Raw genomic sequence first — 60439 nt, 5'->3', positions numbered from 1 at the left:
TGCTGGCAGGGTTGTCCTGGGGGACAGAGGAGCTGAGTCCTGGTTCCAGGTAATCACAGAGACTGATGAAACTACACCGCCCCCAGGTGACCACCTTGGTTAGTGCTCCAAGTTCAAGCACAGCAATGCAGATGCCCCTTGCTTTCAACAGCAGAGAGACATGGGGTTTGAGCATACAAAGACTACTTACGTGCCCCTAGGACACAGGAAGTACTGACTATGCCACCAAATGCTTCCTTTAAAGCCTAGAATTCTGAATGCTCTTGGATACAAAACAGAGAGCTTGTTATGTCTCACTGGACAATATGGGCCCAGAGAAGGCGAGCCTTTTAGGACCCACCAACCCACAACAGAGAGCCACCTCCAAGGCAGCTGAGCCAAGTGAGATGTGTGGCAGTGGGTGACAGCTCTCCATTCCATTTAGTTGAAACTGCTACTAGTCTGCCAACCCCCTGCTTTTATGTATCAAAGAGGGAGGGAGAGAGACAGGCTGGGCTTTAGACTGAGCCCCCAGGGGTGACTGTCTCAATCTGCCAGTTAACAGCTGTGGGACATGAAGCTGAAAGACAGCAACGAATACAGGGTCCCATCCTTAAGATCAAATCGAGTTTACAGACTTGCATAAACACCTTCATGGTAACATGTTTAGTTATGCTGGAGACTGAACCAGACCTGAGAGAGAGGTCACTCACCTGGCAGGGTGGGAACAGGCACTAGAGGCTTCCTGGAGGACTGCCCATCTTTGGGAGGGAAGACTCCAGGGAGAAGAAACTATACAGTAGCAGCAGCAGTAATATAAAAACATAGTATTTATTATGTGCCGCATGTTCCGAGCACTTACATTCAGTCAATCCGTATGATGGCCCCACCTTATGAAGAAACCCAAACAAGTAGTCTATCTGCCCAAGGTTAATCTACAGCCTACTAAGTGCCAGAGCTGTATTTAAACCAGGGAGTCTGGTTCCAGTCTGCTGCCTTCTATCCTGTACTGAGAAGGACGAAGCACAAAGCCCTCTGTGGCGTGCTGGGAATAAGAAACTACTGAGGGTGGCTGAACAGCTCAGCCAGTTGTTTAAGGGTTAAATATGGAGAATGAATTGGACATTACCCAGGGGCATATATGATGACACAGCCTGTGTGACTCTACATCAGGTACAACCACAATGAGAAGTTAGACTCCAGTTATGTATGTGTCAAAATAACTAATTAGCACAAGTACAAAAAAAATTCAGTGTGGGGCAGGGGCCTAGCTCAGTGGTAGAGCGCTTGCTTAGCATGCACAAAGCCCTAGGTTCCACCCCCAGGACTACAAAACAAAATGTATGTGCATGCAGTGTCCAGAGAGCAGCTTGTTTGAATGGACAGATGGCTGTAGGGCGGGTGATAGATATATCAGTATCTTGTGTTACAAACATCAAGTTCTCAAGAGGCCAGGAGAATGGCAACACACCCCCACTCTTCTAGGACAGCTGTGATGGGGGATGGCATTACAGTCCCTTAGAGATGTATTCTAGGCTTCCTCTCTCTATTCATGGACATACCACAGGCTTCAGAATCTTAGGATGAACACAGTGCCCCCAACCTAGGGATTATCAAGAACCTCTGTCCTCCAGAGCCTCCTTACTTTTCCTGGAAACTAAAGCAGACCCTAAGAATGCACATTACCTAACACCAGAAATCATCCAATGGCTTTAGTGCTGTGCTAGTTTTGGGGTCCAGCTTAGCTCCAGGTGTCCCCAGGCCAAGCCCTGGCCCCTTCCCTGTCTCCAACCTGCTCCAATACCTCTGGGCTCTCAGAGCCTGAATGTTAGGGTCATGAATGGAGAAGGCAGCCCGACCAAACAGTCAAAAGGCTTAGCTGGCCAAATACTTAAAGAAATTTGGTTAAAAAATTAAAATAGTTTCTTTACTCCAAGATTCTCCAGAGCTTTCAGTATATACTAAGCGTTCTGGCCCCTCCAGGCAGACATGGATGCAGGACAAGTGGAACTTGCTCGGGATCTAGTGAAACAATTTGGACAACCTCCAGGGAACACCCCATTACTTGGCTCCCCCTCCAGCACAATCCTTTTTGTCCATCATCACTGGCTCCCTCACATTCTCTCCATCACTCTAAGCAAGTTTCCAGCTCCAACACTCCATCAGGATGGCCCTCTCCAGGGACCAGGTGGCCACTCCCTTCAGTCACCACACTCCAACAGTGGCCTCCTTCCTGTTCCTCTGAGCCTTTCCAGCCTCAGACCCTTCCTTCCCTCACCTACAACTCTCCTTCCGGCTTCCTCCCCTGTGGCCTCTTGTGACCTCTGGATCTGAAGCAGCCACTGGACCCTACATTTATCCCCTCCATTCATGCTTCTCTTCTCATCCTTACTGCTCACTGCTGTCTCTTCCAGAAGCAGCTCTACAACTTTCCAACTGCCAGTCAGTAAAATCTCTTCCCACTCCAGCCAATGGGGACAGGTTTTCTATCACCTGCAACTAAACAAATCCTTCCTGAGATGCTCAGCCCCTCACCAGCAGCCTAAGGCTAGCCTTCCCTGGGAACCCCTCCCTTCTAGACTGCGGAAGCCAAGCCCAGGCACGTGCAGACAGGAGACTCAAGGCCAAGGCCTGAAAAATGGCTGTAGAGTTTTTTATTTCTGCTATGCAGTGAAGAGTGCAGAGAAGAAAGAACGACGGGCTTCTTGGTAGCCAGGGCTGTGTACTCCCCCCGCCCCTCGACCTTCCCAGCTGAGGGTGCTTCTGTTTCAGACAGACACAAGGAGGTGGCTATGTTTATTGTTTTCTTTTTTTAATGAAACTAGATCACTGCTTACAAAAACCTGTGCGCTCCCTCAAGCCCATCCCCTTCACAGTGCCCTTGGCTCAGCCTCTCCCTGTCTCACAGGAACTGAGACAGTGGGGAGAACAGCCACCACCTCAAGGGGAGAGGCCCCGGGCTGCAACCCTGAGCCTTTACAGGGTGACAGCTCTTCCTCCTATGTCCATTCCTGTGGGGCTTAGAGGCACATGGATGAGGGTGGTCCATGCTGCCATGGCTCTCAGGCCACCACCCAGACCAGAGTGAAATGATGTGAATGTCCCACCCACAGATGCCCCACTCCCCCCCACCCTCCCACCCCAAATTCTACCCCACTACTGATATGAGGCCCAGCTTCTCAGAGAAGGCGTGGGGGCTACAGGCTGTAGAACTTGAGGCTCCTATCCATGCCAGTCGAAGCGATGAACTTGGCGTGGTGCCCAAAGGCCACCCCTGTGGTCAGGCCACTGTGTTCTGAGGAGAGAGACACAAGGCAGCTATGAAAAGGCTTTTCCTCCTTCAGGCCTCAACACCAGCCCCTAGTGACATTCTCCCAACATAACTTCATCAGGTCCTTATCACCCGGCTGGTACTACTGGTCTGCTTTTGGCAGCTGACGACAATCGGGGGCAGGCAGCTCTCATCTACTCACCACTTACTCCATCCTCAGTACCTAGCACGAAGCAGGCACTGAGGACCTGTTTTTTGTTGGGATGAATGAATAAAGGAAAGCCAGCCGCCTTCTCACCTAAGCTTTCTGGGCAACTCACTGTGTTCAGTTTGCCGGTGTGTGTCTGATTCTAACTCGGGTAACTCATGGCCATCCACCCTAAAACCCAGCAGGAATTCACCTTCATGGTAATGAGTGACTTGTCCCTAGATTTAGGATCATGCCTGGTGTCTACCCACTCTCCACTAAAACACCCGCCCTATGCTTCCAGCCTGCTTTCTTCTAAGAGCTCCAAATGAAAACATGGGGCCCAGGCCTCAAGCCCTTTGCACAGACACTGAGCAGCTCAGGAGAAGGTGAGGTGTGGGCCAGTATCTTGAATTCTTGACCACTAGCTGCTAATGAGGACAAGAATTTCACCAAAAAGATAGTGGCAGCTACCATTCAATCGGCACTTAAGTGAGCACTAGGCACCCTGTTACCATGCATGCCACCTCCATGTCACCAGCTGGCACACTCTGTAAAGCAATGCCAATATCCCCATTCTTAAAAATGACTAAGTTCTGAAGGAAAGTCTCAGGCCAGGAGGTAGGAACTCCAGTGTGCACTGGCTGTGTACTTGCCACTAATGAGGACTTGTGAAATCACTCTAACCTACCTTCCTAACTGACTGCTCATTCCATTATTGCAAAGACCAGATCTCTCTTACTCACTGTTCAAATCCTACAAGGACTAAGACACAACAGTGAACAACAGCAGCAAATCCTCACCATGTCCCAGCTGCTGTTCTAACATGTGTCTATGTATATTCTCATGTAAACCTCAACGATCCCACTTGAGTGTATGATTATCATTCCAATTTTTCCATGGCTCTAGGAAGTAACTTGCCCAAAGTCATGCAGCTGGGGAGTGGGAAAGTGAGTTTTAATGCTTACAGTCAAGTCCTTTCCCTGATAACAATGCTCTCCTGCCTCAGGGAGTGATTCAAAAGCTGCCTGGGCACATTCATGACAAACCCAGAAGTTCCCACCCCAGGGAGGCTTCCAACTTCCCTCTGGGCCTGGGCACCCAAAGGTCTCAGAACCGTAGGGCCAGCCTGTACCTGTAAAGTGAAGAATTTCTGTCCATTGTTTACAGATGTAGATCTGGACATCTGTGCCCCCGAGGGCCAGGTAGGTGCCACTCTGGTCAAAGATCAGAGACTTCACCTGCCAGAACCAGAAAAAAATGATTATGCAAAGGGAACATAAACTATAGAGCAACCAGGGACAAACAGAAGCAGCTTAGTTTGATAATTAATCGATAAATGAGGATGAGAAGCAACCAAGAGCACTGCGGAGGGGGTGCACCTCAAAGTTGTTGTCAAGCTGCAACGTCTTGAAGTTCTTTAGTTTGCGCAGGTCCCACAACTTGACAGAGGAGTCATCAGCTGCTGTAGCCAGATAGTACCCATTCTCAGAGAAGGCGATGCTGGTGATGGGGCCTGAGTGGCCAGGGAAGTTGGCCACATTGGTGCGTTCCTACAGTTGGGGGTATATTAAAATATGTCACCCACTGGACACAAGAGGAAGAAAATGAGGCCTCTCAAACATCTTCCTCTGTGCTTTAGGGAAGGACAGCCAGCAGGGGTATAGCAGGTGCAGAGGGTCCAGCCCAGGGCTTCCATACCATAGGCACCACACCTTAGCCCAAAGCCAGTTATTTTCCCACCCCAAGGACATTCCCAGGGCCGATGCCATATGCACCCATTCAGCTCCCCAAACCCATACCCCAGATGGAGGCCTGCCATGTCCTACCTTCAAGTCCCAGATCTTGATCTGAGAATCCATGGTTCCTGTTCCAAAAATGAGCCCATCAGGGTGGAACTGCGCACAGGTGAGAGCTATGAAGAAGGGGAGATGGACACATGGTCAGAGCACATGGGGAGAGACCAAGAGCAGCAAGTCAGGCGCCTGTTCTCCACATTTCTAAAGTGCCCAGCATAGTAAAGCCTGGCACTAGGCAGGTGTTAGTGGGAAGTGTTGTCTTTAAAAGAACAAATGAGCGAGTGACTAAATAAACCCTAAGAATAAATGTTAAACAGCAAATAAGAAAGCCTGCTGCCTCTGAGGCAACTTACAGCAGCCAGAGGTCTCATCTGTCACCTTGGTGAGCACACGCCCTGTCTGGATGTCAGAGAAGGCCCAGTACTGAAAAGAGACAGAGAAGCCAATGAGAGATGGGTTCCCCAGGGTTTGGTGGTCCTTCAGGAGGAGAGACCCTGGTGCAGCAAGTACTGGCAAAGCTAGCTCCTCCCAGCTGAGGAAGTATTCTTGGGTCTCTGGGTAACTGGCCGCAGTTAGCAAGATGCCCTCTCCGCCCAGGACATTCAAGCTCAGGGACCAGCACGCCTCTTCAGGGTGCTGGCTGAGACCGCACCTGGTCATCAGAGGAGCTCAGGAGATAGTCACCAGTGGCGTGGAGGCTGAGGCCTGTCACAGCGCTTTCATGGGCCCGGACAACCTGCACACAAGAGGTGTTTGGGACAGACCAAATCCTGATGGTGGCATCCGGGGAAGCAGAAAATACCAGGTCCTGAAACGAAAGCCAAGAGGCAGAATGTCAGAGAGAGAGAGAGAGAGAGAGAGAGAGAGATATCTCATAATAATCTTGCCCGTGGACAAGACTGGCACAGCTACCAACAGTTGCTTCTCCTCTTGGCCCTGCCCTGCCTAAAATCATCTACCCAACAATGATGCTCCAGGGGACCAACGGTTAACACTATGTAAAAGGCCAAACATCAGCCCTTTGGGAGGCCTCACCACCTAGTGGTAAGGAGGTTAACTGCAACAGAGAGTGATCCCCACTCCACTTTCCGGATCACAGTGTGGCTAGAGCCACTGAGGAACGGAATTTGTTTGATTTGCCCTTTTGCCCTGAGTGACCAATGGCTACTGGATCTGGAAAGGATTGCAAGGCCATGTTCCTGCGTAGCCCTCACTTTTGGATTGCAGGGCCAAGTTAATTCTCCAGCAGAAGGGGAGGATGTACACGATCTCTCTTAACAGATTAATTTGGTTTAGTTTAGGACTTTAGAAGCCATAAGATAAAAACAAATGCCGAGCGCTTGCCTAGAATGCGTGAGGCACTGGGTTTGATCCTCAGCACCACATAAAAATAAACAAATAAAATAAAGGCATTCTGTCCATCTACAACCATTAAAAAAAAAGTGCCATCTTTTAACAACATACTTAAAAAAAAGATACACACCAAGTAAGCAGGAAAACGTGTTTTCAATTTGTTTAGTTTTATAAACAATTTGCCACTCATCCACTCTCATGAGCGACCTTTATCCTCTAATCCAAAGGTTCTCAACTGTTTGAACTCACACCAATTTTAACAGTCAACATGAAGCAACATGGACACTGATCTGTCTTCTTCTGATACCTCCGAGTCAAGACTGTCTTGAGCTTTATTTTCCATAGTTTGTATTATGAGCATGTCATAAAAGAATTTTTCTTTTCCTAGTATAAAATATTTCAGTGAACGTGCTTTGTAAAACTGCATTTTCTTGCTGCCCATGGCTTGAAGACCACTGCTTCAGCTAGTCCTACGCAGAGAACAATCTCCTACTCCACAGGCCCTCAATGCCCATTCTAAATCAGAGCCCCTCCTCAGCCCCACTTCACCAAGGAGATAGTGTGGGTGAGGGGGCCCCAAACCACTGAAAATGGCTCAAGAAAGAGGGACCAAGAATGGCCACGAGAACCCCTTACCTGGGAAGGGTGAAACACCACACTGGTGACCTTCTTGGTATGGCCTTTGAGGGTGGCCAGGATTTGCTCTGAACTCTTATCGAAAACAACAACGTTCTTATCCGCCCCACCTGAAAAAGACCCAACGACCAAAACTGAGTAAGGTTTATTCAGATCCCTTGATCTAAGAAGGTATTTCTGTCCCCAGAGCCATGAACAGGACCAGGATCATGTATCTTCTCCTGCTGCTGCTCCCAGTTCCAGCCTGCTGGGCCAGGACCAGACTCACCAGTAAGGATCTTGTTGGTGTCAGAGGGGCAGAGGTCCAGGGCAAGAATCCCAGGAATGCTGGCACTATGCAATCCCTTTACAAAAAAAGCCACATCAAATCCAGTCATAGCCAAATGGAGGCAAGCCACAAAGCCACACAGCTCGCCTATCCCCATCTCCAGTCATCCTCCCCAGCCAGCGGATCAAGAGTGACTCCTATTCCTTATCTGTTCAGCTTGGCCTTCTGCCTAGATGCCGACCTCTTCAACTGTATGACTAGGAAACCCAGATCTGGGCAGGAGAAGCAGCCCTAGCAACTCAGCAGCCAAGCAAGATACAGGGCCAGAGGTCTGAACAGCTTTCTACTCACTGGTCCCCATGTGGGCCCACCCGAGAAACAGCAAATGGGGGGGCCATCTCCAAGTTAGAAAGGCCTCAGCCACTCACCACATGGGAAGCCACCTGCCGGTATTTGCTGAGCTCTTCTGGTTTCACCAGCTCCTCAGGTACGGTTTTTCCTCTCTGAGAAAATGAAAAAGCCCAAGAAAAGCAGCTATAAGAGCAAGATTCAGGCACCCCCTTCCCTAAGGAGTCAAGGGCCTCATGTCAGGCCAACTCTCTCTCCTGGCTCCAGAAAAAGACTCACCTTCTTACGCTCCGTGGTTAGCACAGTGGCCTTGTCTTGCAGCTAGGGAAGACAAAGGGGAAGAGGCTCAATGTGAGATAAGTGACCTTGCCAGGACAAGGACATGCTGGATTTCAATCACAAGCATCACCAAGAAAGTGCCACCTGCCAGTTCTATGGGAAAGGCTAGCATGCTGATCTCTTTCACTTTCACTCCAACCTTATGAGGTGGGTGTCAATGACCTTATTTTACAGATGAGGAAACTGGGTCTCAGAGAAGTGATGTCAGTAGCCAAAGTCACAGAAGTGATAAATGGCAGAACAATGACATGTTACCAGGTCTGCACAGCTCCCAGATCAGGTCTGTGCCATGAAGATGAGAACTCAAGATGCATGTTGACAAGCTGACCTACTAGGAAAAACACTATCAAGCCCCACAAACAAGGACTGTGGGTGCAACAGAGCACTAGACTGGAATCAGGAACCCAGCTGTGCATCTTATGAGCTGTGTCTTTAAATCTGAATCTCAGGATCTTCAAGTATAAATAAAGATAACCTTGTTCTGTTTCCCTCACGGGGGGTGGGAGGAAACATGGCACAAAGTGGTTTAATATCTACAAAGAATTGCAATAACAACAAGAACTAAAATTTACACTTAACAGAAATTAAATCTTTTCTACCATAAGTCCCAAAGTAGGTACTATTATTCTCAGTTGAGAAGCCAGGGAAATGAAACACAGAAAGAGTGGCTAAGTCAGCTAAGGTTATAAAGCTTGTAAGTGGCAGCATCAAAATATAAGCCCAGAGAAGTCAGGCGTGGTGGTGCACACCTGTATAAGTCCAGCAACCTGGGAAGCTGAGGCAAGAAGATCACATGTTCAAGGCTAGCCTCAGTAACTTAGAGAAATCCCATCTCAAAATAAAAATTATAAAGGACCAAGGATGTAGCTCAATGGTCAAGTGTCCCTGGGTTCAATTTCCAGCAAAAAAACCAAAAACAAGCCCAGGCGATCTGGGCTCAGAGTCCCTGCTCTGCACTACCACACACCACTCACACATGTGTGGGGTTTCATTCACACTGCACCCAAGGCAGATGATGAAAGTAAGGGCTCATCAACATTCCCACCAAGAGAAAGCACAACTTACCTTCTGGATAATCTCGGGGGTCATACCCACCAGCTCGCCCAAATCCATGGGCTCACCTGAACCCTGTAGAGAGGAAAGGTGAAGGTGAGAGAGGCACAGAGCACCAGACACCTGCAGAAGGAGGCTAAGTGGGCTGCCACAACAAACGGGCAGCTGCTGAGGAAAAGGGGACACTCACCACAACACTTGGCTGTGAGCTTGGCACAGTCTGGGGCACAATGAGACCAGCCTGTGGTTTCAGGGTAGCCAGAGCTGGGAGAAAAGATAAAGTTAGAAACGGAATAGTACAAAGCAGGACCAGCCTAGAGTGGGGGGTGGCAAGGGAGAGGCTGCACCTTCTCGGGCAGCAGTGACTTCCTTGGTGAGACGGGCAATGACACGGCAGGCAGCATCATGCTGGTACAGAGCATGGGACAACTCCTGGCGGGTTGTTTGCAGCTGCTGGCGCAGAGTGAAGCTGTGCAGCATGACCGCATCCTGGGAGAGGGAAATGCCACTGTGAGGGGTGGGAGGGAACAGGAGCATGCAGCAGTCACCCAAGAAGAGAACCTCCTCCTATCCCACACAGACCAAAACAAGAGACCTAAGCAACATCCGGTGACCCTAAACATGCAGACAAACACAAGCTCCTGCTCCACACCAAACACTGGATAGAAGAAGGAGCCAGCTCTTTCCCATCCCCACCTTCTCCCAGCAAATCATAGATGTAATGTTGTCACCTCTCTAAAAGGGATTAATACTGCTGCTGCCACTTTAATCACCATCCTTGTGTGAGACAATAAGCTAGACAGTCCCCCAAAGCTGCACTCATTCACTCGGCCACTCATTCATATTTCACAGCACCTACATACCAGGTGCTGTTCTTAGTGCTCTTAGTGTCGAAAGAAACAAGCCCCTGATGTTATAAGGCTTATACTTTAATAATTTTATTCTACTCCTCACAAAATCTAGGCCCATTACTGTGCTACCATCTTGCTCCTCAAGAAAGAAAGGCTGGGTGTAAAAAAATGACAGAGCACCCATCTAGCATGCCTAAAGCCCTGGGAGAGATACTGCCATTCTTCCAATCCCCAAGTCCCAGTCTAGTGATGTATACTTTCTAAGTTGGGAAGGCATTGATTCTCAACCAGAAACTCACCCACTCATCTTGTAAGGCTTTCAGAATGGCCGGGATGCTGGTGGCTGAGGGTGGCTTGGGACGGATTGGGTGAGCAACTGTCAAGAGAGGCAAAGCAGGTATGAAGAACCATAAGTGGGGGACTCTTCCCTTCCTTTACCTCTTCTCCCTTTAGCCATGAACAATTACCATCTTTTCCTCCGCCAGGCTGGCTCCCCCACCCTACTCTCTCCAGCTAAGCTAAAATGGCCCTGCACTAAGATGAGTCAGCAGGCACCTTTGATGTCGATGAGCTGCTCCTCTGAGAGAGGCTGGTTGTTGATTGGATCTGTACCATTTTCTGCAATGTACTTCTCAATGAGCCGCCGCTCGTACACATGATTAGAGACAGGGGACACACATGGGTGTTCTGGCACTTCATTGGAGACTGTAGAGAGAGGCAGGCAGTGAGCTTGGAGTGAAAGGAATGTTGGGCCTATGGGATTCATCATGTGCTATGATTCCTCACATGCTGTCAGCCCCAATAAGACCCCTGCATCCACACCCTCAGCCAATGGGAAGCAATTTGCTAACCGTTCAGTTAGTTCCCTGACAGAGTCAACAAATAATTATTGTACAACTACTAAGAGCCAAGTACCTAGGGAGTAGTCAACAAGCTCTGCCCATCTCATTTTTCAACACATATGGATAGGCACATGACATGAAGATACACACGAAGTCACTCAGATCTCTGCCACCCACCTCAGTTTAGAACCCTGACAGATTATCAAGGAAATCACAAAGTAATGCAATAAGAACTACAATAAGAGCAAGCATTTTCATGGTGTTTACTATATGCCAATCATGATTTTCAGCCCTTTCCATAGAATAGATTGTGACCCCCCCTTAAGGATAGTGATTACAGCTGGTCTCTGGCTTCCAGCACAATGCAGATGCCCAGAAGACACTGAGTAAACATCTAAGCAGATGAGTGAATGAGTGCACAAGTGCTGGGGCTCAGAAAACAAGACCCCAAAGAACGGAGCTTTGGTACGCTGGTATTTTAGATTCAAGAAGATTGGAAGGCCTCAGACGCAGGCTCAGAACTAACATTTTGCTGCCCTTCTCTGGCTCTCCAGTCTCCAGCCTTTTCCATTCCCTAGCAAATGCTGGGAGGGTCTTTCTCTGAACTTCCCTTAAGCAGGGAAGACTGGATCACATGAGTAGAGGTGAAGGAAGGCCTTCTCCATGCTCAATCACCTATTCTTTAGAGAGCATTTATTACTTGAGTATTTTTACCTACATAGCAAGATAATCTTTATTCATATAGTTCTCCTTCCCATCCTATAACTTGTGTCACCATCCCAAAGCCCCAAGCTCCTCTTCTTTTCTTGTAGCTCAGGGTGCTATATAAGCTTCACTTCTTGGAGTCTCATATTTTGTGGGACTCCGGTGCATATGTAAATAAGTATGTAATTAAAAATGTTTTTTTTAATCCTGTTAATCTGCCTACTGTCCAATTATCTCATAGAGTCAATCTATGAACCCTCCAGGGTAATGTTCCCTTATTTACAAAAGATGGTGCTGGGGAATATAAAAATGAGATTCCTCAAGACTGAAATAAAACAACACATGTGAAAATACTTTGCAAACTGTAAATTCTTCAACACATGACATTCCCTTTTCTGTTTATCATTTCCCTTCCCCTCTTTGGATTAATGGAGATATTCTGAGAATAGAGAAAGGGATGGGAAGCTAGCAAGGGAAAACAGCCGCATGCCACAATAAAACACCAGAGAGAAAAACAGCAAACAGCGTGAAAAAAGGCTTGGATTCACGGTCAAAGAACCTACTCCAACACTCAGCTCCGCCACTTACTAGCTATGCATCCTTAGATAAAATCCCCTCTTCCTGTCCTCCTTTGTAAAAACCTGGATCGTTATTTCTCCCTTTGGGAATTCTTGTGAAGATAAAATGAGACCACAGACTTGGAAGTGTGTTGTAAACCAATACGCGTTTTAGAAACGTGCGCTGTTTTTATTAGTCATACTGCGTGAGGCTGGGAGCCAGACACCTGGCTCTGAGCCCTGTCTCTGTCTCTAGCTCGCTGTGGCGATCTTTGCAAACTGCAGAAGCCCGACTACCCGAGCGTGACCTCAGACAACACCCAGTGCAATGCCTTCAATTTTGCAGATGGGGAAACTGAGGTCCAGGGCCTTGATCCAGATCACAAAGCCAACCGTAGCAGGATTCTGGACAAGTCCTCGGGTTGTTTCCCCTGCGACAGCTCCTTCTGTCCAGACTCTGTAAAACGAGGCGTTGGCCTCAAATAGCCCCTGCGACTACAAACCCGAGGAGCTACGTGAACTGCGCAGCATTGCGCAAATGCAGTCCGCAGTGAGTGGAGGACCACCCCGCTGACGGGCGGCCGCTCGGCCTCCAGGCTCCCATTCCCGCCTCGGCCGCGACAGCTGCGCCGCAGCGGCCTGTTCTCACCAGCTCTCCGGCCTTCGGCGACACACGACCCCGCCACCGCCAATACTCACTAGAGCAGATCAGGGACATGACGCCGCCGCAGCGTTCCCAGTCGCCTCACACTGGGTTCTGGGACTAGTTCCTCAGCTTCCGCGGGCCACTTCCGGTTCCCCGCTGCTTCCGGGACGCTCTGCCGCAAGCAGGGAGCTACCCCACGAAGCGAGGCTCGCGTAGCGCTTCACGTGGGAATGTGGCCGGTGGCGCGCCTCAGCCCTCTGCACCTAACGGAAACTGACCTTTCCCAGAATGCAACCGGACAGGAAAAAGCCCGCCTCGGAACGCCCGGTTATTTCCGAACTGACTCGGCTCCTTTCGGAAAGCACTCCCAGGGCACGAAGGAGACGGGAAGGAGAGTGGAAACTACATTTCCCATAATGCAGTGGGAACGTAAAGCCAAAGCGATTCGATAGTGCTTGTTTTAAGAGCCGTGCTGCCCTGGGCCAGAGCTCTTAGTCTTTCTAACTCCTAGTCTTTCAAACTCCTAGTCTTTCAAACACCAGCCAGGAAATAGTTCTGGCCTTGCCTCTACTACCAGTTTGCTCCGCGAGCTCGGGCAAGTCATTGGCTTTACTGCCCGCGATGTTTGAAATATGATTTCTCATACATGCGTGCACGCACAAACTCATGTAAGATTTTAAGCCCCAAAGTCCGATGTCAAGAAGGTGAGGCCTGGGCTGGGGATGTGGCTCAAGCGGTAGCGTGCTCGCCTGGCATGCGTGCGGCCGGGTTTGACCCTCAGCACCACATACAAACAAAGATGTTGTGTCCCCCGAAAGACTAAAAAAATAAATATTAAAAAATTCTCTCTCTCTTTATAAAAAAAAAAGAAAGAAAGTGAGGCCTTTGGAAAGTTGGTTAAAATAGATTAAATCATTAGGGTGGAGCCCCATAATTAAATCTGTTTTCTTTGTAAGGAGGAGAGCTCAAAGGTGCAGACATATTTGCTGGCTCCCACCCATGAAGTGGTACCCAAGGAGGGAAGCCTTACCAGAGCCTGTGCCATGCTGTTTGGACCTTGCACCTCCAAAACAATGAGCCAAAATAAGCCATATATATATATATATATATATATATATATATATATATATATACACATACACACACATGTATAGTAGCTTGCCTTGGGTAGTTTGTTAAGGTAATGAAAAGCTGCCTAATTTGCTGCCTCTTTGTCTTCTAGATTTCTTCCTGCTCAGATAGTGTATGATTCTTCATGGGTATCTATAAGATGTTAACTGGGTGTGGTGGTGCACAGCTGTAATCCCAGGAACTTGGTCTGAGACAGGAGGATTGCAGGGGATGTAACCCTGGGAGGATATGAAATACACACACACACACACACACACATGAAAGGAAAGTGACCACAACACTTGGAGCAACTAAGAGATCTTTATTGCAGCAGTGCAACAAAGGAGAAAAGAGAGAAAGAGAAGGAGAGAGAGAGAGAGAGAGAGCAAGAGAGACAGAGCAAGAGAGAGAGCAAGAGAGAGGGGGGCCTGGCAGGAGGGAGTTTTTATAGCCCAAATCTAATGGGGTCTCTGGGTTTGCAAGCTGCCTTGTTGGCACACAAGGGGGTTAAGTGCTCGGCCTTGAGCAGGGGGGCAAAGTGCTCAGACTTGAGCGGGGGCTTGGGCCTTTGGGCTTGAAGCAAACAGATGATAAAGAACCAGAGAGAGGGTTTGAGAGGCCAGGTCATCCTGCAGCTGACTTTGTTTGGCATGCCCTGCAGACAGCTTACTCAGCCTGTCCTGCACCTAACATTCCTTCCTTTTTGTTTTTCTAAGTGACATGGGGGACGGGGTAAAGTCCTCTAGCTACTTCCTGCTTAATGGTGGGTGGCGTGGAACCTAGAAGGGAAAATGGAGGAATGTTCAGAGGACAGGTCTGAGGACATCAGGGCAGCCAAAAATAACATCCAGTGGCTATAGACAGTTATCTCGGAAGGGGCAAAGTCCATAAAGGTTCCTTGAAGCCATAGGTTGTTAAAGGCATCAAACCATTTCTGAGCGGAGGAGACCTTTGGTATCAGCCATTGATCCTGTCATAGGGGCTCTAGGAAGTATCAGAGGTGGCTTGAATTCAGTAATGGTAAGGGTGACAGCCCGATTGCAGCCAGTGGAAAGACAATCACCTTGACTCATAAACTGAGAGTGGGTGGTGTCATCCTGGTGCCATGTTTCTTGAATGTAAAAGCGGCATCTGTGATTTGAGATAAAAACTTGAGAGAGAATAATGATTAGTAAAAGAAGAAGAGGATTCGCGAGAAATTTTGAGTTTGGTGGGTGTTGTGGAAGTCCAGGACTGGATATTTGGAACGTGTGCCTTTTTAAGGTGGGAGACATGGTACCAGGGAGAGTGCCTAAAAGCTTGGTCACCATTGGGGTAATAAGTATGACTGTATATTGTCCCTCCATCGAGGTTCCAATGATTGAGAATGCAGTTCCTGAATTAAGACTGAGTCACTCAGTTGAAGAGGGTCCAATTCAGTTCCTGGTTGTGCTGGGATTGAGGCAATGAATGGAGCAGGAAGGCACTGGTCTGCATGTTCCCTTAGGAGTTTGCATAGAAGTGTGAGATTAGGCAGTTAGGACACAAGTGGAGGAGGAGTGATTGGAAAGTTTTGGGTGGTTAAGAAAGGGCACCCATAGAGTTGCTCAAAGGGGCTAAGCCCTGAGGGGGCCCTTGGGGCTTCCTGAATTCAGGTGGGGGCCAACGGCAGGAGATTTGACCAGAAGAGCCTGAGTTCAATAGCAAGTTTAGTGAGATGATCCTTGAGAATGCCATTAGGCCTCTCAACCTTACCCAAGGATTGGGGTTGGTGGGGGATGTGGAGTCTCCAAGTGATGTTGAGGCCTTTGGAGACTAGTTGAAAAACCTGAGAAGTGAAGGCTGGACTGTTGTCTGACTGGATGGAGGCAGGAAGTTCAAACCTGGGAATGATCCCCTCAATGAGGATGGAGGCAATGGTTCAGCAATTTCCCTGGATGTAGGGAAGGCTTCTATCCAACAACCTGAAAAAGTATCAACCAAAGTAAGTAGGTAGTGAAGCCTTTTGTGCCTAGGCACATGAGTGAAGTTGATCTACCAGTCTTCGCCTGGGGCTGGTGGCTCCTCATCTGATGTGTGGGAAGTTTAGGTTTGATGCTTCCTTGTGGGGATACTGTAGAGCAGACAGAACAAGCAGAGTGGACCTGCTGGAGAGTAGTTCTCATTCCTAGGAAGTGAAAGAGGGGTTGTAAAATCTGGAAAAGGGGTTAGGGAGGGTTTTAGGTGGGGGCAGTCTCTGGAGTTAGAGTAGTTGGTCATGAGTCCTAGGTCTCCGTCTTGGGCATCAGGGGCTGGTAGTCTTAAAGAAGTAGTTGATTGACTGACTGGTTGGTGAATTTGTGTATATGATCTTGCAGGAACTTCTGTAGGCAATTTAATAGACATGGTCCTATTAGGAGAAACATAAAAAGGACTAATAGGGGTCTTGCGAGGGGGAGGAGCCAAGGCCATAGGAAAACAGTTTAATTTGGTTGCAGCCAGATTCAGAGGGCACAGCTTCTGCTGTAATCAATTAATTCTCTGAACCCCAAGTTTAGGTAGTTTCAGAATTTTGCACCCAGCATGTAAGGGGAGGGGCTCAGAAGTTCACAATCTGCAGAAGTTCACAAAAAGCAGGATTTTTTTTTTCCCTGTTCTGGGCAAGTTAACCCTTCAAGGATACCTGGGAAGGGGAGAGCTTTTTCTTCCCTATCTTTCCTTCCCCTGCCAGCTGTTACTATGGAGCCCAGTTGGTAGCACCCTTATCTTAGAAATGTAGTCATCACTGTGAAGCCCAGCTCAAGGCCAGAGGCCTTGTTTACATATTTTTGTGAAAAACTAGTAAGGGGGTGTCCAGCACCTGGAGTGCTGATTTTTGCCAGACAGTGGCCACGTAAAACAGGGCAACATGAAAAGAGGAAGTTTATCTACACTGAACTCTTTTGTAGAGATTCTTTTGCTGAAAGTCCTAAAATCAGCCATGGTGAAGATTCTGGAGAAGGTCAGAAAAAGTTAAGACTTTTCTGTGGGCCTGGGTAGGGAGGGGGGAGACGGGAAGGCGGGGCTGAGAGCAGCTCCGTGGATCTGAGAATGAGGAAGGAGATGTGAAAGAATAATGGGAAAGGGGTTTGGGATTTTCCCTAGCAAGGAAAACTTGAGCAGCAGAACAGGTAGAGCAGAGGGGAAGACGGGAATGAACATGGGACCGAGTGTGGGCACTGACAGGAGAAGAGAGGAGTGAGTGGGTGGAGGGATACCTTCAGTATCTGCTACCTCATGCAAAGGGGCAACAGTCTGAGGAAGGGTGGTGGTGTAGGTTTTTGATCTAATAATTGGAGGGGAGAAATCAGGTTGCTGAGGTGGGAGTGAGGACGGAGTCTGGGGCAGAGGCTGAGGGTGAGGATCTGTTGGAGCCGGGCGATAGGGTGGAGGTTCATCAGCAGGGTCAAAAGTAGTGGATGAGTCCAGAGGAGAAGAAAGTTGGGAATCGGTGGTTGGGGGAGTTGGTTTGCAAGCTAGAAGAATTTGTAGAGGTTTGCAAGAGGTGCAGAGAGCAGGATTGGAACGGAGCAAGAAGAAAGCCTGGACATAAGCGATCTCTACCCATTTTTTCAAATGCTCACAGTAATTATAGAGATCCCTTAGAATGGAGGGATCCAGGGACCCAAAAGGGGGCCATCTGTTTGGTTGTCTAAAGGATAAGTGGGCCAGGCCTGGGTGCTATAATTGAACAATTTTGGGGGTTTGATGCTGGTGTCAAGGAGAGGGTTTTGAGGTTATCCAAGAGGCATTGTAGGGGAGAGTCGACCGGCAGAGAGGACACATTACCCATGTCGCAAACGTAATATAAGGAGGAGGGAAGAGGACGCAAACGTAGTATAAGGGACAAGGAGACGCAAATGTAGTATAAGGGAGAGGGAAGGAGACGCAAAGATAGTTTAAGAGAGAAGGAGGAAACTGATTTATTGGCAAAAGGGGCGTCCCCGCTAGAGCCAAAAATCAGGAGTGCCTAAGTGGCAGGTTCGAGCTGCAGAGATTGGTCGTCACCGAATCCTGACAGTCGAAGCTCTCATCCCGGAGCCATGGGAGACCTTGGCCAAGGCTTTTCGGGACCCCTCCTGGAGAGGCCGGAGACTCCCAGGGCAGGAAAGAGGGGAAAGAGAGAGGCAGGGCAAGAGAGAGGAAGGGGAGGGTAAGCGTCTCTCTGGTGGCCGAGTCTTGAAGGTGTGAGGACTTAACGAGAGCCACCGAGACCGTGAAGCTCTGGGTGGGGTGATGTTCAGTTCTCTGTTATGTGTCCCTGGAGGTTACAGAGTCCTTCGAGGAAGACCTACAAAGCCTATGCTGGGAAACTACCAGCTGAGAAGGGAAGGGAATAATTTTGAACCCAAGAGTCTATTCTGCCCTAGGAAGGAGTCCCTGAGGACCACCGTGGCCCCGAAGGCTGTGGTGGGTGCTTTCCTCCCCGCAGGTGGGCAAAGAGGTTTGCCGGACAATCAAAGGTCAATCCTCCTGACACCACCATTGGGTTTAGGACTCCAGGAAGGGGAAACTCACCAATCGAAGGCCGGTGGTGGATGAAGTTCTGGCGGTCGGTGAGAAAATGGGTTCAGGCTGTCGGTGAGTGGCACTTCCGAAGGAAGAGGGACCCAAAAGTGGGGTTTAACCCTCTCCCGGGTTTTCGGCACCAATGAAAGGAAAGTGACCACAACACTCGGAGCGACCAAGAGATCTTTATTGCAGCAGTGCAACAGAGGAGAAAAGAGAGAAAGAGAAGGAGAAAGAGAGAGAGAGAGAGAGAGAGAGAGAGAGAGAGAGAGAGAGAGAGAGCGCACAAGAGAGACAGAGAGGGCAAGAGAGAGGGGGGCCTGGCAGGAGGGAGTTTTTATGGCCCAAATCTAATGGGGTCTCTGGGTTTGCAAGCTGCCTTATTGGCACACAAGGGGGTTAAGTGCTTGGCTTTGAGCAGCGGGTTGAGTGTTCAGTCTTGAGCGGGGGCTTGGGCGTTTGCGCTTGAAGCAAACAGGAGATAAAGAACCAGACAGAGGGTTTAAGAGGCCAGGTCATCCTGCAGCTAACTTTGTTTGGCATGCCCTGCAGACAGCTTACTCAGCCTGTCCTGCACCTAACAACTCTCTCTCTCTCTCTCTCTCTCTCTCTCTCTCTCTCTCTCTCTCTCACACGCACACACACACACACACACACACACACACACATTTTTTTTTCATTCATTCATGTTTTTTATTCATTCTCAGGAATCACATGGAGAGCATTGTTGTGGCCTATAAGATATCCAAACAAAATAGCAGGATGGAGAGGTGTGGTCAGTGAAGTGTTCTTCACTGAAGATATGTGAATGGGCCAAAATTCAACAGGTGGGTTATATTCAGATAAAAAAGGAGGATAATAAAGAGAATTCCAGGAGGAGGAATAGCATAAGCAAAGACTGGAAGAGAAGAACAGATGTTCCAGGTATGAAGGGCAGTGTGGCACAGGGGCCAAGACCAGGGACTCTGAAGTCAGGAAGTGTGCCAAAACCCCGGCTCCACACAGATAATTAGCTGTATGAACTTCTCTATGCCTTGCTTTTCTCACCTGCAAAATAGGGGAATTGACACAAGGGTATGTTAAATAAAATCACAGGAGGCCATTGCTTTGGATTAACTCCTATGTCCCAGCACACCAGAATCAAATTCAAAATGGAGTCACTCATGCTGAGATTCCGTGTCACCAAACCAAAGCTAAATTATTATCTGATCTTCCAAGAAATTCAAAGAGAAAATAGCTAAGTTTCCTAAACAGAACAGTTTCATCCTACAGGATAATGGAGTTCAATCTGCTTTAATCCTTACAAAAAGTGACCTGAAGCAATCTGATGTTAACCAATCAGTTATCATTATTGTTCTGTATCTCTGTCCCAGCCTGAAAGAAAAGCAGATGATCCATCCACATTTTGGTTTGCTTTTGCTTTCTTCAGTCCTTTTCTGTGTATAAAACTTGCCTCCTGTGCTCAGCCCAACAGAGCACTTATTCTGTTTTATGGAATGAAGTGTCACCTGATTCTAGAAGAGCAAAAGTCAACTAACACCTTTAAACTGAATTGCTGTGGTTTTGTCATTTGATTTGTAGAACTATTATGAAGAGTTAATATGCACAAAAGTGCATCTCTCCCCTGCACCCATAAAATAGCATCCTAATGGATCCTATTTCCAGCCTGGCCTGGCTCTGGTCCACTATCCATAGAAGAGTCAGGGATCTGCTTTCAATGAAAAATCTATTCACACTCTTCCCCAGGCTTGTCATGCATTCATTCAATATTGATTGGGTGCTTCCTGTATACCAGTCTCTGTTCTGATAACTAGAGATACAAAAGATGTATGAGCTGGGTGTGGCGGTGCACACCTGTAACCCCAGCAACTCAGGAGTCTGAGGCAGGAGGATCACAAGTTCTGGGCCAGCCTCAGCAACTTAGCAAGGCCTTAGGCAACTTAGCCAGACCCTATCTCAAAATAAAAAATAAAAAGGGCTGGGAATGTGGTGGTTAAGTACCCCTGGGTTCAATTCCCAGTACCACCCCTCCAAAAAAAACATTCCAGAAGGTGGTAAGTGCTATGAATATAAGAGAAATCAGAGTAGGGTAGGTAGGAGGTACTGAGGGTTAGAGGGATGGCTACTGTAGGCATCATATTCAGGGGGTCTGTCTCTGAGGAGGTGACATTTTGATGATATCTAAATGAGGGGAAAGAGTCTTGAGACCACAAATAAGGGGAAGTGCTTCTGACAGAGGAAATTTGCCCAAGGTCTTGTACTACCAGGCTCATGCCAGCCCTTCAGCCTCACCTCACCTTCTCTTCAGCCCCAGTATTGGGACTGAACCCAAGGGTGCTCTACTCCTGAGCTACATTCCCAGCCATATTTATTTTTCCTTTTTATTTCAAGACAGGGTCCCACTAAGTTGCCCAAGCTGGCCTTGAACTTGCAAGCCTCCTGCCTCAGGATTCCAAGCTGCTGAGATTACAAGCATTTGCCACCATGCCCGGCTCACTCTGGCTTTTCAATTCCTCGAGCACGCCTGCTCTCGCAGGTACACCTTCATCACCCTCCCCGGCCAACCCCTCTAATGTTAACTTCAGTTCCACCTTAGGTGTCACTTCTCCTGCAGTCCCTTTCTTGAATGAGCTGAGGTTTTAGTCTCAGACTCTTCTTGACTGAGGTTTAATCTCCACAGCGCCCTGTCATTCTTCTCCAAGCCACTATAAATAGCTGTTGTTGTTTAATTATTTACTTACAAGTAACTGTTTGGTATCTGAGTTCTCTGCTAGATTGTGAATTTCATGATTCAGAAACCACAGTTGTTCTGTTACTCTTGCTCTCAGAGTCCAGTAGTATCACACAGAACCTGGCACAGAGCAGGAACTTCTAACTCTTGTGGGTTGAGTGACAGGCTGCCTGACAGGCCAGACACCTCAAGTATTCGATGTGTGGTAGAAAATAAAATGAATCTGTTCAGACGGGACCTTGAACCTGAGGTGGTTACACTTGAATGACCTGGCAACAGAATAGCATTTGAGCTAGGGGATGATAAACACATTTCTACATTTCTAGAAATTTCCTCAGTGTGTTGCAAACTTGGTCCTCAGTGCAACAGTGGTGAGGGGTGGGACCACTGGGAGGTGATAGGGTCATGAGAACACTGTCCTCAGGATCAGTGGGTTAGTGGGTTAATGGGTTATGAAGGGAATGATTTTGTTATAAAAGCTCCCTTTCTCTGGCACATTTGTTCTCTCTTGTCATATGATGCCTTCTGCTATGTTATGAGGTTGCCCTTGCCAGACACCAAAGCCATGTTCTTGGACTTCCCAATCTCCAGAACTGTGAGCTAAGTAAACCTCTTCTCTATAAATTACCCTGTATTCAGCAATAGAAGACAAAGGAAGAAATTGGGCATGATAGCCCATACCTGTTATCACAGCCTCTGTGGAGGCTGAGGGGGAAGGATTGCAAGTTCAAGGCCAGGCTGGGCAATTTAGTGATACTCTGTCTCAGAATAAAACAAAAAGGGCTGGGAATTTAAATTAGTGGAAGAGTACTTGAGTAGCATTTGCAAAGCCCTAGGTTCAATCAATTGTCCAGGACATGGGAGGAAAGGAAGGAAGGAAAGATGGGTGGAAGGAAGAAGGAAGATAAAATAGATTAAGATACTCAGTAATTAATTATTGGCACTGTGTGCCAGGCAGACCCTGTACTTGAGCAAAACCAGAGGTGTCCCTAGTCTGGGAAACTTATGGCTGTGACAGTGAATAGGGTAAAGGGAGCCCCTTTCAAGGCCTTTCAGTTTCAAAGGCCAGTCAGTCTTCAAATAGAAAGGATTTGGGTATAAAAAAGAGAGGGAAAAAAAAAAACTTTCTCTATTCCTCCGAAGTCTGATAATTGAATTACAAAATAAACTGATAGTAGACAAAATTGTAGAAGAAAAGCCTTTTTAATTAGATACATATGCACTGGAGTCCCACAAAATACAAGACTCTGATTCCAAAAGGGCCAGATGGCTGAAGCTTTTATAGCATCCTGAGCTAAAGGGATAGGGGCTTAGGACTGAGGGGGAAGGTGGTCATGAGAGGTGAGAGGGTTGGGGAGGAATCACATGGTAGAGTGTTGTTTTGGCTGTCTCAGGGCAGTCCTCAGAAGAACAAGTAATAGTCTAAAACAAAGTCTGCCTCCTTCCCTATGAGTTGATCTTCCATGGTTGATGTGATGCCCAGCAGGAGACTCATGACAACTTAGTTCCTTTTGGAGGGTCTATCTTTAGACAGAAAAGGGAACTTCGGAGAAAGCCCCTTCCTGCTTTTGGTGGCGGCGGCAGGGAGAAGGGGCAAGAGACGGGAGGGCCTGGAGAAGGTCAGTGAGACCTGGGCTCTGAGGCTGCCTTGAGGTCTTCTAATCATCTTTAATTTAGAGCACCCAGCTTGCCAAAGTCCATCCTTGGGGGTGTTTTTCTTTCCTTATGTTAGAAATATCAGAGTGCTGCAAGAAATCAGGCATGGGCTCAAAAGTTACTTGGCAAGGCAAACTTTACCTCTTTAGAAGGGTGTGCTACCAAAGTCTGGCAAGCAAACATACTGAGGTGGGCCGTTCACCTGTTTTGATCCCTAACTCAGCACTACCCCTTGCTCTGACAGGAGGAGCTTGGGGTTACAATCTATGCAATTGGTTAATTTTAAAACTGGGGAGGGCAAAGGAAAGGGCTGTACTTTAAATGGCTATGATTGGATCTTACACCCCGATTATAGCTACATTCTGAAGGATATGGAATAACAAACCCTAGGGAGAAAGAAGGCAAACAATGGGCTCTTGGCTCTGGACTTCCATCCCAGTAACAATGGGTTTCAAACTTTTGCAACTCTTTTCCTGATTTAGACTTTGAACCTATACAACTAGTTCCCTGACTGCCCAAGTCTCTAATGATTAAGTCACAGTAAACAATCTGCTATGATTATCTCTTATTCAAACCTATAGAAAACAGACCCCTCTTGCAACCAGTTGCCATTTTCTCCCCTGAAAATGTGCCATTCTCCACTGCTTAATAAAGACAGCTTGATGATCTTTTGAGGTCTGCTCGTTTCTTGGTTATTTTTATTTATTTATTTTTTTAGTACCAGGGATTGAACTCAGGGGCACTTGACCACTGAGCCACATCCCCAGCCCTATTTTTTTGTATTTTATTTAGAGACAGGGTCTCACTGAGTTGTTTGGTGCCCCGTTTTTTGCTGAGGCTGGCTTTGAACTCACGATCCTCCTATCTCAGCCTCCTGAGCCGCTGCGATTACAGGCGTGCACCACCGTGCCTGGCCCTTTGGTTATTTTTGCTTACAAATTCTATATTCTGAAAATGGATCTTTGGACTTTCTATTTCCTGCCCCCCTTCTCTCTCTCTCTCTCTCTCTCTCTCTCAGTACCAGGAATTGAATCTAGGATCTCTTTCATGCTAGGCAAGCATTCTATAACTAAGCTACATCCCCAGCCTGAGATGGCATTTTTCTGAGTCCCAACACGGGTAGCTGACTGTGGAGTCCACAAGGAGCTTTGAGAGGAGAGATACATGTGCGTAGGTATTAGCGGGTCCCTGAGAAAGGAGCTCTATGCTTTCCTCCTCCAGGCCAAGGCTGTGGTTGCTGCTTCAGAAATATGGGGACACACTGGCCAAAAACCCAGAAGAGGCTCTATTGCCCAGGAAGATTCAGTGGGCACCTATATGGATGAGTGACAAAGGATTAGACAGGATAGTGAGATTCTCAAAAGTTGCCAACTTGGGCTGGGGTTGTAGCTCAGTAGTAGAGCACTTGCCTAGCATGTGTGAAGCACTGGGTTCGATCCTCAGCAACACTTAAAAACAAATAAAAAAGGTATTGGGTCCATCTACAATTTAAAAAGTATTTCAAAAAACGTTGCCAACTAAAATACAGACATTGAAAAATAAAATAAAATACAGAAACTGAGGATTAGATGAACTTCTCTCTATCATCTGTTAAAGGCTCAGTGGTAAAGCACCCAAAGTATCAAAAATAAATAAATAAAAGACTTAGCAGCCCAAAAGGTGTATAAAACCTCAAGATCAAGGGTGGAGGGAACCTTGAAATGCTGGATATATTTTCTACCACTCGGATGCAACCAGAAATTGGAATCAAAACCCATCTCGCAAGCAACTATGAAGTCTAGACTGTTAGGAAGTTGAAGGGTGAGGTTCAGAATTCTAGCAGAGCGTTTGGGGAAGATTCTTAGCTGAGAGGCAGGAAGTAATCAGGGCTCAGAAGAACATGGATGAGTTTGCGAAACATCTGAAGGAAAGAAATGACTGGTGCCAGGTTAGGAGCCACTGAGTGTGTAGTCTGGGGAGAAAACAGAATTGGGAGGTGATTCAAGGGCTCGGAGGAAGGAAAAGTTAGAGAAACGGGTTTTAACATTAAAGAGGAGCTATTCTAGGGCAGCCAGTGATGGTTCTAGGAAACATTCTGACAATCTGGGAAATGCTCATTGTGTTAACTTCACTGAAACTGTATACCTACTTTGGTGTTTTTTTAAGACCTTAAAGTTCTTTAAAGTCAACCAACGGAGGCCCAGAGAAACGAAGCGACCTGACCAGTATCTCAAAGCAAGCAAGGGGTCACCTGTCTCCATCTCTGGGTCATCCCCTTCAAATGCTGCCTCTGTGGTAGAAATGGGGTGTGGGGCTTGGATTCTCTTCTCTAAAATTCTAAGCAAACATTTGGGAGCCATCTGCACATCTGCGGTGTAGATCTGCTCTCTTGGTAGAGCGGATGCGACTCCCCAGCGTTTGTGCCTCTAACCTGTCCTCTAACACCTTCCCTTTGTGTCTTTTTAGCGCGGAAAGTTTCTCAAAAGACCAGGCTCCCGCGTTCGGACTACATTTCCCACAAAGGCCCAGGAGGGGGCATTTGTAGCCCAAGTTAAGGCCGAGCAGCTGCCGAGGAGGATCAGCTTGCACTCCACTTCCAAAACCTACTCCGCAGCCCACGTAGAGTCACTTATTTCCCCTTTCCTGCCTGAGACTTCCGTTCCCACATCCAACATCCGATCCCATTTTTCTCTAGGTGGGAATGCTTGGCGGGCGGGTGCGGGGGGAGGTGGGATAAGAACGCTGCAGGTAGGGCGCATGCGCTCAAGGCCCCCGCTCCGGCAGCGAGCGCGGCGGGCCTCGTCTCCGGACGCCTCCCGCCCTGCGCATGCGCAGACGATAAACCACCGCCCGGGAGTTGAGGCGCGGTTTTGGTGGCGCGTTTTAGCAAAGTCGCACGTGAAGGATAGCGGTGGCCGGAGCCCGGTGAGTGCGAGCCGAGAGATCAGGGCTGAGGGGTAGCACGCAGGACCGGGAAGCGGCGGCCATGCAGGCGGGATCCGGGCGGAACCGCGAGGCCTGCCAGTCCGAGTGGGGAGGGGTCGGACGTCCTGCGGCGGACGAAGCTTACTGGGGACCCGGATCCTCGTTGCTATGCAACCGGGGGCGTCGTTACTAGGTAACCTCGGAGGCGTGCATTTCCCAGGAGCAGAGAGTTCGAGCACTGCTCTGAGGTCCGGTGGCGGCAGTGCGGCTACCGGACTGGGCAGTGCAGCCAGTGCTGAGCTCGACACCCCGACCCTCACTCCATGGCCCGGCCTCCCGCGGCCTTGGTTCGGGCCCCTAAGGGTGCCCCGAGCTCCTGGGCCACGTCACAACCCTTGCCCCCACGCCACCGTGAAGCACTTGGCAAGGGGACTCGATGTTCGAAATAGCACATGCTACCGACACCCTGTCTCCCTGAGGCTGGGCCCTGGGGAGCGCGCGGCGCGGCCGGGAAGCTGCCCCTTTGTCGTTGCCCTGCCTCCAAACAGTTGCTGGGTGGCAGCTGTCAGGGATTTAGCGGGGGGGGGGGGCTGCCCCCAATCTGCCTGGGCGCTGACTTCCTTCTCCTCCTCCGTGCTGTCTTCGCCGCTTTTAGCATCTTTCTTTCAACTCAGCTGTGCTTTTCCGATGACCACTATATTTGGATCAACTGTTGAAATAGCCTCCCTCTCCCTACCTCTTCATGTCTTACCCTCCCCACTTCTTGGCTGGCCCCTGATATTCACTTAACAAGCCTTTCTTAGTCATCGTTCTGTGCTAAGCACTGGGAATTCCAAGAAAAGTTCGATGTCAAGCCTGACTGGGAGGTGCTTGGAGGCTGGTGGCTACATACTGCGCGATGCTACAACATAGTGGGTGTTATATTGGCAGTTGGTGCCCTGCAACATTGTATAGCTTTGACAAAGTACTTGCAGAAACGTCTTAACTCCTTGCAACAACTCTTAACCTGGTTTTACCCTGCTTTACATTTGAGGAGACTGAAACCTGATAGGTTAAGTAACAGGCATAAAGGTAGTGGCTTCTTGTTTGTGGCAGAATTGAGCCTGGGATAGAAATCTCAGGTCCTTTGTACACTGTTACACTTTGGGGGCTTTGCCTGGAGTAGGTTTTTTTTGTTTCCCCCCTCAGCTGCTGATCATTTGTGGCAACTATCTGGTTGTGCATCAGGAATCCCTGGGGAGCTTTAAAAGCAAAAGGCTGGGCTCTTCTTTGGGAGAGTCTGGGTGAGTAGCTTTGGGTGGGGCAGACATCCTCACTTAACTGGCTTCCCAGGCAGTTCTGATGGGCAATGAGAGGTGAGAACAGCTGCACCAGAGGGGCAGCTATGAGCAGTGATGGGCCAGTAGCTGCCGTCAGAGGGCAGTACAGTACATCTTCCTGCCCTGCAGTGACTAACAGCATGAAAGGAATAGACGAAGAGGAAGGAGCCCGTTGGCTGGAGTTGTGTGAACAGCCCCACCCTACCCCTGTAGCAAGCCACAGGTGCTCTCTCACTGCCATGATAAGTAAAGCAGTTTCCTCAGCCCAGCTGGGTTCTCCTGGCCCTGCCTGAGCCATATTGCAGGTGCCTGTCTTGAACTGTCTTCTCACAATAACTCCTGGCGTAAGATGATCCACAGGTGGGTCATCTCCTGGGGTGTGATCTCCTTGAGGAATTCTGTATGTCGTCTCACTTTGAGTTTGTTGGTACTTGGCAGAACCTCAAGTTCCTTGTGGGCAGGGATGGTGTCTTACCCAGAAGTGTGGAGGCATGGGACAAGTGAAAGGGAAAGGCTGACGTTCTGATTTCTGGAATAAAGTCCCTGTTCTTTTGTGTGATCTTGGATAGTCACTTGACATTTCAGGTAAGCCATACTTATCTGAGTAAAATGACTTAGAAGATTGTTGTAAAAGATAAATAAGGTAGTAAAGTCACAGCACTTTATAAATTAAAAGTATTGCACAAATTTTGTGTGTGTGTGTGTGTGTGTGTGTGTGTGTGTGAGAGAGAGAGAGAGAGAGAGAGAGTGAAATATTATCTATTGCCGAGTGCCTTTGTTTGTCTGAAGTAAGACAAGCTTCCACCTGTCAGAGCAGTCTGGACTGCTCCAGTTCTTGATTACCAAACCTTCTTTCTTTATTAAAAGTATTTGATTGGGCCACATTGAGGAAGCATAATGGTAGTGGATAGGTTTAATCTGGAAGAATTGAGAAGGAATCCTGTTAGAGAAAACAGTTTTAAGAAATGGAGCATCCAGTCATCTGCACCCATTGTCTCCAAATGGTGTACTCCAGAATCCTGCTCCTAGATTTGGCTCCTGGTATACTTCAAAAGGTCGCCCAGCAGGGCAATGCTGGCCTCATTTTGGAGAGTTTATTTCAAGGTCCCCCAGACTGGGGCAGACGGCCACTTGGAAGTTGAGGCCAGCACACAACTGCAGCAGGCTGCTATGAGAGGACGTGCTCATATCACCCTGACCTTCTAGGGAGAAGGAGATGACATCTGACTCCTCTTGGTGGAGGTCCTTGGATATAGGATCCAACCCAAGATAGCAACGTTGCTCTTTTAGTCCCCAACATGGTTGTGACCCAGATAGCTCAGGAACTGGCCCATGCCTTCCTCATCCCGACCACTGGCTGGCAGGAGCCATCTGGTTCTTGATTTGTGCCAAGAACGAGCAGAAGAAGGCTTTCCCAGCCCAAGGCCTTTTGTTATGAACTGCATGTTTTGCAGCCCTGCTCGACCCTACAGGCCTCGGGAGGGAGTTGGGGCAGCTGTTTCTGAGCCAGAAGCTACCCAGAATGTAATATTTTTAGAAGGCTTTTTTTGGAGCCTTCTCCTTCCCACTAAGCAAGAGTGGGAAGGACACCTTTCTCTTCCCTCTCCATCTGATGGCTCCAGATTTTTGGCCAACTCCCTTGGTAACTGCAAATACTTCCAAACCTGGCTGCTGCTGCCCTCCCGGCTTGTCTAAGCCTCTGATCATCAGGTCTGAATCACGGAAACTCCCTGGAGCTACAGGTTCCTTTGTGACCTTGGAGGAGAACCAGTGGGTTGACTGTGCTGTTTGACATTTCTCAAACACGGTGGCAAATAGAGGTTGGACCTATAAACATTTTCCTTGGCTGATCCTCCCCTGTTTCAATAAGTCAGCACTTGTTGAGTCCTCATTTGTGTACGCATAGCCATATCCTACAGACAGAGCACAAAGCACAGAGTCCTTAATTGAAATTTCACTGAGATAATTGGTGGATGCGAAGTTTATTTTAGCTCATGTCTTTCTAAATCACTTCTGAGATTCAAGTTGGAGATAGTAAATCAGAGTGGTCATGTGAGGGGCCCAGAGTCAGAGGCACTGGGATTCACATCCTGGCTTGACCACTTATCTTCACTGGGGGATAATAATAATACCTACTGATAGGCAGTTGTGAGATTAAATAAGATGAAGTGGCGCATGGCAAGACCAGCTAAATTCGAGCTTCTTAATAATAATAATAATATCTCCCCTTAAAGGTTGCTCTTTAAGCCTCTGCCTGTTTGGGGGTGCAAGGAGTTGAGATCATTCTGTGTCAGCAGTTGTGATATTTTATACCTATATCTATCCTCCCCACATACACACATACACACTATATATATAATTTTGGTTCTCATCTACATTTCCCAGCTCAGAGTTCCTGTAGCATTTATAATTTCCTAAGTAACACGAGCAATAACAGTATCTTTTGTTAAAATAGTTGGCCTTTTGGCCTTGCTTCCTGCAACATCTGCAGAAGATGAAAGTGAAAGACAGTTTTTTGTTATATAACAAACCCTTTTGAACACATCTGAGTTTCTGCTAATGAGACAATTTGGGGCAAATTCCCTAGATAGCCAGAGGATAGGGGTCTAATTGCTGTGGGAATCAGCCATGTACTCTGAGAATTGGAACTTACAGCCCCCAACCTTTGCGGGGAAGAATGCTAAGGACTGAGTTGATGGTCATTGGTCAATGACATCATTGGCATGGCCGATCATGTCTACGTAATGACAATTCTATGGACGCCCATAAAGGACAGGGTTTGGAGAGCTTCCTGCTAGTCACACATGGAGGCTGCTGGAGGGTGGTGCACCCTTGGAGAGGACATGGAAGAGCCGTGCTCCTTCTCCCACACCCGGCCCTGTCCATCTTTTCATCTGCTGTTCATCAGTATCCTTTGTAATATTCCTATGGTAAACCAGCAAATCTAAGCATCACCTGAATGCTGGGGAGTTACTCCAGCAAATTGTTTAAACCTGAGGAGGGGGTTTTGGGAAACCTGATTTACCTGAAGCACAGGTAAAGCAACCTGGGGCTTGAGATTGGTATCTGGAGTTGTTACTGGACCAGGTCTGGCTGCACACCACTCGAGAAAGCCACTACTTGGGAAACAAGAGCTGGTGGGGAGGAAATCAGGTTTGTTGAAGGGCCAGCCCTGAGAACATGCAGGGGCTGTGGTCCTCAATTCCATCTTGGGGAACTCGGGTATGCGAGAGGGCTTTCATTGAAAGGGGAGGAGGTGTGGGGCAATAGGCAGAAAGGCTGTGTGCTGAGTGGTGTCTCCCTGATGTGCCCCCACCTGTGCTAAAACGTCCTCATGGACCCCGACCTCCGGGGCTAGTTCCTGTAGCCAGTCTCATTAGTTTTCCACAAGTTCAGCACCATAGCAGTTTACATTCTTTGTGTTAGTTGATGCACAGAATTAAAGAGTAAGGAGGGGAGTTACATAATCTGATGTAATCTGAGGATCACCAGATGTTCTGGGTTCTGAAAATCTAAAGAAAGATTATTTAGCAGGCAACGTCTAAATCCTGTAGGTGTAGCTTCTCTTTAGAATGGGCAAAGGACAGACAACACACGAAGGAGTGGCCAGTGTTCCAGAGTGAGGAGGCCGTCTTGGGACTGAGCCCTCGGCCTGTGGGATGTGATGCTACTGTCTCCAGATGGACAGCCAGAAATGACTTGATTTAGAGGACATCCACTTGGTGTCCACTGCAGAATTGGTTGCTTGCTTGGTGTTTGGGTAAAAATCACCCACATGGGTAATCATAAAATTCTTCTACATTGATTTTGAGTGAGAATATGGTAGGAACCGTTTTGTTTTCCCATATCCTCAGCGTGGCTCTCAGCTGTGTAGATGCAATGACAATGACATATCCAGACAATGACATATCCAGACAATGACATCAGAACCTCTGGGCTTGGGACATCAGTACTTTGTGACATTCCCAGGTGATTCCATCTAGCAGCCTTGGTTGGAATCACCGTAGCTCCCAGTGAATGTGGAGTTTGGAAGCAGAAACCTGAGTTCAAATTCTGGCCTTTCTGCTTCTTAGCCCAGTGATCTTCGACAAGGGCTTAGCTTTGTTCTCAGTCTTAGTCTCACCTTCTCTGTACTAAGAGGGGCCATGAGGATGATGGCCACCTTCATGAAGGACCTGCAGAGCCAGTGGCCCATGTGGACTTACTCTTGTTTGAGTCCATACTTGAGCACTTTTCTGTACGTCATCATAAGGTGGCAAATCCTACTATTTGCTGTTTTAAAGTTGTTTTTTTGTATCAGCTTTTGTAGATATGAGCTTTGGGGGACAAAGCCTTGAAGTCTTACAATTCTTTTATGCCTATAGCACCTAAGACCCAGAGACAGGCCTCTGGATTTTTAGAACTGGAATAAGCCTTAAAGAGAGCCTTCGGTCGGGCATTGAAAGCTTGCCGACTTGTTGGTATACAGGTGGTAAAGGATGCACAGGAGAACCCATGACTCTTTGGTTGTGCCCAGCTTAAGTTGCAAATCCCTGTTCTTCCCTTCTCAACGAACAACTCCTTCTGGCTTTAGTTGGGGTGCTTGCAGGGGTGGGGAGGATGTTGGGGCAGATCAGAGCTGGGACAGTGGGTGTGTCTACCAGGTCTGACCCTCATCTCACCCTGTGCTCTCTCCTGGCAGGCCCGACCATGGCAGGTTCAGGCAGCAGTCCCCTCTGGGGCAGATATCTGTTTAAAGCCATGTCGCTGGTCCTAGTGGTCCTGCTCCTTCTCTACTCGGCATCCTCCCAGTCCCACCGAGACTTCGCACCACCAGGTCAGCAGAAGAAGGAGCCCTCAGCTGACCTCTTGACCCAGATAGGCCGATCTCTGCGGGAGACACTGGATTCCTGGGTGGGGCCAGAGACGATGCATGTGGTTTCAGAGGTAAGGAGGGTAGTCCCTGTTATGGCTCTGAAGAGAAAAGGCATTCTTCATGGCCACATCCTCTTGGTGCCAGATCCTCTCTGCGTCATGATCCCTGGGGCAGAGCCCCAAATTCCACACAAAGCACCAGACCTTTTGCTTCCTCATTGATTTCTACACCAGGGCCTTTTAGCCCCATCCCTACCTTTTCCTGGTTCCTGCCCTTTCTTTTCCAGAAAAGCTGGAAAATGTGGTTAACTAGAGTCTGACTTTGGTCTAAATGTGACCTAGAGTCTCGGACTGGCAAAATATCCAGATCTGAGTCCATTCCTCACTCGCAGAAGTGCAGGGTGGCAGAAGCCAGGCCTGTTTTTTTCTACCCATTGGTGTCCCACAAGTGGCATCGCACGCTTCTGATAGGTCACACTGAGGGACTGAGACAGTTATTTATAAAATCTGTAATACAGTATAGCTAAGAGGCTCTTTCATTAAAACATCCTTGCCTTTTACACATTTTTTTTTTTTTTAATCTTTATTTTTTGGTACCAAGGATTGAACCCAGGGGTACTTAACCATTGAGCCACATCCCCAGCCCTTTTTATGTTTTATTTAGAGACAGGATCTCACTGGATTGCTTAGGACCTCATTAAGTTGCTGAGGCTGGCTTTGAACTTAGGATCCTCCTGCCTCAGTCTTCCAAGTTGCTGGGGTTACAGGTGTGCACCCCCACGCCCAGCCTACAAGTGTTTTTCCATATACCTTCATGACTCCTAGGAGGCTCGGAGAACTCCAGTTTTATAAAGTAACTACTAGAGGGATTCAGTGCTCCCCCAACCATTCACACACATGTCTCCTCCTCCTCCTACCTCCAAAGCATCCAGCAAATCAGTTGAATTAGGTTCCAGAGGTCCTGGTTTCCAGGTCAGGAAGGAAGAATGGTCCATTGTCCATTCCCATACACTGGGAGGTGGGTGTGGAAAGGCCCCTCTGCAGGCCCATTGCCACTGGCTGAGAAACAGGGCAGAAACCCTCCTGCAGGCCTTGCCTGGGCCCTGGTGAGCAGGCTTGGAGGAGAGGAGCCCCATTCATTGTGACTCATCTCTCCTCGTGCTCTTCCCACAGACTCTGACACAGACGGTGTGGGCCTTCTCATCAGCCATCTCCGTGGCCTTCTTTGCCCTGTCTGGGATCGCTGCGCAGCTGCTGAATGCCTTGGGGATGGACGGTGAGTGGCGGAGAACTGGTTAGTCTGCTAGAGCTTCTCAGGGACCTTCCTGCTGGTGAGAGTTTGTCTCCTCAGGGTCTAGACATTTCTCCAGCTGCTTGACACTTCCCAGCATAAGAGCAGACCAGTGACTACCACTACCACCACATGCCAGGTGTACCTGGATCAGGCAGCTGCTCAAATGTTGCTTCCCACTTACAGTTAACAGCCCAGTGAGGCAGGCAGAATTGTCCCAAACAAACAAAACTGACACCTTGGTGTGGTGTCAGTTGCCTATAATCCCAACAACTCGGGAGGCTGAGGCAGGAGGATCACAAGTTCAAGGCCAGCCTGAACAACTTAGTGAGACTCTGTCTCAAAATAAAATAAAAATGGGGCCAGGGTGTAGCTCAGTGGTAGAGGGCTTCTGGATTCATTTTCCAGTACTGAAAAATGGATGGATGGATAAATAGATAGAGAATAAATAAATAAATATAAAATTTAAAAAACAGAGTAAATGAAATTGAGGCTTAAAAAGGGAAGTGGTCTACTTAGGGTCCCACAGCCAGTAAGAAATAGCTGAGATTCAAACCCATGTCTCTTTGAGCCTGTGAGAATGGATTACTCCTGAGCCAGGTATGAAAGTGTATACTTGTGATCCCAGCAATTGGGGGATGCTGAGTCAGGAGGATTGCAAGTTCAAGGCCAGTCTGGGCAACTTAGTGATACCCTGTCTCAAAATAAAAAAATAAAAAGGGGTAGGGATGTAGCTTAGTGATAGAGTGCTTGCCTAACATGTGTGAGGCCCTGGGTTCAACTCCCAGTACTGGAAAAAAAAAAAAACCAGAAAAGAGAGAATAGATTATTTATTTGCATGAATAATCCGTCACTCACGGCCTATCCCCAAGGCATTCATGAATAGATTATTCATTTGAGGAAGAGGGAGGGGAACTGAGGTCCTCAGAGGCCTGGCCTCCTGTCCTTATCCCTTATTGCCCTTACCACTTCATCAGGTTGCTGATTCTGTGACTCTTCCTTGCAGGTGACCGCCTTACCCAGGTCCTGAAGCTCAGCCCTAGCCAGGTCCAGACCTTCCTGCTGTGGGGAGCAGGAGCCCTGGTCACCTACTGGCTGCTGTCTCTGCTCCTCGGTTTGCTCCTGGCCTTGCTGGGGCGCATCCTGGGGGGCCTGAAGGTTGTGATCTTCCTGGCTGGCTTTGTGGCCCTGGTGAGATCGGTGCCTGACCCCTCCACCCGGGCCCTGCTACTCCTGGCCCTGCTGACTCTCTACGCCTTGCTGAGCCGGCTCACTGGCACCCGGGCTTCGGGGGCCCAACTGGAAGCCAAGGTGCGAGGGCTGGAGCGCCAGGTGGAAGAGCTGCGTTGGCGACAGAGGCGAGCAGCCAAGGGGCCCCGGAGTGTGGAAGAAGAGTGACAAGGATGTCCCATGGAGCCACCTTTCCCATACCAAAGAGCTGAGCTGCTTCTGGGTTGCAGGCCCTCTTCGCAGCCCCTGCCCTTTCCTGCCCCGTCTGAACCTTCAGAATCTTTATCCCTGCCCTGGCCAAGCTGAGAGAGGAGGACCGTCCCCACTGTCCTCTGTCCACTGAGGCTCTCTATCCAGGCTCTGAATCCTCTCTCTGCTCCCAGTCTGTCTCAGGCCGATGGAGGGTTGGAGGCCTCCCTCTGGCTTGGCATCTGCTCTCCGCCTACACTGCTGCTGCTAGTCCCCTGTGACTTACCTCGCTCCCCTCTGCTTTTGCCTGGCTTCCCCAAAAAGCTCTGGCTTTTGGACCTACGCAGCTCCTCCTTGGCCAAGCACCCAGCTCCCTTCCTTTTCCTCTTCCTCCAGCCCTGTGCTCACTAAACCACGGTCCCTGGAGGCTCATTCCTGTCCTCATTGCCCAGCAGTGGGAAGAGGGAGGGGAAGCAGGGTCCTCAGAGGCCTGTGTGGCTGGGGAAATGATGGACCCTAAGTCTGTTACAAGTGCCTTAATCCTAGCCAGCAGGGCCCTCTGCTCACCCGCTGCCATACTGGGTAGGAGTGTGCTGTGACTGCTTTGTGTCCAGAAGAGAGCAGTCCCTCAGAATCTTGATTCCTCCTCAGCCAAGCAAGAGATGGCTGCTTCTTCACAGACTTGTGTCCACCCGTGGGGCCCTGTCAGATGCTCTGTAGAGATTTCAGAAGCCCTGAGGAGGCAGGAGGACCCACTTCCTTGTCTGCACAGTAGCAGGAAGTTCTGTACTGTTGTCCCTCCGCTCCTGCCACCAGGAGCAGTTGCTGGTCAGTGTCTGCCCTTCCCCATGCTCTGCAGAAACAGGGTGGGCCCGCTGCTGACCCCTCTCCACCAGTGCACTCGCTCTTGGTAGTGAGGGGTCACTTCTTCCTTTGAGGCCCTGGTGGAGTAGGTGTCCTCTGCTAGGCCTGGCCCATGATGTGAAGAGTCCGCGCCCAGTTCTCACTATCGAGGTTTGATGTGGAATCACGGCTGCAGTGATATATATTTTTATCAGCGCTTGGTTGGTTTTAAATAAACTGCACGCTATTTTATTATCTTGTTCTGAATAAAATGTATTTACTCAAAGTCTGGATTGCTTTGATGTCTCCTTCTGCTGCCAAACCCCTTTCTGTGGTGCCTGTCAGCTTTCTTGACTTCTCCCTCTAGGGGCAGTGAGAAGCTCTTGGAAGGGAGGAAAATTTCAAAACAAAAACAGCAGGTTGGTACCAGGTACCTTTCCCTCCAGGGGTGTGAGGCAAGAGGAGAGCTTGCCCCCTTGCAAAGCCCCCAGGAGCTGGCCAGCAGGGCTGGAATGGTGGCCTGTGGGCTGGGGGGAAGTACAGCTTCCTCATGGTGTGCTGGGAAGTCTGGAGGACACTTGGGTGGCCCCCTTCTTCCTTACCAGACTGAGGAGTTCCTAGAGCAAGGTTCTCACTGGGTCCCTAGGTGAATCTGTTTGGAGGACCCAGCTATGTTTTTTGGTCTGGTTTTGCTTGTTTTTATTCTGCCCAGGGGATGCTAATGAGCAGCCAGACCTCCTGGTCTGGACTTATTCCAAGACCACCTGGTAGGCAAGGCTGGGCAGGACCCCTCAGGCAGACCTCTCCCTTGGGGACTTTCCCCGGGGTGAGGCAGGGCATGAATCTGAAGCAGCCTGTGCCTGGCTTCCTCCCTCGGTGGTGGCCCAGGGCTCTGTCAGGGCGGGCCCAGGTAGTTGTCATTTGGCCCCCTCTCCTTTTCTGCCCCTGCAGCTCTGTTCCCATATGTCTCTGAATTCCGGTTCTGATTGAGACCGGCTGGTGCCTTTACAGGTGAGGTGCCTACGGGGTGGGCGGAGGTAGAGGAAGCCCCTCAGGAGCTCCCGAGGGGGCCTAAGAGAACACACCTTGTGCCTCCTGGCAGAGGCGATCGGTCTCCTGGGAAGTGGCCTTCACGACTTCGGACGCGGGGGCGCTCTGGGGTTCGGGATCCGCGGGGCACTAGGACCCGGCGGGGCGGCGGGGGCAGCCCATGTGCTGCGCTGGGCTCCCTCCCTCCGCGCGGCTCCCGCTCCATTGTCTGGGAACTGCAGCCGCGGGCGGGCGGGCGGCCGGGCGGCAGCCGGGACCCAGCCGGCCAGCGCGGCCGGCGCCGAGCGGGCGCAGGAGATGCCGGGCCGGACCGCGGCCACCTGAGCCGGCCGCCTTGTCCCCGCCTTCGGTGGGCAGGAGGTGCGCCCCGATGGCTGGGCGCACGGCAGCGGCCCCCCGGGGGCCCTACGGTCCCTGGCTCTGCCTCCTGGTGGCCCTCGCCCTGGACGTCGTGAGAGGTCAGCGGGAGGGGAGGGGCGGGGCGGGGCGAGGGGCGGCCGAGCCGAGGCCGGGCGCGGGAGATGCCCGCGAGCAGGGGACCCTCGGGTCCTCGGACGAGCCCCAGAGCGCGGTCGCCGCGCAGCGTGCCCTGGGCTGGAGAGGTCCTGCCCCAGGAACCCGCCCCTGTGGCTTTCTTCACCTTACACCACCCGGCAACTCCTTCCTGACCCGCGACCTGCCTGGTCCTCACCCCACTGGTCCCCGCGCCGTCTGGGAGCGTTCCCTCCAGCCCCGGCATCTAATCCGGTGCCCCTTCCCGGGAAGCATCGGGGTCTCCAGCACTCACCAGTCTGCAATCCTAGGAGCTCCACTTGTGGTTCCCAGTCTCCTGCCTCCACCATGAACCTCCCCGACCCCCGACCCTGAATGGAAATCAGCCCCTTTGCCAGAGACCTAACCCTGCGAAATATGTCGCGCCCCGTCCCTGCCCCAAGGAGCTCTCTGACCTTGGAGTTGCCAGAGATGGCCCCATCCTTGCCTTCCTGAGCCTTCTTGGGTGTACCCACCATTGGGGGAAGGGACAGCAGCTCTCCTGTGCCTGGGCTGGGGGTCGGACTGTTCTTGGCATGGGCTGGGCAGAGAAGCCGTAACTGCGAGGCAAAGGGTACCATAGGGGAGTAGGGGACGGTGAGCGTGCTCTACCCGCCTTCCCCCACCGAGAGCGCCAGTCCGTGGGAGTCCGGCCGCAGAGCATCTTATAATTATGGAGGCAGTGGAGTGGGAGGTGGGCCAGAGTCCGAGAGCCACCCCCAGGGAGCAATAAATAGTCACCTGTTATTCTTAGGGGGCAGGGGTGGGGACTCCAGAGAGCCAGGAGGAGCATCTCTTGCAGGGAAGGGCCAGGAAGAAGGTTCCAATGAAGCTGTCCCCCACCCCCAGTCCAGCTATGGGTCTCAGAGGGAGCTGGCTCTGGGGCTGCTCTCAACCACCTGCTTCCCTCCCTGAGGGACCCAGTGGGAGCCCTAATAACCCCTCGCACAGGGAGAGGAGGAAAGCTTTGTCACATCCATTATTCACCAGTAGTAATCCCACTTCCAAACAGCACTCTGCAATTGACAAAGCACTCTCCTGTCCCCAGGGTGGCTAAATGTTCTTACCCATTCTATAGGTCAGGAAACTGAGGCTCCAGGCTGTAAATGATTGGCCCAAGTCATGGAAGCAGAGTGAGGGCTTAAAGTCAGGGCTGCAGGCTCCCAGGAAGGGGGGAATTCCAGAATGATAAGTCAATGCCCACAAGTGACGACAGGAAGATAACTAATTCAGAAGAGGCCATCAGGCCTGCAGCAGAGACTGGCGGGAAGGCAGATATCCAAGGAGGGCTTTTTGGCTCTGAAGGAGGGAGGCGCCACTAGTAGAGGAGTAGTGAAGCCCTCAGGACAGGCTGCTGCTGTGGAGAGTGCAGAGGTGGCAGAGATGCCACCACCGTAGCCTAGCCTGGGCTCAGTTTCCAGCTGTGAGACCATAGGTGGGGATCTTAGCCTCTCTGCCTCATTTTCTAAATCCACAAAATCAGCTTCAGAGTAATAGAACCTGATTCACAGAGTTATTATGGAAACTGAAAGAGCTCATTCATGTAAATTGCTCAAAAAAAGTACCGGTGTATGGTTAGTGTTCAAAAAATGTTCATCATCTTTAGCAGTACAGACAAATATGGGCTTAGTGGTCCTTTGTCTTCTGATGATTGAATATTCCATCTCCCTGGGTTCAAACTTTCCACCCTGCCCCTAGGGCACACAAGTGGCTTCACTGACCTCTGTGGCACTTCCCTGTCCCCAATCCTACTCTTACACTCTCAGACCCAGGTGGGACAGGGAAGAAGGCACAAGCTTGGAAAGATGTGTGGGTTGCCATGGTAACAATGTAGGGCAGGATTGCTGAGTCCAGCCAAGGACCCAGGGACAGAGAAAATAGAAAAAGTGTCTCTATTTTTACCAAGCTCACCTGGGCACCATCGTCCACCACCTGGGCACCATCGTCCACCACCTGGGCCCCATGTGGGGAGGGTCATACCCCAGAAATGCCCTGGCGGAAGACGCAGGTAGGTAGAGGCAAGAACAAGGAGGAGGAGACTGAGAAGGGGAAATGGAGAGAGGACGTCCAGGTCTGTGGAAAGTAGAGGAAGGAATGACCGGGAAGCTCCATCCAGTCGGGAATCTTGACCCCGGTTTTGTTACTGGCTGTCTGTGTGAGGGTCTTGGAGCTCCAGTTACCTCATCTGAGAAATGCAAAGATTCCCCCACATCCTGGGGCCATGGGGCATTTGGCCTGATCCTTCCTCCGCCACTCACCGCCATGGTGTCCCCGGAGAGTTCAGTTCAGCTCCTGCCAGTTCTGGAGCGGTCTCCATCTCTACCCCTCATTCCTCCTTAGTGGACTGTGACCAGGACTCTCTGGACCCCACCTACCTGCCAGCAGCCCTGGAGCTCCTCGATGCCCCTGAGCACTTTCGCGTGCAGCGGGTTGGCCACTATCCACCTGCCAACTCCTCTCTGGGCTCCCGTTCTGAGACCTTTCTGCTCCTGCAGCCCTGGCCCAGGGCTCAGCCGCTTCTCCGGGCCTCCTACCCGCCTTTTGCCACTCAACAGGTAAGGAGGGGCCAGGAACTTCCAGGCTCACAGGGCTCAGAGTCTGAGGTCTGCTGCATGGCTCAGGGGCTCTCCCCAGCCTCACCTGTGCTCCAGATGAAGAACCTGAGCCCCGTAGCGGTTCTCTCCTGCCAGGCTGGGATTAGAAGCCTGACATCTCAGCATCCCGGATCTCGCCCACCTCCGCCTCCTGCTCTGTTGAACCTTCCCATTCTTCCTCCAGGTAGTCCCTCCTCGGGTCACTGAGCCCCACCATCGGCCAGTCCCGTGGGACGTACGGGCTGTATCAGTGGAAATGGCTGTGACTCCAGCAGAGCCCCATGCGCGCGTCCTCTTCCACCTAAAGGGACAAGATTGGCCACCAGGGCCCAGCAGCCTGCCCTGTGCCAGGCTGCATGCCACTCACCCTGCGGGCACTGCCCACCGGGCATGCCGCTTCCAGGTGAGTAGGCTGGCCCTGCTGCTTGCTGTGCCAGCCTGCAGGTGGCCCCCAGGGTGGAACGGAAAAGGCTGAGCACATCTGGGCAGGTCGTGGGCCACCTGACTCCATTCCTTTTCTACTAGCTCTCAGTCCTGTGAAGGGGTTATTTGGGGCTCCTTAAGGAGTTCAGGTCATGTGTGTGATTTTGAGCAAATCTCTTAATCTCTCTGAGACTTAGTTTCTGCATCTGTAAAATGAGGTAACAATTCCCACTTCCTATGGAGTTGGAGCAAGGAATCAAGGAGACAATGTAGGAGTCACTTGTGGCGATTTCATAAGGCGCTACACTGAAACCCTCAGCATGTGTTTGCATTATTGTTTTTATGATTTTTATTTCTGCTATTTTGGAGCCTGGAGCAGGAACCCAGTGGAGAGCGGTCCTTCTCAGGCTTTCAGATTCTGAGAAGAGCACTGAGTTGTCTCTAGTGAGGGTGGTCCTGGGGCACTGGGATTGGCTCACTTTGGAATGAGACTGTTCCCAAAAGCAAAGAAGTCTGACCTGCACATGGGTGTGTTCTGAGACGTAGACCTGGTGTCCAGCTCCAGCAGGTTTCTAGTTTGCTGTCACCTGGGATGCGTCCCTGGCCCTGCCTTACATGTTATCCTCCAGTTGTTTTTTTCCTGCCGCGGGTGATAGGATTCTTCCTTCCACCCTGCCCTGGGCCAACCATAGCTACTTTGCCTTCGCAGCCATTGCTGGGTGCCTGCGTGGTGGAGCTGGAGTTCCCCTCTCACTGGTTCTCCCAGGGCTCCACCACCCGGGCACAGCTGGCCTACACGCTGGAGCCTGCAGCTGAGGGCCCTGGGGGCTGTGGCCCCGGCAGGGAGGAGGACCCTGGGGAGCAGGCCCTCTCAGTGGGTGATGTGGAGCTGCGCCCTGCGGACCCTCCACAGTACCAGGAGGTGCCTCTGGATGAGGCAGTGACTCTGCGGGTGCCTGATGTGCCAGTGCGGCCCGGCCAGCTCTTCAGTGCCACCCTCCTGCTTCGGCACAATTTCACAGCCAGCCTCCTGACTCTGCGGTGAGCAGGGGGCCCCTGGGGACAGTGGTGGGTAGGAACCTCTGCGGGAACAGTGAGCGGCTACATACAGTTCTTGGAGCCTTTGATGGAAACCTTGGCCTCTGCAAGACATGGGACCCCCAAATCCTCTTCAGGCAAAGAGCTACAGGCTCCTGTGATGGGCACAACCCTAATTTTGGAATTAGAAGTAGGAAGCATCCCCATTCCCTGGCACCTCCCTGAGACCCCCTGGTCCAGTGAGGCCAGCGTTGCCTGTGTTCTGGGGCAGCTCCAGGGTTCATGGAGGGAAGACAGGAAAGGCTTTGGACCTGGAAGCACACCTAGGGCTGCTCTGTGGCTCTGATGCTGCCCTGGGAGTATCTGCCCAGTTCTGTTCATCTGTAGGGCCTGCCGGCTAGGCTTGCTCAGGGCCTTTGGACAGAGCCTGCCCTTTCTTATAGAAGTTCCCATTCTTATGTCCTTTTCTGCAGGGAGATTCCCCCAGTGAAGCCTCCCCCCCCCCACACACACACCCCAATGCAGCTGACATGGACTTGGAGTGTGACTTGCCAACTCCCCATGCATCTGCCCCCCTGTCTCTCACACCCTTCTGTGCTCACTCACAACTCACTGAACAGATCTTTCTCCAACAATTACACTATGCCCAGTCCTGTGTCTCCACTCTGGAGGTACAAAGAGGTACAAGGCCCAGCCCCCATTTGGCCCAAAGGAGCCCCAGCGTTAGGGAAGGGAGCTGGATGGGTGTGAACTAGATGGGAAGGCACCAGGTGTGTCATTCATGCACGGATGGAGGATGAAGTGTTGTGGGTGGAGTAAGGGAAATTCATCCACCACTGGAAGAGCTTTCCAAACGAAATGGTATTTGAATTGCCGGAGGCTTTAAAGACTGAGCAGATGAGGCCAGAAGGGGTGGTGCAGGCTGAAGTACGGCCTGAGCCAAGGCCTGCAGTCGTTCATATGCACTGTGTACCTGGGGGTGAAGAAGTTTGGGGGTGACTAAAGCAGAGAGTGAAGGGGGAATGTCACAGCCCCAGGGAGGCTGGACCAGAGCCCGGAGGGGCTCGAATGCCAGGCTGAGATTGAGCCCATAGGCAATGGCAGTCATAAGTGATCTCAGAGTGGGGAGAATGTTCTGGTTTCCCACGTTCAGCGGAGCTCCTCTGGGGAGGATGGCCAAGAGAAGATGAAGTCTGGAGCCAGGAGACCAGGCAGGAGGCTGATGTCCTTAGCTTCTTGTCTACCCCGCTGTATCCAGTTGTCAGTTCAGCCCTCACATTGACAAACCAGACCTCTAACCTCTCACCAGGATCAAGGTGAAGAAGGGGCTACATGTGACAGCTGCCCGCCCAGCCCAGCCCACCCTCTGGACTGCCAAGCTGGACCGCTTCAAGGGCTCTAAGCACCACACCACGCTGATCACCTGTCACCGCACTGGGACCACAGGACCAGACTTCAGGTGGGCAGTTCCCCTCCCCCAGGGGCAGAGAGGGAGAGCTAGCCGTAGAGTGCTAGTGGGCAGACTTGGGAACCCAAGGGAGGAGGGCTGCATGCCCCCTCCGTACCCTCGCGTGAGCAGGCACAAGAACAAAGTGATAAGGAAGCAGCACAAGCAGTAGTGTAGTGTCGTTCATTCATGCATTTGGCAGGATTCATGCAGACCCAGCCACAGGCCAGGTCTAACTGCTCTCTGCGAGTCTTATTCCAGTAGTGCCAACCTATCCTGCCATCCAGGGTCAGCCTTCTCAGCCACTATCCACCCTCCAACCTCACCACATGGGCCCCTTTCTCTGGGCCATTAACATTCCCAAGAAAAGCCTAGCTGGAATTCTTAACATCTTATCCATGCCCTGACCCTAGCTGGGTCAAGGCCATGGGCTTTGTAGCCCCTGTTGGAATCCTGCTTCTGACACCTTTTGGAAAAATAACCTTGGATAAGCCAGTTCACATCCTCCGATCCTAGCCTCTGTTTCTTTGCTTGTAAAATAAGGGTAATAATCATCGCTTAGGTTTTGTGAAAATAAAAGACGGCATAACATAGCAAGCACCCAGGACAGCTCCTGGCACACGGGTGTTTGATTCAGAAGGGCCGTGAGGGTTATGATGCAAAGGATTTAGTGTTTACTGTCTGGTCCTGGGACTTGGAAGTGCAGTCCCTCCTTGGTGGAACTCATCGGGTACTTTATACCACCCCCAATGGCTATGGGAAGCTGAGGTCCAAGTGGAGGGGACAGGAAGGCAGGGGAGGCAGCAGGCATTCTGGGAGCTGGTTAAACAGCTGTATGGATCCTGAGAGGCCTAGAGTGGACAAGAACTTGGGCTCTGGAGCAAGGATGCTTGGCTTTGATCCCAGCCCCACCACTTTTTGCTATGTGATCTTAGGTGAGTTACATAACTTCTCCACCTCAGTTTCCTCATCTGTCAAAGAGGGATACTCATCGTGCCCGCCTCATGAGTACAGGAAGTGCCTGGCAGCTAGCAAGCACTCTGTTCCTCTCTTCTGGCTAGTAGCCCCCTTGAACTGTCCGAATTCCTGTGGGTGGACTTTATGGTGGAGAACGGCACTGGTGGAGGTGTGGCGGTCACTCGCCCCGTCACATGGCAGCTGGAGTACCCAGGCCAGGCCCCTGAAGCTGAGAAGGACAAAATGGTTTGGGAAATCCTGGTGTCAGAGCGGGACATAAGAGCCCTCATCCCACTGGCCAAGGTAAGGTGGCCTCTGTCTGTACCCAGCAAAGCTAGGAGCCAATCCTGGGAGCCCTGGAAACTGAGGGGCCTGGGGCTGAGCAACTTCTGCACCCCCAGACTGAGGAGCTGGTGAATACGGCACCACTGACTGGAGCGCCCCAACGTGTCCCTGTGCGCCTAGTCACTGTGGATAGCGGAGGAGCCCTGGTGGAGGTGACAGAGCACATCGGCTGTGAGTCGGCCAACACACAGGTCCTGCAGGTGAGTGGCAGGTGCCCACCTGTTTGAGTATACATTTTTGCGGGCACCAACATGCACACACTACTTACCTCTTTCCCCACTGGGACCCCAAGAGAACAGCTCTTCCAGAAACCTCATGCGTGGAACCACAGCTTCAAGATTTTTCTCCCAATCACCTTTCTCTAGAGTGAAGTGGGAGCTATGTGACCTCAACCTTAGTCACTTTTATGTCCATCAAGACACTAGTAACTAGTAACGGGCTGCACTGATAGAGCTGAGAACATGTCCTTTGGGATCAGGAAGTTTTCGTTTTAGACCCATTTTTTGTTATCAACTGTCTGTGTGATCATAGGCAGAGCTCTTAACCTCTCTTGGGTGGGACTGCTTCACCCTTCCACCTCTGCCCACCTAACTGAAGCTGGTTGCCTGGTAGCTCCAGCATCAAGGTCAGAGGCCAGCACTAATCAAGGGCCAAAGCTGTGAATTCAAACCCCTCTCTGCCAGGAGCAGGTCTCTGTTGTATCCAAATAGCCAATTTCTCCAGTTGAGCCCCCAGAGAGCTCAAGGAATGGCCCAGTTCCTCTCAAGAGGAATGGATCTTGGATGCAGAGCAAAATCTTCATAAACTAAGCACAGTGGCTCAACCAACAAGCCCATAGGAACACGCATTTGGGTGAAATACAGAATTGCCTTTCGTTTTCATGGTCTGGGGTCAGGGATGCGCTGTCTGGCCCACACTTGTTATTTATTCTTCTTAGCCTACCTTCCTGCCTCTACCCTTCCCCAGGTATCTGAGGCCTGTGATGCTGTCTTGGTGGCTGGCAAAGAGAGCCGGGGTGCCAGGGGCGTGCGCGTGGACTTCTGGTGGCGTCGGCTGCGGGCCTCCCTGCGGCTGACAGTGTGGGCCCCCTTGCTGCCCCTGCGCATTGAGCTGACTGACACCACCCTAGAGCAGATCCGCGGCTGGCGAGTCCCTGGCCCGACCGAAGGGTGAGTGTGGGCCTGCAGAAGCCGACTGGCCTTGGTGAAATCCTGCTGAGACTGAGTGTGCAGGGACCTAAGCTGGGTTCCGAAATACTGCTCATTGCTAGCATCTCCTTCCGCCCATCCTGCCCTAGACTGGACCTCTGACCACTTTATTTGAAATCAGACCACCCTCCACACTCCTCGCTGCCTCGCTAACCCCTGCAGCGCCCATCACTTCCTAATCTGCTCTCGGACATACTGATTCGCCACTCCTTCCACACTCTGCCCCCGGGGTTCATTGCTGTATCCTGGAAGCCTAAGATGGCTAATATGGAATAGCCTGTGGAGGAGGTGTCACCAGAACCCTCTGGAACCTAGCTCCCAGGTCTTGCAGAGTGAAAGCCCCTGAGTTCCACACGCATATTAGCCTCCATCGGAGCCTTTTTTTTCTTTCTTTCTTTTTTCTGCTGGGGACTGAACTCAGGGACTTGGGCATCATCCACACCCTCTTTATGCTCAGAGGCCTGCTCTGGGTTAGGTGTCAGGAGCTGGGAGCCTGGGAGGCAGGGAGGCGGGTCTTCGGTGGGTGGGGCCTCGCCCACCACCGGGGCGGGGTCCACCCTGACGCCCCGCCCCCAGGGCGCCGGAGTCGGAGGCTGCAGTGGCGGAGGAGGCTGAGCGACGAGCTCGCGGCTGCCGCCTGCAGTACCAGCGCGCAGGCGTGCGCTTCCTGGTGCCTTTCGTTGCCCATCCGCTGGACGGTGGCCGCCGCCTTACTCACCTGCTCGGCCCCGACTGGCTGCTGGACGTGACTCACCTCGTGGCGCCACACGCCCGCGTGCAGGACCCGCGTGTAGCCTCGCTGGAGGGCGGCCGCATCCTAGTGGGCCGGGAGCCCGGTGTCACCTCCATCGAGGTGAGCAGGCAAGGGATGCTGCAGAGCGGACCCCCTCAGAAAGGTGTGGGTGTTCACACGAGGCACACAGCAGGTGTGAAGAGTGTGGGAGGCGCCCGGCTGTGCCTGGGGAGAGCTGGTGGGCAGTCGATGCAGGAGCGCAGTGGGATAGAGTGAGAATGGGGTGACCATGCCATGGAAGTTCTTTAGGTATAAGAACCGTGGGGGCCAGGTCTCCACTGTCCCCTCGGTGTGGGATTGGGGTCTGGATACTTATACGGCCTAGAAGTTGGGGTGTTGAGCAGAGCAATCTGAGGATTCTGGAAGCGGAAATCAGATCCCTTTGGCTGGGGGCTGTGTAGGAGCCCCCCTTCTCCAGCTCCTTCCCACCCACAGGTGCGATCCCCGCTGTCTGACTCGATCCTGGGGGAGCAGGCACTGGCTGTGACGGAGGACAAGGTCTCGGTGCTGGAGCTGCAGGTGCAGCCAGTGATGGGCATCTCCCTGGCCCTGAGCCGTGGCACTGCCCACCCTGGAGAGGTCACTGCCACATGCTGGGCACAGTCAGCACTTCCTGCCCCAAAGCAGGTGATGGCTGGGAGTCAGGGGGATGAGGTGAAAACCTACAGGCAGGGACTCATGGCCGAGGAGGATGGGAGGGAGAGAGCCCTGGTACCTCGACCCCCTTACCTTAGGGATTTCAGAACAAGGACTGACTTCCCCATGGGGTACTGAGCTCTCTGCAGCTGGAAGCGATCAAGCTGTGGCTGGCTGGAGTGTAGCAGTGGGAGGTTCATTAGATGGCTCTGAGGACCCTCCCAAGGACAGAGACTCTGGGGCTGAGTGGCAGACAGGTGATTGACACACGTCCCCTCTCTCCCTGTGTTTTGTCTATCTGCCTGTGTCTCTGTTCTCTCTGATCTCTCTGTGTGGCCTGTCTCTGTGGGAGTGGTCTCTGTGTGCATGCGTGCCTGCCCTCGCGTGTCTCTGCCTGTGTCTGTGTGCCCTACAGGAGGTGGCCCTCTCCCTATGGCTGTCCTTTTCTGACCACACATTGGCCCCCGCTGAGCTCTATGACCGCCATGACCTGGGCTTGTCCGTCTCAACTGAGGAGGCTGGTGCAGTTGTGCCAGCCGAGGAGCAGAGTGCCCAGCTCGGGGTGGTGGTGAGTGGGGCAAGTGCAGAGGGGCTACCCCTGCATGTGGCTCTGCATCCACCAGAGCCCTGCCGCCGCGGCCGCCACCGTGTGCCCCTGGCCTCTGGCACTGCCTGGCTGGGGCTGCCCCCTGCGCCCACACCAGCCCCTGCCCTCCCATCCAGCCCTGCCCGAAGCCCGCCAGCCACAGAGGCCAGCATGGGGGGTGAACGGCAGGCGGCAGGCAGTGGCGGGGGCAGCGTCGTTGTGAGGGGCAAGTTTGAGCGGGTGGAGGAAGAGGCTGGAAAGGAGGACACCAAGGCTAGGGAGGAGGAGGAGGAGGAGGAAGAGATGGTTCCTGCCCCTCAGCGGGTCACCGATCTAGAGCTGGGCATGTACGCCCTGCTGGGAATCTTCTGTCTGGCCATCCTCATCTTCCTAGTCAATGGCGTGGTCTTCGTGCTGCGATACCAGCGCAAAGAGCCCCCAGACAGCGCCACTGATCCCGCCTCCCCCCAGCCTCACAACTGGGTCTGGCTGGGCACTGACCAGGAGGAACTGAGCCGCCAGCTGGACCTGCGGTCCCCTGGCCCACCCAAGGGGGAGGGGGGCTGCCCCTGTGAAAGTGGGGCCGGAGGGGAGGCCCCGACCCTGACCCCTGGCCCTCCGGGGGGCACCACCAGCTCCTCAAGCACCCTGACCCGCAAGGAAGCTGGGGGACGGCGGAAGCGAGTAGAGTTTGTGACGTTTGCGCCAGTGCCCCCTGCCCCGCTGCCTGAGGAGCCTGTAGGGGCCCCGGCTGTGCAGTCCATCCTGGTGGCAGGCGAGGAGGACATCCGCTGGGTGTGTGAGGACATGGGGCTCAAGGACCCCGAGGAGCTTCGTAACTACATGGAGAGAATCCGGGGCAGCTCCTGACCCTTCTCTGTCCTGCCAGGCCCAGCGTCGTCAGCCACCAGCTCAGGCAGCAGGGGTGGGTGGGGGTCCAACCAAGCCGCTTGCCTGTCCCTCCTGCTCCTTCTCTGGTGCTTGTTGATCCAAGTCCCCTGCCTGGTCCCCTGCGAGGACTCCCACCCTTCTCCCTGCCCCTTGTCATGGATCATGGTTGTGAGGAAGGGCTTATGCCCCTTATTTATGGGAACCATTTCATTCTAATGTTGGGTACAGAATAAACTGAGAAGGAAACCGCCGCGCGGGGACTGCTGTGCCGCTGTCTGCCCTTGGGGAGAAGTGCGGGCTTGGTGGGCTGTGCTCAGCCCCTGTCCCTGCTAGAACAGTTCTGGACGGATAGGCCCTGTCGTGCTCTCTCGTAGCGACGAGCGATCCAGATGAACAGGGTGGCCGTGACAGCCTGAATGCCAGCCAGCAGGAAGAAGTAGCGATCCATCTGGCAGTTGTTGATGTTCCCTGAGGAAGGAGGGGTTGGCATTTGTCAGGAAGGGCTCCTTGTCTTGCATCTGCTCCCTGCCATGTCCCCGCCCCCCGGCTGGCAGCTAAGGTAAAGCGGGCAATGGGTGCGATCCAGGGACCCTGGTAGAGAGCCCTCCAGGTCTGGCTCTCTCAGTGTCCCCTGGGGAGTCTCTAATTTCCCTCTGAGAAAAGTAACTGGCCGGAACGAGAGAGTTCCAGAAGCCCAGAGGAGCCTCGCAGGGCCACTGAGTTCAATGCTTCCTTCTGAACAGCTGGAGAAACCAAGGCCCACAGTGAGGCCACGTTGTGGGGGACTGGTCATGTTTGGGCTACAGCCCATTTCCCCCAACGCCAGCCCCCTGGTCCATTCTGCCTCAAAGCCCACAGCAGTCGCAGCTTCCTTCCCGCCCCTCCGTCCACCCGCTGCCGGGGAGACCTCCATACTCACCAAAGTCCTCAGGGCAATACATCCAGCCCCCTGGCAAGGACAGTAGTGCCACTAGGCTGGAGCCCAACAGGGAGCCCACCCCGGACAGGCAGAAGAAGATGCCCATGATGGCGCCCTGCATGGAGCGCGGGGCCTCCGAGTAGGCAAACTCCAGGCCTGTGGGGAGGAGAGGGAGGGGCTGAGGAGGAGCTCAGGTGCTCCTGCTTGGCCACCTGCCCCCTTCCACCAGCCTCTGCGGCTGTGATGGTGCTGGAGCCCCGGGGCCACCCTCCCATCTGCTCTGCTCATCACCATCTGGCCGATCACCTCCTTGCTGACCCCCTGCCCTGGACGCTGCACACACTGCCCCAAGAGCTCTGGCACCTGTCCTGCCCCTCCTATTTTAGGGATGACACCCCAAGATAGCGCCATCTGCACCCTCGACTCCCTGCCTTCGTCATTCCCTCTGCCTGTGAGGTCCTTTCTCCCACCTGCTGCATGCTGCCCGCCCCTCCCCCACACTACAGCACAGTCAGGGTTTATGATTCTCATGAATGTCCCCCACCCCAGCCTGAGTGAGCTCACAGGGTTGGCTTTATCTCTATGTCCCACCCCACACTTAGCAGAGGAGCCCACCCCAGGCTTGTGGCTCCAGCTCCCCGCCCAGTGCTTGTGAGAGAGACATGCGCGCATAATAGGGCAGGGTACTGTGGGCAGGGAGGACCCTTCTGCTCAGGAGCTTTGACATTGAGGTTCAGAATTGAAAGGGAAAAGGGAGACCGCCCAAGGCAGAGGGGATAACAACTGCAGACCTAGAAGGTGGGGGACATGGCCCTGGGGGACATGTGGAAAGTGGGTGTGGGAAGTGCTTTTTCACCTCCAAATTCCCAGGACCTATCACAGTGGCTGGCTCCAAGCCACTGCCTTCCTCAGTTCGGAAGTCCTGGGGCTATGCCCAAGGGCCCCGGCATGGAAGCATCAAAGGGCAGAGCCCAGCACAGGTGCAGGGCAGGAGAGGGGACTCAGGTACCTGGGATGCTGGCAAAAATCTCACTGATCCCAATGAGCAGGTACTGAGGGATCTGCCACCAGATGGACAGTGGGGCTGCGTAGTACAGGTCCTTTCCAATCAGCTGGGACACCGTCTCATTGTGGGAGATGTACTGTAAGCGCTCCATCTCAAGGACTCCTGGTGGGGGAGCAGAAGGAGAGTCCAGCCAGGCCCACCCCAAGCCCACCCACAGCAGGCTTCAGTGTGTGATGGGTGCTATTACATAACCAGTGATTGGTTGACTGGCCTGGAGGATGAGGAAGATGTGAGTTCGGACTCCTCTTTTTGCCTTGGCTGACGGGAAGCTCAGAGCTAGATTTGTACTTGGCAGCAATTACTCTCGCTTTTCAAGAGCCTGGGATGGCATTCTTGCAAATGAAGAAAGTGAAACTTGGGTTGAGCAACCAGCCCAGAATCACACAGCTGATAAGTAATCAGGGTTGGATCTGAGCTCCAGTATATCTGGTTTCAAAGCTGGCCTACTTTTCACAGTGTCACATGACTTCTGGATTGCAATGTTAAGTATTATGGGAGTGTTTCTAACCTGGCTTTTAAGTTTGTGTAATCTCTTTCCCTTCCTTGCCTGGAGGACAGCTGTGCTCTAGTGGAACAAACACTGAACAAGGAGTTAGGGGACATGGGTTCCAATCCTGGCCCTGCCACTGACTTGCTATATGACCTTGGACAAGTCACTTAACCTCTCTGAGACTCAGTTCCCTTGTGCAAGAAGCAGGAGTAAAATTCCCAGGATCATTAGGAGGATGGAATAGGAGAGAAAGCATTAAAGCACATAGCCAAAACTGAATCTAGCTTGATTTTCATATTTCAACATAATACTGTTTATTGAGCTTCAATTTCTTCAGCTTCACCTTGGGATCCAGTCACATTATAGGTGCTACGCAGACTCCATCGCCTCTAATCCTCACCACACCCAACTATGAAGGCAGAGCCTGGCCCCCCTCCAGGTCTCAATGCATTCCTATCCCTGCTTAGAAGGTGCAGCTTGGAGATGTGATGTAACTTCAGGATCACAGAACCCCTAGGTGAAAGGCTTCAGGTTGAGAAACAGCATGAAGCCTTCCTTACCTGACCCCTTTAGGTTTATTTTTACATTTTACTCATTGGTTGGTTGATTTTTGTGGTGTTGGGGATCAAACCCGGGATCTCACATGTCTGGTAGGCAAGTGCTGTCCCAGCCTAGCGTTTTACACACACACACACAGAGGCTTCAAATGCTTTTGAAATAGAAGAAGGAAGAGGATTTCTTTTTTTTTAAGTCCTGATTTGTCGCCAAGAGGCAGTGAGTGCATCTTTGAAAAATCTACTCCAACCCCCTCTCCACCCCACCCTTTTATTTTTTGCAGCACTGGGGATTGAACACAGGGGCACTGTACACAATAAGCTATATCCACAGCCCTTTTGATTTTGATTTTGAGACAGTCTTGCTAAGTTGACAAGGCTGGTCTCCTTGAACTTGTGATCCTTTGCCTCAGCGTCCTGAGTTGCTGGGGGTTGCAGGTATGCACCACCACACCCTGTGCATTATTCAGAGAAGTGGAAAAAAGGAGGAGGAGGAGGAGAAGAGGGGGAGGAAGAAAAGGAGGAGGGGGGAGGAGGAGGAGGATCATCATCATCATCATCATCATCATCATCCCTGCCTTCAAGGAGCCTATATCCCACTGGGGAAATAGTTGCTCTTCTCTCTGCTTGAGTTTACTCATCTGTCAAAATGAGAGAGGCGGATCAATGAGCAGGGTCTCTTTTAGCTTGACCTCCTGGGAGGCCACGGCTGACACCTGTGTGTGGGTGTGTTGGGGGGCACGTGGCCTGGGCCACAGCTTTAGCATGGTGGGGCAGCCCCTCCACCCACACCTCAGACAGACAAAGGCTGGATCTCAGCCCCATGCCCCTCCACATACCTGCTACAATGACGGAGGTGAAACCAAAGAACATCCCCAGAGCCATCTTCTGCAGAGCCGAGGGAAGCAGCCCCCGCCGCAGCAGGAAAGGATCAATCAAGTGATCCTTCAGAGGGACGAGGATCAGCACCACCACCACGTTGGCCAGCAGGAGCCAGGCTTCTGGAAACTGGGCAGGAGGCAGCCATGAAGGGCAGGCTAGCAGCACTGAAGGACTCCGGGCTGGACTCTCAGACCTCAGCTTCAAAAGGTCTCTGAGTAACCCAGGACCAGCCCCCTGCTCCCTCCAGAGCTCAAACTCCTCAGCTGTGTAACTAGGGGGCAGATTAGATCAGGGAGCCACAGCATGGAGCAGTGAAGGCTGACCGGAGCAGGATGCCTGGGCTGTGGCACAGGGTCACCCACCCTCCAGGTGCTTCCCCTGTATCCTGAGGGCGCCCTGCAGCTGGAGGAGGGGAGGACTAAGGGGCTTCCTTTCCCTTCTAGAGGCCGCTCCTGCTGCCTGAACCGGGGACTGAACATGCGCTTTGCCTCACCCTGTAGCCGCCGCCGCTGCTGCTCAGAGCCGGGGAGCTGTTGGCAGGGTTGGCTGGGAATATGTTGGGGATGTGGAGGTGGAGGCCTTGCAGGACGTAGGTGGACTGCATCTGTCAAGAGAGGCTGAGGGGAGGCTGGTGTGGAGCTCCTGGCTCCAGCCCCATGGGCTCCCAGGTGCTCCCAGGGAGGCCATTCCTCTGCAGCAGCACAGGGCCGCTGAGCAGCTGTCCGCTCCCCCAGCATCGGGGAGGAGGTCACCCCGGTCCCTTCCTTCTTGAGAGCCAGGTTCTCTGGCCAGTCCAGTACTTGCAGCCTTATCCCCAAGCCAGGGAACAACTGGTCCTGCTCAGAGTTGTGTCTCCAGGGAGCAGCCCAGAGTGGGGCTGGATAAATGTTTGTTGAAATGGGGAGGATAATGACATGGCTGACCCCACAGCAGGTTCTCCTCTGGCACTGAAGGCAAGCAGAGTCCTGCAGGTTGACGTGCACAGGAACTGCATAGGCACTGCCAACCTCAGAATGGCGCTGGACATAGCTGCAGGAGAGGCCCAGCACCCCGCCTCCTGCCACACCAGGCATTGTCTCTAGCTGCTACGAACCAAGAGGTCCAGGGGACTCCCCAAGAAGGGCGGGTTCAGGGGAGGGCTCAGGGGGCTCAGGGTAGCAGCTGATTACTAACCAACAGGACAACTGGTATGACCGAAAATAGCCATGGACACCCTCCCCGTGTCCCTGGTCTCATCATGGACACTCTCTGTGCCTCCCCTAAGTAGCAGGCTGGACTTGCATGACCCTGTCTTATGGGTTCCAATGAAGAGGCTATGAGGGCAACGACCCTATGGTCTGGGGATCAGGGGCTGGCTAGGCTGCTGTCCATACACACACACACACACACACACACACACACACACACACACACACCCTTGGAAGCGGCATGATGGTTGGGAGGCAGCAGCTTTCAAATCTGATCCCCACATCATCAGAGAAGCTTATTAAACAAGGTACTCCCCCCATACACAATTCTGTAGTCTGGGGTGGGGCTTGGGAATCTGTGCTTTTTAAAAAGCTCTACAGGAGATTCTAGGGTGCAACTAGGTAAGGAACCACAGTGGGTGTGCTTGACTCCCGAGCCTACCCCCAACCTGCAGTGGGGCCTTGGCAACCAACACACCCTCCCTGCCACCCACGCCCAGTTGGAGATCTGAATGCACAGAGCTAAAGAGCTGCTGGTCTGAGCCGCCCAGGGCACATGTCGGGCACTGGAGCCCAGAAGGGTGGGGCATCGAGTCAAGGAGCTGGGCCTCCTGCAATCACCTGGGGTGGGGCTTTAATCACTGGGATGGTACCATATCCGGCCCACAGCAGCTGGTGCATAGCAGCTACTCATTTTGCTCTGGCCCTTCCTGTAGGCCCTGGGCTTCTAAGATGACCAATGAGGACCTGGGGAGTCAGGGCCCCAGATCAAAAGGCAGGGGTGCCCACCTGGAAGTACACCATCCAGTAGGGCACCAGGGTCACCATTACAGGTAAGATCTTCATCAGCACCTGAAAGTTGGCAATGTCCTCTTCATGAGAAGGACCAGGCTGGGGATATCTGTGGTCAGGCAGCAGGTGGGCACCTTGAGCATCTCTGTGGGCCACAAGGACAGAAGATAAAATGGCAGCCATCATCATTCTCATTACCACGGCCACTGCTTTCACCTCGTCCACTATTCCCTAACAACCTAATCACCACTCACCACAGCCGTCACCTCAGCAGTCACCCCTTCGCCCCTCCACTCCCCTGTGGACATCGTCTTCACCACCAGCACAAGACCAGTGTCCTTACCATCATCATGGCCACTGAAACCATCTCTCCACCCAGGTTTCATTTCTGTCACTGTCACTTGTTTTCAGTGTTGGCACCACCACTGTTAATATTACCACTATTGTCTCTTTAGTAGCGAAGGTGGCCAATCATGTTACTCTCCATCTGTGGCCCCTTTGGGGCCAGAGGCGTGGCAAGCAGACTCTTAAGGGACTTTCTGGCTCACAGCATTGATTTGTCACGGGAACCAGGGAAGTCCCAAGACTCAGTGGCTGTCATGGATTTGACACCCAAATTCCCCTGTTACCATCCCCCAGGTCCATCCTCAAGAATGGGCTCAAGGGGGACTTAATATCCCATCCTACGTGACAAGGGTGAGAGTAGAGAGGCAGGAGTGAGGGAGCATGAGAAGCCTGGATAGATCCACACCCTGTACCTTTTGCCCTTTCCTCTTTGTCCTGAGAATTTCTGATTTCTTCTTGCCCCAAAGTCTTACAGCATCCTTTGAGATTCCCAAGGGGACACTACCAGTATGATTGTCTCCAAAAGTAGAAGCGCATACCAGTAATGCAATGCCACTCCTCCAACAGCTGATTCTGTCCCCTGCCACTGATTCCAGGCCAGCCTGTGACACTTTGACCAACAGAGCAAGGCAGAGTGATGCTCTGGGACAGCCAAACCCTCCAGGGCCTTAGGAAGACCCCAGAGCATCCACTTCCTGCCCTCTGGAGCATTCATTCTTGGAATACTCCCTCTTGCAACCTGGACCCCATGCTCTGAGGAGCTCAAACCACAAGACGGGGCCACATGAAGGGGAACTGAAGCTCAGTCCCAGTTGAGTTCCCAGCCCACGGTCATCATCAACTGCCAGCCACATAAATGAGTCATCTTGGATGAGCCCTTTCAAGTCCCCAAATGACTGTGACCCTGGTGACGTCAAACTTCCCTGTGGAGCTCGGTCACCCACAGAATTATGAGAGGGGGTGAAAAGGTTGTTGTTTAGGCCAGTGAGCTGTGAGGTGGTTTGTTAGGCAACGACAGATAACCAAACAACCAGACTCTTGGCACCTGGTGACTACAGTCACAGAACCTCTAGCAGTACAACAGGCTGCGGGGGACAAGCTCTTGACTTTTCCGTCTCGTTCTCACTGACAGGGGCTGTAACGGGCTCCGAGGTCTGCACACCCATGTGCTTAGCATAAGCAGTCAATTAAGGTAGGAAGGAGAGGGCAAAAGGAAGCCACTGGGCATGTGCAAAGCCCTGCAGAACCTCCCTCCCTTGGATGTCAGCCAATGGGGAGGTCGGGCGCGAGGTTGGCTGATTTAAGACAGTTAGACTTAATAACCGGGCAGCGTTGCCAATGCTGTCTTCGCCGCAGGGACCAACACCCTTGTCCCCAGCTGCATCACCAACATCACTGTCAAGACCATGACCATCCTCACAGGTTCCCCAGTCAGAAGGTCACCGATCATACCACTGTCACCACCACCACCTTGACCTTCACTGCCAGCCTCAGTCATGGTGGGTAGCTCTGGCCCCCTGCAGGGCAGGTCATCATAAAAGGCCATTTGCTGAACCTGAACCAGAATGTCTGTCAGTTAGGCCACGCCTCCCCAGAAGGGGACCTCCTTTCCCAGACGTCCCTTCTTACCTGGCAGCATGTCGGTGCCACAGCCAGGGGCAGCAGTTCTGGAGGGCAAGCTTAAGCATGGAGGACACTTGGCTGCCCGTGGGGGGCTTGGAGATAAAGACAGGGGAGGCAAAGAGGAAGATGAAGAAGGCCAGGCCCACACAGCCCACGGGGATGCTGTAGCCCACCAGGAAGCTGATGTTCTGCTGGATGAAGGACCCCACCAGCAGCGAGAACACGGCCCCCAGGTTGATGCTCCAATAAAGCCAGTTGAAGAAGCGGCGGGTGGCATCGCGGCCAAGATCCATCACCTGCCAGCCAGCCAGGGGTAAGAGTGGGGTCAGGGAGGTCCAGGGGCACCATCTGTCCCTGTGCCTCTCTCTCCCCCAAGGGCACTTCCTGGGTCAGTGGGTGGGCACTTCCTAATCTCTGATCACTATACACATGCTCAATTAAATATTTGTTGAAACAGTGAGCAAATCTTTCTTTGGGGAGCCACTTGTTTGATCAGAACATTTTGGCACAGCTGTTTTTACATGCCCATGACACACATTGCTTTTTTTTATTGTCACTAAGTAGTACACCCAACAGATGTCACTTCATTCACTTCTGGTTGATTTATCCCTTTGCCTTTGACTGAGAAACCTACGCTATGCGTTACTTTTATAATCAGAAAAAAAGCCAATAAAGATCTCAGTTGTGTTCCACACGATTAAATATGATGTATGCATAATACTAAAAGAATAGTTCAAAAAAAATGAGAATTTCCTCATCACTTTGGAGGTGCAGAGACTGTTTTGTGGCCCATCCCTGTGCCCAACTAGCCTCTGTTTTATACCCAATCAAACAAGATTGGTATAATCAGGGAAGGTGGAGGGGGTCTTTGGACATGGCCCCAAGAGCAGGTTCTGACCGGGTAAAAATAATTTTTTTCAGGCCCACAAGCAAGGGTGGGTGGGCAGGAAATCCAAATCTATGCAGATTTAGATCAATCTGCAACAGTTAGGCACAGGCCTGCTTCCGGTCTGCTGGCTTGGATCAGTGACACTGGCTGTCCTGTCCTACCTGCTAGAACCTGGTGCCAGATTCTGATTCAGCGGGTCTGGGACATGGCCTAGCAACTGCATTTCTCAAAAACAGTGAAGACTGGGGTCATTTCTCAGGATAAATGATTCTCCACTTTGTTAAACCACCCACCCATTCAAACACCACCACCCTAGTCTCAGAATCCTGTACTGTCCTTCTACCCAGGGGACACATATTTCTACTAGCTAAGAAGATTGTGTCAAGCTATACTTTCTGTACTTCCAGTGGGGAAAAGATAAATATTTTGCACCCTGTCTAAATGCAGAATCATAATCCATACAAATGTGCTTAAAATTGCATTTCCCTGGAGATTCCAAGGGGACTTCCTAGTGATGGGGAGGGAGGGACATGCTAACTCATTAGAATCTTTGCTCTGGACTTTCAAATGGAAAACTGAGTAAGTCCCATTATGAGCAGCCACTTCCATTTATTAATTGGAAATAAATGAATATGACAATGGTAACTCTAAGAGGAAGACCAGGCAGCCCATTCAGGATATAAATGAGTTCTTCCAGAAGGAGCAGACACTTTGTCGAGAATGATGGATGGCCCTTTCTGAAATCAGCAAGTGTGTTAAATGCAACTCCTGGGTATAGCTGTCTGCCAGATGGTGCCAGCCCTTCCCACCCCAGGTCTCCTGACTGACTGTTCCCCTGAATCCTGAAGCTGCCTCCTCAGTGCTCCGTTGCACCCACTCCTGTCAGCCCATCCATCTCTACATTGAGGCAGAACCATTTGTAATCCAGTGATGTCCATCCTCTCCTCACCAGTGTTTCTGCCCTGTCTTGGGTTCGGGTCTTAGTTCTATGCCAGCTTTCCAGTCCAGCCTCCTTCTGCTCAAAGTTCATGCTCAGTAAGTATGGGGATGCACAGGAACCACTGTCCCTTTGGATGCCATGGGAGGCTCTATTCAGTGGCCTGGCCCCTGGGGGACCAATTCTGCCACTAGGATAAAGGAGACGATGGGCACTGGATGTCTGAGGTCTTTGGAGGTCAAGGGGCCAGGGAATGGGATAAGGTAGCTGGGGGTAGGTGGGTAGTGGGATGTCAACAAAAGAGCAGAATTAGGGAAGATGGGAAGTTCTTATTCACAAGTGTTGGGGCTTTGAGTCTGAAGAAGGGGGAGAGGGACAGGGATACCCAGAGGGCACCGAGTGTCCCATCATCAAAGGAATCTAAATGGGTTGTACAAGTGACTCCTTCGCAAGGACACCAGACATGGTGCTGGGCGCTGGATTGTGGATACCAGCTGGATAAAATGATTCATTTTTAAAATGTCCCCTTTGTAAATGCAATTAAAGAATACTTGAAAAACTAGAGTCAAGGTGGGTGGGGAGCACAATTAGCCCAGTGGCCTGATCACACTGCTGTTGAAATCCGTTTCCAGGTCCCCCCTATGGCTGACACCTGGTGTTTTCACGTGGCTGTTCGCAGTCTGTCTCTGTGGCTCTGCGTGCTGCCCCTGTTCGTTCACACTGTACATGTTGTTTTAATAATACCCCACATTAGTTCAAATTATTGTCTCAGGTCCTACTGAGCAGAGCTGCCAAAATATGGCCATGTTTTAAAGCACTTACTCATTTAGCAAATAGTTATCGAATTTCTTTTACACACCACACTCTGTCCAAGGAAGAATGAAGAAAGGCTCAGAGGTTGAGATACATGCCCAACTGTCCCCTGCTGCTGAGGGGCAGAGCCAGGATCTGAACAAGTCAGCCTGACAGTCTCTGGCACTGTTGACAGGAAAAGCCTGGCTGGTCCCTGCCCCAGTGCCCAGATCCCTAGAACACAGAGATGGGGCTCACAGTGGGGCCTGAGGTCCAGCTGCCCATGTCCTGCTTCTTGACTGCTCTTTATGTCATCTTTCATAAGCTGATTAAACCCTGAGGTCTCAGAGTCCTTATCTGTAAAATGGGCATGATAATACTACCTACCTCCTGGGTAGTTAAGAGGGTTGAGTTAAAACATTGAAAGTGTTTAGCTTGGGGCCTGGGACATGGCTCAAAGAAGGCCAACTGTGGTCACTCCTATTGTTGTCATAGATCTTCCAGGGCCAGCATCCCCTCTTCTTTCAAATAAGGAAGCTGGCCCAGAAAGGAGAAGTGGTGCGTCTGAGGTCACACTAGCCTCCTGGCTACGATCTCAGCCCCCACGGAGTTGCTTTTCTTCAATCCCCTGGGCTTCCCGTTGGTGGGCCTTCCTGCCACTCACCTGGTCGCCCCCGAAAGAGGTGAGGCTGCTTCTCACGGAGCTGGCAGCCAGGGCGAGCAGCAGCAGTGTGGCGTAGAGGGTGGGCGCGCAGTAGGGGCTGGGCAGGGCGTGCTGGCAGTCAGAAGAGGGGCAGGAGGGTCCCAGCGGCCACTCGGGCATCTCTCCGCAGAAGGAGCTGCGGCCATCTGGGATGGAGGTGGCGAGCAGCAGGCACGAGGCGGCCAGGTAGAGTAGCAGGCTGATGGTGACGACGCGGTGGCGGCCCAGGTACACGTCCGCCAACCAGCCTCCCACGGGCGCCAGCAGGTAGGAGGCGCCCAGGAAGACGAGCGCGGCGAGCGACGCCTGCTCGCCCGCCCAGTTGAAGTTCCCGCTGTTGAGGTACAGCACGAGGTTGGCGGCGACGCCGAAGAAAGCGGCGCGCTCCAGCATCGCCACCAGCAGCACCGCTGTCGCCGCCGCCCGCCGCCACCGTCGGGGACCCCGCGCGCCGCGCGCCAGCAGCGGCCGGCGCTCCCCAGGATTGCGGGACTGCTCCGCGGGGCGCGGCCCGGGCATCCTGGGCGCCCGCCTGGGCCCCGGGCCTCGCCCTCCTTTCTAGCCCTCTAACCCCACTTCCCCGTCCTGTCTTCCTCTCTACCCCTCCGTTCACTCCTCCACCTCCTCCTCCCTTCTCCCCTTCCCACTCCCAGCTCCTCCTCGCTCTGCTGTCCTCCCCAGAGGTCTCCCCGGGCCCTGTCCTCTCCTTCCTGCACCCTGACCCTGTCTCCCCTTCCTTTCAACCCTTCCTCTCCACCTCGCTGCCCCTCCCCCTCTTTCCTGCTGGTCTCCCCGGTTGGCTGGTCTTCCTTAACTGTGGTCCCCTCCCCCTATGACACCTGGGCCTCACTACCCTCCCCCCGGCCCAGCCGCCCCTGTGGGCTCCTCCACGCCCTTGTCCCCAGACTGCCTCCCCTCCTCCCCCAATCCCTTCTGACTCTCCCTCCAGCTCAGCCTCTGTCCCCCTCTCTGCTTCTTAAGAAATTCTGGGCTTCCCTCCTTCCCCTTTCTCTCGGCAGCTAGCTGCGTTTGTCACATGGTATTTAGGAGAAATGAAAGCTTGGGTCACAAGGCCCCTGCCCACCCAGCTTTCTAAAAATCTCCTCTGCCTATGACCCTCACCCCACCTCCGCTAGCCTCCCCAGAGTCTGGAGGGCTACTTTCTGTCTTTCACTTTCGTTTCTCAACAGGATTTCACTTCTGCTGCATCCCCTTCCAATCAGAATCCAAGGCTGGACTGATGGACCCGGACAGGCCATCCCGCAGCGTTTGGTCCACCCACCCACTTCAGAGA

The 60439-nt window shown here is 51.9% G+C and overlaps 4 protein-coding genes across 8 annotated transcripts; 2 read left to right on the top strand and 2 right to left on the bottom strand.

Moving 5' to 3' along the window:
- Positions 1 to 2758: 2758 nt before the first annotated feature.
- On the bottom strand, positions 2759 to 13127 carry Prpf19 (pre-mRNA processing factor 19). Its single transcript, XM_046445642.2, has 16 exons — positions 12888 to 13127; positions 10640 to 10789; positions 10384 to 10460; positions 9581 to 9722; positions 9424 to 9497; positions 9246 to 9308; positions 8121 to 8162; positions 7922 to 7996; positions 7494 to 7569; positions 7226 to 7335; positions 5889 to 6044; positions 5590 to 5659; positions 5267 to 5352; positions 4820 to 4990; positions 4573 to 4678; positions 2759 to 3274 (listed from the first exon to the last, which is right to left on the bottom strand). The coding sequence occupies exons 1-16, from the start codon at positions 12904 to 12906 to the stop codon at positions 3177 to 3179; spliced, it is 1515 nt and encodes a 504-aa protein (XP_046301598.1). The 5' UTR covers positions 12907 to 13127; the 3' UTR covers positions 2759 to 3176.
- A 12456-nt stretch (positions 13128 to 25583) lies between these two features.
- Tmem109 (transmembrane protein 109) lies at positions 25584 to 35753 on the top strand. Of its 2 annotated transcripts, XM_046445658.2 has the most exons (5): positions 25644 to 25741; positions 27499 to 27645; positions 31742 to 31986; positions 33088 to 33190; positions 34212 to 35753. In XM_046445658.2, exons 3-5 carry the CDS (start codon positions 31750 to 31752, stop codon positions 34601 to 34603), a joined length of 732 nt encoding a protein of 243 aa, XP_046301614.1. In that variant the 5' UTR covers positions 25644 to 25741; positions 27499 to 27645; positions 31742 to 31749; the 3' UTR covers positions 34604 to 35753. The 2 variants fall into 2 exon arrangements, with proteins under 2 accessions (XP_046301613.1, XP_046301614.1); XM_046445657.2 differs by lacking the exon at positions 27499 to 27645 and having other exon boundaries at positions 25584 to 25741.
- Positions 35754 to 36795: 1042 nt separating this feature from the next.
- Positions 36796 to 48217, top strand: Tmem132a (transmembrane protein 132A). 2 transcript variants are annotated; one of them, XM_046445639.2, is made up of 11 exons: positions 36796 to 36975; positions 39389 to 39603; positions 39827 to 40045; positions 40775 to 41106; positions 42413 to 42562; positions 43615 to 43810; positions 43909 to 44052; positions 44819 to 45021; positions 45637 to 45913; positions 46289 to 46480; positions 46905 to 48217. In XM_046445639.2, the coding sequence occupies exons 1-11, from the start codon at positions 36888 to 36890 to the stop codon at positions 47943 to 47945; spliced, it is 3057 nt and encodes a 1018-aa protein (XP_046301595.1). In that variant the 5' UTR covers positions 36796 to 36887; the 3' UTR covers positions 47946 to 48217. The 2 variants fall into 2 exon arrangements, with proteins under 2 accessions (XP_046301595.1, XP_046301594.1); XM_046445638.2 differs by having other exon boundaries at positions 43612 to 43810.
- Slc15a3 (solute carrier family 15 member 3) lies at positions 48133 to 59965 on the bottom strand. Of its 3 annotated transcripts, XM_046445640.2 has the most exons (8): positions 59107 to 59948; positions 55831 to 56120; positions 53854 to 54001; positions 52371 to 52481; positions 51835 to 52003; positions 49895 to 50053; positions 48886 to 49041; positions 48133 to 48434 (listed from the first exon to the last, which is right to left on the bottom strand). In XM_046445640.2, the coding sequence occupies exons 1-8, from the start codon at positions 59662 to 59664 to the stop codon at positions 48280 to 48282; spliced, it is 1746 nt and encodes a 581-aa protein (XP_046301596.1). In that variant the 5' UTR covers positions 59665 to 59948; the 3' UTR covers positions 48133 to 48279. The 3 variants fall into 3 exon arrangements, with proteins under 3 accessions (XP_046301596.1, XP_046301597.1, XP_058435566.1); XM_046445641.2 differs by lacking the exon at positions 52371 to 52481 and having other exon boundaries at positions 59107 to 59952; XM_058579583.1 differs by lacking the exons at positions 48133 to 48434; positions 48886 to 49041; positions 49895 to 50053 and adding an exon at positions 50723 to 51450 and having other exon boundaries at positions 59107 to 59965.
- Positions 59966 to 60439: the final 474 nt, after the last annotated feature.

Source organism: Marmota monax, unplaced genomic scaffold, assembly GCF_021218885.2.
Source record: "Marmota monax isolate L192 unplaced genomic scaffold, Marmota_monax_Labrador192_F-V1.1 WCK01_AAM20220418_F8-fsc00038, whole genome shotgun sequence".
NCBI lineage: Eukaryota > Metazoa > Chordata > Mammalia > Rodentia > Sciuridae > Marmota > Marmota monax.
Note: the sequence above shows the minus strand (reverse complement) of the source record. Positions and strands in the feature narration are given on the sequence as shown.

Coding starts and splice junctions, on each gene's coding strand:
- Prpf19 (XM_046445642.2), bottom strand. Junction 9,309..9,423: donor GCTCACAGCCAAGTGTTGTG/GTGAGTGTCCCC, acceptor TCCTCTCTACAG/GGTTCAGGTGAGCCCATGGA. Junction 7,997..8,120: donor TAACCACGGAGCGTAAGAAG/GTGAGTCTTTTT, acceptor TCATTTTCTCAG/AGAGGAAAAACCGTACCTGA.
- Tmem109 (XM_046445657.2), top strand. CDS start 31,750: ATGGCAGGTTCAGGCAGCAGTCCCCTCTGGGGCAGATATCTGTTTAAA. Junction 31,987..33,087: donor CGATGCATGTGGTTTCAGAG/GTAAGGAGGGTA, acceptor CTCTTCCCACAG/ACTCTGACACAGACGGTGTG. Junction 33,191..34,211: donor GAATGCCTTGGGGATGGACG/GTGAGTGGCGGA, acceptor TCTTCCTTGCAG/GTGACCGCCTTACCCAGGTC.
- Tmem132a (XM_046445638.2), top strand. CDS start 36,888: ATGGCTGGGCGCACGGCAGCGGCCCCCCGGGGGCCCTACGGTCCCTGG. Junction 44,053..44,818: donor CCAACACACAGGTCCTGCAG/GTGAGTGGCAGG, acceptor ACCCTTCCCCAG/GTATCTGAGGCCTGTGATGC. Junction 46,481..46,904: donor CACTTCCTGCCCCAAAGCAG/GTGATGGCTGGG, acceptor TGTGCCCTACAG/GAGGTGGCCCTCTCCCTATG.
- Slc15a3 (XM_046445640.2), bottom strand. CDS start 59,664: ATGCCCGGGCCGCGCCCCGCGGAGCAGTCCCGCAATCCTGGGGAGCGC. Junction 49,042..49,894: donor GATTTTTGCCAGCATCCCAG/GTACCTGAGTCC, acceptor TCCTCCCCACAG/GCCTGGAGTTTGCCTACTCG. Junction 48,435..48,885: donor GTATTGCCCTGAGGACTTTG/GTGAGTATGGAG, acceptor CTCCTTCCTCAG/GGAACATCAACAACTGCCAG.